Raw genomic sequence first — 72,089 nt, forward strand, 5'->3', positions numbered from 1 at the left:
CGAGTTATCTAAATGACTTTTTCCGACTGGTTTGTCTTTTATCTGTCAATCTATATAACTGACTGTTTTTTTTTTGTCAGGCATGACGTCCGTGAAAAGGAAACTCTCATGAGCCCTGCTATATCAGCACAGCAGTGCGCACGACTTTTAGTCTCTCCTAGTCTCAGCTACTCCTACTCCCCAATATACTACTCTGCGCTGTAAATATACTACTCTTACTGTAAAAAGTAATAGGTTACATTTGTCGAGGGTTGAAAAGGTTCACGCACTCCGTCAAAAAACCCTTCTACTACAATTGGATGGATTACAGTCGAAGAATAGAGAAACAGGTTAGATATTACAATGTATGGATGGTAGGACTTAAAAATTGGTTCGAGGTCACTCTTCCGCGAATTTCTTGGATTCTTTGATGAATTTTAAGAGATTTGAAAGGGGAGAGTGTCAATTTTATCCATGCTCAGAACATGAGACCCCAACAGGCTAAGTCTGATCTTAGAAAACGCTAGACAGGAACTAAGAAAATGTTCTGCAGTGCCCTTATTCTCACGGTAAGACGGACATATTGGGTTGCCAATGATTCCCATGGTAGCGAAATGCTGACCATAGACACTGTGCCCTATGATTACACCCACCAGTACTCTCTGGTCCTTTTTGCTAAGTTTTAGGAGAAAGCTTGCAAATTTTCTGTTTGGTTCTTTCGCAAAACTCTTAGCTATTCTGCAGGAGAAATTTAACTCCGACCAATGTTTTCTATGGGTAGACCTCATGAATTCGTCAAACCGTAGTTGTATCGATGCAGAATTGACACCTAGAAAGTGTTCAGGGCCCAGTGGTATGCTTGCAAATGTAATACCACATTGTCCAGGCACCCAAATGAGACAAACTTTATTATGTTTTGCAACCCTGTTCAGTTTTGTTTTACATTCACCGAGTTATTTCGAAGAGCAGCGTGGGAGGGCAAAGGCCTTTAGTGCTGCTTGACTGTCACTACAAATTCTAGTACTACTGCACCGTTACTTTTTCTCAATTAGTCCGTATGCTAAATTTACAATGACATAGTCGTCCGTTAAAAATACCGTAGCCATCTGTTCTGTAGCGTAAAAGTACTTAGTGTATTCGTCTAAGTACTATTCAGATCTGCTAACACCACTGGTTTTTGATCCATCGGCGTAGAAAATAGGCTGAAATTCGGTTAATAAGTTCTCTGGACTTAGCCATTGATCTTTACCTGACATTGAAACATACTTCTTACCGAAGCTTATGTAAGTTGCCCTATTGTGCGCTGGCGTCGAGAACAATGTGCACCGCTCCGACAACTGGTGGCATACCTGACCGTGTTTTCTTCGTTTCAAAAAAGGATTTCTTCTCGGGGCTGCTTAGCTCAAAGGTCCTGCGTTTTGTTAACGCCTATGAAACTCTGCGCGTTTTAGATGGGTATGAATATATGTTAAATGCGTGCAGATTCATTTCCAATTAACAGCTGTTTTTACCATAAAGTTTACAGTATTTTAAGATTTTAAAGGCTTCAGAAGCATAGAATGAACATCAGAACAAGACGTGATAAACATCTTCTTCCTTCTCTGTGCAGATTGGGCAGTTTGGTCATCTCATGGCCAAATCTATGGAAGTATTTCCTAAATACCCCGTGCTCTGAAAGGAATTGAATTTGGAAGCAAATTACTACCGCATTGTTCATTTCTAAGTTCTAAGTTGTAAGGATGGCTATTAGCTCATGCGACCATCTACCCTTAGCTGATGTGTTGCACCGGTCCTGCGATCGAACGACGATCGGTCCTGCGATCCTGGGCGATCGAACGACGCCTTTCTTTCAATTTCTTTACCTCTTGCTCAACCCCAGTGTTCGGATAACCTTAGATAGACTCTCTTCATTTCTTTTGCCAAAATGTCAACCGGGTTCAGTCTTGCAGTGACGAAGGAAGCCTCATCAGAAATTGTACGGTAGCCGCAGATAATCCGCAGAGCTGTTAGGCGATAGATGGCTATTAGTTTTCTTGAGCAGCTTTTCATGTTCAATGCATCAGTCCAGATAGGTGCCGCATAAAAAAAAAAACGAGCTGACTACGCTGCTATATAGTATTCCGTTGCTATGGCAAGGGCCACCGTTGTTTGGCCTGCACACTTGATGTTTTCTTCATAACTAATTCTATGTGCGTTTTAAAGTTTACATAACCATCAGTCATCACCCCTTGATATTGAATAGCGGAATTTGAATTGATAGTTACAGTCCCAACGTTTACGTTCATAAATTCGACTGCCTTCCTGCTGTTTATTAGAGCCACATCAGTTTTGTGCTCATCCAACTCAGTTGAAATTTGGTAAGTTGTTGTTAGCACTTCGAAGTGAAAATATCTAAAGACTGACTAAAAAGTTTCGTGAGTTGACCAATTAAAATTTATTGGTTCGATTGCGGAGTTCAACTCTTCCAAAATAATACATTAAGATATGCCAGCAAATATCTCAATCATCAAAGAATTTTTGAACCTAATTTTCCGTGTGGAGTTGCTTGTTTCTCATCATAAGCGTTCCAACGTGGCAGATCGGGGAATGCCTATGGGAGGTAGGTTAGAAATAAAATCCCACCCGCGAGGCAAAAAAAAAAGTTTGCTCGGAGGTACAGATAGGCATCCCATCACCAAGCTAGGATAGGCGCGCTAGTAACCCACCTATCTGAAATTTCTTTTGTTAACAAATCGTCGTTCAAGGAAAATATTATATATAAAATATATACAATTCTTCGGAATTGACTTAAGTTCTTTAAGCGGAATCTCTTTATGTTTTCAATCGACTGAAAACGGGTTCCTCGAAGTGGTATTTTAAGTTGTTTCGAGAGAACAATCGAGCCGTAGTCATAAAAAGTGAAAATGGAGGATGCCTTTTGAATTCTCGGCCGGCAATCCATTCATATTCTGAGACCTGAAAGAATGCATGTTATCAATATGCAAAATCCGTGAAATTTCTTTGTAAAAATTTAGTTGTTTTGAGATGAATTTGCTTTCTCAAATGCCACTTAGTGTCTGGGTATTATTCCTTATTTATCGCCTGCAAGACGTACTTAAGTGGCTTAGACAATTCTCCACAAGATGATGAAATCCTAATATGTTTTCCGAAAAAATATTTCAAAAGTTCATCCCTTCATTTAAAACTTATATTGATATAAAAAAATTCCTTTTTGGTTCCTCTAAAATCCACCGAATGAGGTTTTGTTACTATAACTTGGTTATTTGCTATCCGATTATCAAAAACAATACATCGCTATTCTAGCCTTGAGGAGTTCTATATTTTTTTGTTATGTCTTGTGAAGTCCGACTTCATTTTCACATAGCTGGGCCAGTTATCCCGAGTCGTACCCTATAAGACATCCTTTCTTTCGCCAATTTCAAATACTTAAAAATTCATTAAACGTTTCTTTTAAATTGTTTTGGTGGATTTATAAACAAACAAGTTATAGCAAAAATTAGATAAAAAATAACCAAGTTATAATAAAAACTAAATCGGTGATTTTTAGAAGAACCAAAACAACAGATATTTATAGTTCTGAAATCCTTTAACCTTCCTATACCCGCGCGTTGGTCTGTAAGACCGAGAAAATGATTTTACGTAAATTTTTGTTTTTCCAGAAACTCTACAAAGTTGAATTTACTGCTAGCTTCCGGTTTTCTTGCAAGCTCTATATTAGTGTTGATTTGGCGTTTGCACTAGACAGGCGTGTTGGTGATTTTTATAAAAATTGGTCTGTGAGACCGACGCGGGTATATGTGTAATTTTTTGTGAAGTTAAAGCAGTTATTTTGTTTTTTGTTTCTTTCTTATTTTTTTACGTTTTACTATTTTGCAGGTACTTTTTAATATTATAATGAATGAAGAGCAAATCAGACTACTTTTGGAGGAAAAAAATTCGACTTCTGATTCTGAGGATGAAAATGACAGCGACGTTGAAGACTTTATTGCAGGAGATGTAGAAAGTTATGATACCGAGCAAGCAGATGATGAAAAAATCAACGAGGAGTTGAATGAGATAGATGATAGAGAATTTTGTACCTATACAGGCAACATAGAAATCGAAGCCCTTTTAGGCCTTTTAATCTTTGCTGGAGTTAGGAGAAATAGTCGCTTCAATGCTAAAGATTTATTCAAAACAGATGGTACCTCTTCGGAGATATTTCGATTAACTATGAGCTGGAATCGTTTTTATTTATTAATGCGTTGTCAAAGATTTTACAATAAATTCACGCAAGCGAAAAGGACTGCCGTAGATAAACTAGCTCCAAGAAGGGAATTATTTGAAGAAGTTGTGGCCGCGTTTCAAAAATACTACACTGTGTCCCAGTTTAGTTTGACGTTTTTATTGCAAATAAATATTTTTTAAGCTAGAAAAGGCATTTTTTGTTTTTTTTTTTTTGAAGAGGTAAAAGCGTAAGTTTTCTTTTTAAGGCAGATTTTTACATAAATTGCGATATGCCATGATTTTTTATTTCAAGACTAAAAACTAATATATTAATTTATAATTTATGTATTGTCCAAGAAGTGTTTTTAAGTTATTATAACTTATTTTTATTTATGTGAATAAAAAAATATGTTATTGTTTTGTTTTTGTAGTACTTAAGAAAAAATGATCGATTTTGATGGCTTTTTTGTTAATCACTTAAAATCAATCAAATAAGTGAATACAAATTTAAAGCGTAGTTTTATTTTTTATTACATCTACGGGATTGAAAAATAATAATTTGTTTTTAGTTTTGTTTGAAAAAACTAATATTTTATGTAGTTTGAACTTTCGGTCTGTGAGACCGTGCGCGGGTATATGTGTTACAAAAATTAACGCGGGTATAGGAAGGTTAAGCTTGAAATACAGGGCTGGACTGTCGACTTTTTTTATGTATAGCAACCGACCCAGTTTAGCATATTCTAAGTCGCTGAAAAATCAATTCCCTAGCACAAAAACTAACTTTTCCTAAAGGCACAGAAATGAAGCTGGGCTTTTATTTTTTCGAATTAAAATTATCTTTTTCAGGTAGAAATGAAAAACATTTTTTATAGATTTCTGGCATTGATTTTAGATATGAAACAAGATTTTCTAAATATTCAATATAACCGTTAAATAAGGGCAGATTATGTATTAACAGGTGCTTGTAAGGTTAATATGGTATAGCTCTTCATGAGATGAACTATCAAAGCACACGGTGGAGAGAATTCAAAAGATGTGGCCCAGATTCAAACCGTTAGCCGGCTCTCAGTGATTTTGAGAGAATCAGCAGATTTTCTGGCGTAATAGGGGCTGCAACAGCGGTTTCTTGACGACAAAATTTGAGATTATGCTGCTGATATAGAAAAAATCTACTCCAAAAATCAATCATTACTTCTCTCTGAACCATAGATTTGTTAACAGTGACTAGAGGAATTTAAGAATTTTTGTGAAATGAGCGGGCTCAATTCTGCTTCCGAATCTCCTATGACTTGGCAGCCGAAGTTACTTTATCTATTTTCGGACCGTGTAATCGACTATCTTTGACCACACATGACATTTCTCTTCAGCATATTTTGGCAGTCAACGGAGCTGAGCGAGCTCCGTCACTATAATCGGGTTGACGGATAGTTTTTCTCGGAGCCTCTTGATACCAAATGAAGACGGCGGAATTATTGAAAAAGCAAAATCAAATTACACATTGTTCAAGATCGTGCTAAGTTCTGTTAAAGCACGTGCTGACCCTATTGCACGCAGTTTCGCAGATGTCTTCCTAGAAAAGCGTAGAATTATACAGGTTTCGGTGAACAATATTAAATTTTTTTTTATTTCAGAAGAACAGGGCAATCTATCGGGTGTTCTTATAGCAGCATGAGAACCACCTATATAGATAACTATGATTTGACAGCTGAGAACAGTTTGTCGTTAGCATTTCTGTTCAGGAAGGTTTGGCAAGTCGTAATGAATCATTTGACGCCAGAAAAGCGCTTCTAAATTGTGGAAATTTCCTTTAAAAAAAAATCTGTTAGCGAAGTTAATAGAACACTTGTGGCATCATCGGTCCTTATTTCTTTTGAAAAGGAGAAGGACCCGCCGTTACCGTGAATGGCGAGCGCTATCGAGCCAAGCTGGCTGAATTTTTGCACCCAAAAATTTATCAGCTAACCACTGACAATATTTTATTCCAAAAACAGGGCGAAACTTGCCATACATCGTGGGTAACAATCGATTGATTGCAATATTCGAGCCACTATCGACGTCATACGCCCAGATTTATTGGAAAAAGTAGTCGAAAATTGGACTGATGGAATGGACCATATAACTAGTAGCCGCGGCGGAGATATGCCGGATATCATATTAAATGCAAATGCCGTGCAATTGCCAATAAATGACAATAATGTTTTTATTATGTATTTTCATTTTAAGTTCTAACACCGATATGTAATAAAATTTATTTAGAAGTAACAAAATTTTTCAAGCTGACAGACTTTGCTCGAGTTTGTTGACCAGTCCATCTTTGGTTTGTCGCTACTCGACGATTTTTCTTCTTTTAATTTTATATTAAGGGCATTTTTTTGTTTTATTTTAACAAGTTCGTAGAATATTCGGATCAAAAGCAACACTGAAATTTACGAGCCACTTTTCGAGATTGTTTTCGCAACTAATTTGCCTCGCAAGTTTCCGGAGCACGAGAAAAGCGCCTTACATAAAATTTTTGACAGTTGGTTTTCGAGGCCGGAAAAGTTACGAGGTGTCATGGTTATCAGGGCAGTTTTGTGTTTAAGAGCATCTTCGAAATATATTTTTCTTGCAATCTTTAGCTTGCTTCCTATTTATGATTTCGCTCCTAGAAAATGAGATTTTTGAGTATAGAAAACAAACAGGCTTTCCAGTTCATGAACTGGTACTCAGAACGTTCTTAGAGATAATTGAGATAACTGATAAGTTATTTTAAATAAAAAATCACTAAAAATTCCAGCTACCCCCAAAATACCTCCAAAGTGCACGAAAAACTTTTCATTAACAAAAATATCATTTTCCACTTAACAAAGGCAAAGGTTCAGTATCTCAATAGCACTTGCAATTAATTACAGTGAGTAGTCGAGTGCATTTAATATTAATATTAACTACCCTTAAACTACATTCTACAACAACACACAGTTGGTGTCATTTTTATTGAACGCACACCAGTCGCAATTTGCATGAAAGAAAAATTAAACTAAATGAAATAAAATAAACGAACGACCCAAGGAGAATTGCATTATAATGAGAAAAAAATAATGAAAAAAAAAATTGGCAAACGAAAAAAAACAGCAAAGTGAGAACAAAAGTGAGCGACAGCGGCATCCCAAACCGAAGGCATCGAAAGCACCAAAAACGGAGCCCCAAAAACAAACTGAGACAGAAATGCATGCGGCAGTGAAGGTTGACGCTTGGCGACGGTCGACGGTAAATGCAATTGGTGGTGGTGGGCAGGGCGAGCTTAGCGAACGAACGAGCTTGACGCTACTGGCCGGTGGCGTGCCAAGCGTGTCTCCAGATGCATTTTTCAGTCTGTTTGTCGTCTACGGTTGTCGTTAGTTGCATGCAAACGTGTACGCCGCTTAGCACGAACGAAGGAGAATTGCATTGTGAAACCCGGCACGGAGCGAGTGCAGATTTGCACTGCAAAACTCAAAAAACTCAAGAAAACAAAATAAAAACCACAAAAAAAAGTATAAGAAATATAACAAAGTGCATTTTTTGTAAATAAAATTTTAAAAACATTTCGTTGGCCGAGTAAATTTGAAAATTTTTGTGTGTATTATAATTTATCTTAAAAAATTGCATTTAACCGCCACCAGACGCGTTCTTGGCGACGACAGCCGTGTGTGTGAATGCAATGCAACCAACGCTGCCGCAGTCCGCTCGCTGCCGCTGAACAATGCGGAGTATAGAATAGCAAAAGTGCAGCAGAAAAAAGTGCATTCAAAATGCAATTCGCAAAAAGTGAGTGCAACTCACAAACACAAAGAAACAAAGCGTATGTGTGCGTGTGTATGGACGCGCTCTTGCAGTTTTTATAAAAATTCATTCAGCGTCGCATCAGCGCATACACACACAGCCACACACACACACAAGCAGCATGGACTGCAGCGCGACTCAAGTGTGGTGAGTTTGTTTTGGTAAACGAAAAATGTTCTGAGCGCCTTCCGCTGAACTTTTGAGTGTTTAAGTGGTGAGTGCATTTTTTAACTGCTTTTCGTAAAAAGTTGTGAGCAGAATTCGTTTTGAAACTACCGTCGGTCGAATTGGCGCGCTAGCATTTTTTGCACACAATTATTGCACCAGCGCGCTGCAGCGTCTCGCTTACTTCGCCAGTTACACTATATTACAGCTTTGATGAGTGTAAACACACAAAAGTCTCCACCGCTGGCCATATGCTCGGCAGCGTTTTGATTGTTGTTAATTTTCTGTGTTTTATAACCTTGCGTGTCACATGCATCCATTAAATTTGTTTCATTCGTGTGCATTCATCTATGTGTTAGTGTTGCTCGACACATTTTTAAAATCTACGCCAATACCAGGTTACAGCCAAGTGGCAGTGAAGAATGACAGCAGAACTTAGACGACGTCAGCAGCAATAGACAACCCACTAAAGCCCGCAGATTTGTTCCTTCGCAGTTGCTCACAACTTTTCTCACCAAAACTCTCTTTCACGTACTCTTTATTTTGCGGTATTTTTTGAGTTAACACTCCAACTAAAGTACAAAATAAATATTGTAAAGAACTTGTGCACACTAATGACAGTTGAGTACTTGCAAAGTCATCACTCACAGCTGCACTCACTTTCGTCGGCCGCTGCCTGGCCTGCCACAATACTCGTCTCTGTCTCCATGCCTCTATGGGCATTACAAAAACAATGACCGGCTTTTGCTATGACTCTGAATATTGTGAGTTAAGTTTTTGTTGTTTCTGCATTCCACTTCACTCATAATTGAAAAGTCCAGGTTTTAATTAGCTGTATTACCTAATGGAATGTCTTTCTAGCTTCTGAGTAATTCGCCTTAGAAAAGATGTGAAGAAGTAATTCTTTTCACACCATATTGGGCATTTATTCCATGTTGGAAAACGGTATTATAAATTTCTGTTATAATATTTTTTACGACATGACTCTATTTACCTTAAAAAACTTTCGATGATTTCCAGGTATGTTAAAAAAATAATAAATAAAAGATATTAAAAAAATATTTATTCTAACTAAAAATATTTATAATAACCCACCTGGACATCAAAAGTCAGATCGGTTTTGCTTAAGATTTGAGAGAAATATTTACAAATAAATAAATTAATGCTTGATTTTAAAGACTTGATTGGTCCCACAGTTTGGTCGATTGTTTTCGTCAACGAAATTGTGCCGTAAGACTAAATGCTATGAACCGTAAGTCTATTTTTGAACGTTTGAAATATGAAAAAATTTGTGTTTTTGGTATTTTCAAGAAATGCCCATGCGGCAAACGTAACTGTAGTGGATTGGTGCGTGACACCATTCGGAAGTGCACGGATTCGAAACCCCAGGCACGAAAGACCGAATGATGGAAATCGTTTTTACTAAGGCAAACCTCCGAGTGTAAGTGCCATAAGAACCTCCTCATAAAAAACCATCTGCATTGGTGAAAAAGCATCAAAACGCACACCACAAATAGGAAGAAAAGTTCGCCAAACACTCTCGATAAGAGAAGTAAGCACCCTTAGGCTTTTACCTCCATACCGGTAAACCCAGCCACAGTTCACTATGGCTTAATCTGATATAAAATTAATGGAAAAGTATAGAATAATTCGCTAGAATATGATTTCGTAAAGAAAGCACATCATTCAATTCGACCTTGTTGTTGTTGTAACAGCATAAAGAACTCGCCAAAATTGTAGGGACTGCTGCTGATTTTGAAGTGCTTACTCCTTGACCACCTTTCACAGGTGCCGCCTCTTTATTGCACGGTCATTATAGTAAAAAAATTCTTAGTGAGTCCAATTTGATAGTAAGTAACTGCTTGTTATTGTTGTTATTTTTACTGTTGTTGTTGTTACTGTTTTTGTTGCTATTTTTGTGGATGTTGTTACTGTTACCAAATCGAAATCCATATTTTTAGTTAATGAATGTTAAAAAGAACTATCCCGAAAAAATGGACGATTGTCATACCTTTTTTTAAATATGTTTTAGAACTTTTATTCAAATGAGGAATATATCATACTGAAGGGTAACTCTCGAAGAATACATTTTAGTGTTTTTATTTTAAAAAATGCTATTATTTATTGTTGACATCGCCCCTCCCCCAACACGCCGTTTTTTAGAAGAGGCTTGCGGTGATCACGGTAGCGCATGAGCAGCTCAACTGAAATCAAAAAAATTAAATGATTATTGTAGAAAAATGTTTTTTAGTGAATCTGAATGGTTTATTTACCCAAAAATTTTTTTTCTCTATATGAAAACCGCTTTGCACCAAAAGAACGATTTTTGAGGGGTTGAAAAATTAAAAAAAAAAATTAATTCCAGCGAACCATGCAAATATTTATAAAAAGTGAACCGTTCACATTCACGAGGTTGTAACTGCGAATAATTAAAACAAAAGTTTATGCAAATTGGTCAAATAAATAGTTTTTGATAAATAATGATCACCGCGACGGTAATTTTCAAAAAACACGACTTCGAGATCATCGCGTCTAAAGTTTTGCGTGCACTTCATTTATGGATAATTTTTATTCAGTCAAACTTCTGTAACTTTCGCTCTAATGCTCCGATCCTTATGATTTTTTGAATTTATATTTTTAAGATGATGCACTTTTAGAATATGCCATAAGAAAATGATCGATTTTTTAGTCCACCACAAGGTATATAACCCCTTAAACTATGAACTTCAGTAAGAAAACGCTGTCAGACATTAGTTCAGCTATTTGAGGCAAAGTAATATAAATCAATGCTAAAGCTTGATAAAAAATAAGTGCGTTTGTGTGCATATGAGCTCTAAATGAGATCAAAATATCGGCAGATAAATAAAGGTAATAAATTAATTCGTGGTTTTATGGTTAACCGGCCTTGAACTCGCAAGATAAAAATATGAAAAAAAGAGAATTTAAATTTTTGAAAGGACGAACTTCAGTTTATACTACAAAGCCTTTTTTACAGTCATCGGAAAAGTTTAATTTTAGTTACAATTTTACAAAATACTGCAACTCCGGGATCAGCAAAAAAAAACATAATTTTCTATTTACTCAAATTCAGTACAAAAGAAGAAATACGACGCAAGTAAATTGCGGAATCCATGGTCCAAACTCTAAAATCTCCGAATCAATGGGCTAAGCCATTTGCGTATTTCAAGCAGTTCCAATCTGCGTGAGAATAAATCATATGAGGGATAACAAGGGTGCACACATATGTAGCTATACGAAGATACTCGGGTAGTCAAGCTGCATTAAAAACACTACCTTTACATTCTGTGGAATCGAAACTAGTGTACGAATGCCTTAGCAACCTAAACCAACTTAGTGCAACAATTCAAATTGTACTTTGCGTAGCTTCGTGTTCTTCTGGAACAAGGGGTAATGGAATTGTTGATAAACTCGCTATGGTAGGCTCGGTGGCAGATTTTAACCGTCCAGAACCATACTGTGGTATCAACAGAATAAATATTTGGGACATCATTTAGCCATTGGGCATACTATAGATACAAAACAATTTGTTTTAAGTAAAATGCCACGCCCATTTTTCAGCAAATAACAATAAATAATAATAATAAAAAATTTCGGACAATCTTGGTGGACGTAATGCTTTCACCCTTAGTTAGAATCGACACAAATTGATTAATAGCGATTAAAAGCCACGCCCATTTTTTATATGTGAAGACCCAATTTCCGTTCATCCATTTGATGTTATAATCTAATCTAATTGAGTTTGCTTGACACTAAAAATTAACAGTCAGCTCAATTTAGGTCGAGGCGGTGGTCCACTACTGGACACACTCAGGCTCATTGCCCATTGTGATAGCCCCACTTAAATTTTATTAAAATGTGCGCGGGTATATAAAGTTCAGTACGGACCGAATTTAGTATTCCATTACTTGCTGAAAATTTCCTTTGTTCGAAAGATCGGTTCATTATTTACACATCTTAGCTGAATTGAGTGGCACAAAATTAATCATCCAATTTGTTTTTGAATAACTTTTTACTAATTAAAAAAATATTTTATTTTTCAAAAATTAAAAACCGATAGAGTGATTAATTTTGCGCCACCTTTTTCACAGTATGTTAATTATTTTGAAGTAAAAACAAAATTTTGTAAATAAGCTATACTCAGCTTTTTGACGAGCAAAATTACTTATTTACACCAACATTGAAATATTTCTGGTTTGTCATACGCTCTTAGACGCACAAAGTTCGAGGGTCGTTTGAAAAGTCCGTGCAAAGTCAGAAAGATCGCACTACTTAAGTTTAGTTAGTAACATCTCTTGGAAGAATATATACCAAGTTTCAGTCTGGTACATTTCTTTGTGTTTGACAATCGCCTTAATCGAGGAAGTGGAGTGATTTTTCTTTGCCATCACGACAATGCACCAGCTCATGCCTCAGCAGTTGCGGTCGCAAAATTAATGGAAATAGGGTTCCAACTCGTTTCACATTTCCCTTATTCGTCAAACTTGGCTCAGTCAGATCGCGTAGACAACTATTTGTTCCCCAATTTGATGAAATGGCTGGCGGGAAAATATTTTGTTCAAACGATGAGGTGATTGCAGAAACGAATGGCTGTTTTTCAGAATTGGACAAATCCTATTATCCGAAAGAGATCAGCAAACCAAAAGAACGTTGGACGACGTGTGTAATCCTAAATGGAGGCTATGTATGTCGAAATATAAAAAGAGGTGTAAGTAGATCTTATTTTGCGAGAACTTTTCAAACGATCCTCCAATTTCTTTCTTTAGCGCACGAGCGATGAAAATCCCTTTTTCTGGCAGGGACGCCGAAAAAATAGTTTTCACTGAGGGAATCTTAATGTTTCTTCTAGAAGAGTGTTATTTTCGCAATTTTGAAATATATTTTCCCCAGTTAAAAAATCTAATAAATTGATGTTGCTACATGTACAATATTTTCTTCAACTGATAAATCATATCTGTAAATCATATCTAGCAATTTCATGTTAGCACGCTATTGCAAATAAAAAAAGCATCCGTACGCCATGCGGACTAAGGTTGTTGTTGTTGAAGCTGCATAAATATTCCCCATACATGTACGGGGACAGTTCTTAGCCGGATATAAATACGGGTGTTTCCGGAAACGCAGAACCGACTGTCGTGGGAATGGCAAATCCTATTGCGAACTAAGCTCGTAGTGTAGATTGCGCCGCTGGGTTTCGTAATGAAACTATGCGAAATTTAAACCAAAGCTCTAACGGTTTTGTGCCGTCTCGGAATGCAGCTGGTTTTTTAGAAGATTTCCCATACCAGAAATACACTCGGAGGGTTGCCATTGCCGGCATTTCATGTTTAAAGGCCGAGATTTAGAACCCGGGCACTATCGAATGGTATTCACGGCTATGCGCCCGCTTATTATCTACCTCAAAATAAGTCTTTAATTACATGAAACGTATGGTTAGCCCTATAGAAACACAGCCGAACGGGCTTGTGGATGACTACCATTCGGTAAATCTGGATTCAAAATCCACTCCGCATGGGCATGAAACATCAAATTATAGAAAACGTTTTTTATTAATGGTGGCCGCCACTTTGCCATGTAGAAGTTTCTAATTTCTAACTAACTTCTCAAATCCATCCACGGTACGGAGGCGACACAAAACTGTAGGAGCTCAATATTGTGTCTCAACCTCAACTGCTATTAGAGCAAACGTTTTCATGAGGTTTAATAACCACAGTGGGGTTCGCACCTAGGAATGTATGCTGTAAACGCCCAGACCACGTCGGCTGCCTATTTCTTTATTTGTGTTTTAAAATTTCTGAGTGTAAACTCAAATGGAACTTCTAATGCTTATCAATCAAGACCTTCATGATTTACTCTTGCGATATCTGTGCTTGCCACCTGAGATAGTTCCTTTGTTTGCTTTTTGGTGGTGTAATTGCAGCGGAGAAAATCACGAGTATTACTACTTAATGCACATCGCGCTACCTCCGCCAATCCATTCGCACTGCCAGATGGAATAATTTCGGGTGTTATTGTACTCAGAGCAACATTTTTACCTTTTATGCTCTTACAAATATTTTACATGCATTTTCGACATTTGAGTAAGATTTTTCTTACTGTTGCCTCTCTAGAATTTTTTCGTCAGTTATTGTTGTTGTCATCAATAGTCTTGTTGTTGTGCTAAAGCGTGTGCTGGAGTGGAGTAGACTTTTGCTAAGCAGCTGCTGCTAAAACGTAAGTTTTTAGCGAGTAAATGCACACACTCACCCTCGCATGCTAGCTCGCATACACACAGGTGAATATTTGTATATTTGTGTGCATTGCAAAAAAATCCACCATTTGCACTAACACCAGCAAGCGCACATCGCCACCAACGTTTGTAGCAGTAGTATTAGCGCGCTCTGTTCTAGCTGCTGCTCCACCGCAATCGTCGACATTAGCGTCGTTGGCGTCGCTGTTGTTTGCAACAGGAATTTCCTTACCACATCGTCTACTTCTCCACTTCTCTACTTTGCTGCATTTTTCTGCTTTACCTCCTTCGCCGTAGTGCTGCTCGTGGCTGCTCTAGCCGTTCTGTCCACTGCGTCGTCGATTACAAGCATGCAGCTGTGCAGCTTCGTCGCTGTCATCGTCACCGTCGCCATGGCCAGTAAGTTCGCCTTGTAAAACATACTCAATCACTCATTTTACAACTCGTCCAATTCATCCAATGCTACCGGCGGTGCTCGCTCACACGCTCACAGTTACTAGATGGTGGCTCGAACTCCCGAGTCCATTTGTTGGCTATTGTGGCTCGTTTGTGCGCTCGCACGGATATGCGAGTGGGACCCCGGCACTATTTGTTGGCGGCTTTTGTTGTAAGTATTATAGAGCTAGACGGAGCGTCCGACAGCGGCTCGGTATCGTTTCGTTGTGTCGTCTCGGTGTATGTTTTTGTTGATATTCGTACAGTGGTCTCAGTTGTCGCGCGCGGTGTTAATGTGCGAAAAGAAAAAAATCATACTTACATGTATACATACATACATACATAAATATATACATACATACATACATACGCTACACTAAGTACGTTTGCTTGATGCGCTCCGGCTCCGGCTCCGGCTCCGACTCCGGCAATCGCAGCGGCCACAGCCAGGCTGTCAGCTAACAAGCGATACGATTCGATCCGATGTGCTTTTCCTGCTTCTTCGTTGTGCACAAAGCTACTGCAACTGCAACTGCAATTACAATAGTTATGCTTGTTCTTCTCCGCCGCCTGCTGCCCGTCCTCCGCCAGTAGTGCTGCGCCTCTTTGTTTTTTGTCATTCGATTTGATAGTGTGGCAAACGGCCGGCGCTGTTGTCGTCATCGTCCGTTGAAGGTGCGTTTCAATGCAGTGGCAATAATAACAAAAACAATAGCGAATAAAGCAACATGCATACATGCATACATATGTTAAGCAACAACAGTGGCAGTGACATAAACAACAACAACTAAATATATACCAAAGTGTAAGAGTCGTGTAAACGTATGTTGCACCATTGCAAATATCAAATATTTGGAGTGAATCGAACTGTTTTGCATAAAAAATCTATGAAAAAATATTCCTACATTCAATATGTGATTGCGCGCATGAATCCCTACCTACAATACTTACATATGTAAATATGAACATGTATTGCAACACTTTCAGAAAAATGTGTAAAAATGTCCGATCCTATTTTGGGGACTTGGAGTAAAATATGAGCAGATGATAAACGCATAAAGTGAATGTTCTGCTTACAGTGACACTAGAACTCTATTTTGTTGAATATTAATCTACAAACATAATTTTGGAGATGCCAACATTTTTTTTTTATTACTTGCTAAAAGCTGATTTTATTTGAAGAAAAAAAGTAACTTTACTTGAAGAAAAAGCAAATTGCTTGCTAAAAATTGATTTTATTTGAAGAAAATATACAAAAAAGAGTTATTTTATTGCAAAAAACGTCAAGTTCAAATGGGGCCACTAGGTTTGAACAGCACAAAAATATTTGTTTTTCATTTTTTCTTGCAAAAAGTTTTACTAAATTATACCTTGTTAATTTGCTCTTGAAATCCGAAGAAGTTTCACCTTAGCATATGTAATTGAAATCAATATGAAGCAAAATTTTAAAAATTGTGTTCTTGTTTGAACACGATACGTGTGTATGTGTGTACAAGAAGCATATAGCATTTCATTGACGTGCGTTTTGTGTAGTTTCAGTAACTCCGAAAGTACTCCGAATTTTCGGAGTGCTAATAAACACTTCGTATAATATTAAAAACAATGCCCTGCTATGGGCTCTTCATTTCTCGTCTAGACACGACTTTTGTATATATGCTAAGTTACATCAAAAATTTACAAGAAGTATATTTCACTTTCGTGATGTGCATTTTGCATATTTTCAGCAACTCCGAAAGTACTCCGAATTTTCGGAGTGCTAATAAAAGCTTCAAATAATATTTAAAAATGTTACGCTATTGAATCAAAGCTTATCTCAATTTGAGTATTCTATTTTTTCAAAAAAATAAAAAAAATATGTCATGCCATCTAATCTTGAGTACTTTCCTCATTTCCAGCATATTATTTTATGAGGATGGTGATATTGGTCGCAAAACAACTGTGTACGGTATTTTCTTAATAACTCCTAAATCCCTCTGTCTTCTCGGAGCGCTAATAAGCACTAAATTGCAATCTACAGAGCTTTTAATGCTAATTACAGATTTATTAATACTTTTTATTATATCTTTAGGTGTGTACAAGTATCCGAGGTGAATGCACACAAGCTGACTTCGATATAGCACCCGATTTGTATGTTTTTTTACCACTTAGTGGCTGCAATGTCAAAGTGCCCTGTTTCTTCGTTGCTTGCTGGTTTGTTTGCTTACACTCTGATTTAAATTTTGACATGCAAGCCACCAAATTGGTAAAACAATTTATATGTAAATGCTGTTGTTGTCCTACCGAAGTCACCCTGTATGAATTCGCTTTGCGAGTATCTTATGCCACCGAATAATATAATACTTTGACGCTTATAATCATTGAAGTTTTACAACGAGCTCCTTCCGCGATGTGGAATTTTTTTATAAGTGGCAGGACGTTTTCAAAGATGAAAGGTAGTTGAAGATTTATTTTGACCTACTAACGGGTGACCGCTATTACAATTAAACAAAAAATATTGCAAATAATTCGGTGTACATGGTCGCACATACGTTATATAGGTACATATTTAAAAAATAATAATTTAGAAATTGAGAAAAAGAAATCCATTATTTTTGCGTAAAATTTTTGACATTTTTAATTCAATTTTTTTGAAATTGTTCAACCGATACTTTACGAAATATCGATCAATACAGCCATATGAACATACAAAAAATAATGGACTTTTTTCCCCAAACTAGTAGAATTTCAATTACCATAAAAACTTAATTCAAAGCTATGCACTTCTATAGTAATTTTTTCATATTTTTTCTGGGCTGATATTTTGGAATGCGTACTTCATTGCAATACTAAGATATCGCTCACTATGTGGACTCATGATTGGCGTCAGTAGGCACTCACATTTTTTCCAGTTTCCTGATTGAGAGTCATACAGACTTGTAAGCCTACAAACACACAAATCTACTCACAAATAGCCGTTTGAATGCTTCCAGCACGTGTGCCTCTAAGAACATTTAAATACATACAGAATACAATTGTCCATATGTTGCCGCACGACCAGCTGCTCAGCGAGGCGAGAAAATTCCAAAGCCTGCAAAGAACTAAAGCTTCACTGTCACTCTCATCCTCATCCTCATACTAAATACTACATTGATGAGCCTTGGAAAAGTGATTTGCCATGAACTACGTAATAGCACCGTTGCGACTCAACTTCAAGGCTGCTTAATTAATGCTCGAATATTTTGACTGCTTTTACGAAAATTATTTGCTAACCAAGGGATTTTGTCATGGAAAGTACTTCACTTTTATATGCATCCATACAATTTTGAGTGCCTTTTATTCTTCTGTCTATCATTGCCACTGAAAAACTATAAAAATTTCAATGGCGTGAAAAATGTGGCCTGCAAATTACCTTGAAAATCGGTTAGAATCGTGTTCGCCATAACCACAAATAACAAAGGCAGCAGCAAAAAAAAAAAAATTATGAAAAAATAGATAGTGGAAAAATGGCGAAAAAGCCATACACACACACACATGTATACATACACTTACAGCAGCAGCAGAAAAGTGCATTTAGAATAACAACGAAAATTGCACAAAAATTACATTTATGAAATTTGACATTGAATTTTGTTGTTTTTTGTGCAACGATTTTATTTTCGTCTCTTTTTACATGCGGTCGGTTGGATGGTCGGCTATGGCTGCTTAGTTCGTATGGCGATTTTTTGTGCATTCAGTGCTCGTGTTTAGGAAAAAATTAAGTAAAAAAGCGCAGAAGGCAATAACAAAATAATTGCAGTAACAACAAATGCACTTTTCGTAAATGATGACAATAACAATAGCAACAACACTAAAGGAAACACACACAAAAAGCATGAAGAAAAATGCTCATTTACTCACTCAGTCAATTGACTGACTGCGATGCTCTGTGTGTTTGTGTGTGCTTGCGCGCTTTGGTGTGGGTAGCCGTAACGCTGCGCTTAGCTCAGCTGTGGATATTGCCGGGTGCGTGCGCGTGTGTGTCTGTGTGAGTTGCGAGCTTTGCGAGTGGTCTTTGGAGTGACGAACTGAATGCAATGGCAATCGCATAAAAATGTACTCAGCCGCTCCAGCTGGCAGCGTTTTGCCAAGAGTTGACAAGTGGCGTTAGTCGTCTGTCGTTGATGCCGTCCTTTGCCGGTTCGAGGGGTTAACTCTGCGTGTCACTAATGCCAAGGTACGCCCACCCGATCCCCCGCCGCTGCTCGCCCAAGTTCGCAGTGCAGCAGCAATGCCGGTAAATTGTGAGCGCCAGCGTTGCCAGCTGTTTGGGTTAAAGAAAAACAAAAACAAAAAACACTACTTTTCTAGAATTGATATTAAACTTCAGAACTTCTTCTTTTGAACTCTAAAGCAGCGCAAAGGGCTAAAAATGCATAAGAAGAATATTGCAATTAATAGCAAAAATGTCAGTGCCGAAAGAGATATTCAATTCGTCGCATATTTGTAGCGATATTTATGTTCTCTTTTTTTATACTTATGTCGCTACAGATTGTAAGAAACCATACAAATGTCACTGGGACGCCATGTTCCATATCAGTCCATATATTCTTTCCAGTTTGCTTGTGCTATATTCTCTTATTTTGGTTTTGCTTTGCCATTCGTTTGTTTGGCAGTTCACTTGATTTGGGTTTGGGCAAGTTGTACACACTTACATACATACGTGCACATACACATGCATGCTTGTACATAAGCATATTAAATATCAGAAAACAAAGGTTGGCATATCAGTTCCGGCTTGGGATATGCTGAAGCAACCGGGTTAATGCCTTCGCCAGACTTGGTTAAATCACTTCTGATTGGGTTAGGTCAGGTTGTTGAAATTTACCATTTCTGACTGGTTTTGAAATTCACGCATGACTGTCCCCGGATAACAAGAAATCTTGGCATGTAAAATAAGTTTTTTTGGTTTTTGAAAGATGCTGTCGTTATCGCAAAGAATCTGTCCTCCGATTATTTGAATTCATAGTTGATTTTGTAAAACAAAAAAAAACAAAAAAAAACACACTATTTTTTGTGGTTTGTGGAGATATTCGGTTTTAAATATTATAATATAATATATAATATTAAAAACAAATTTTTTTTTGCTTGTGCGACCACTTTTCTAATTAATTCAGAGGTCCGATTGCTTTCTATTTTTAGTAAAAGGGTATGTCCGTACTCATCCGATGCTTTGTATATTTTTTCACAACCAGCTATCCTGGGATGCTCACTCCCGAATGTGTGTTCGGAAGCTACCCAGAGGATACTTGGGCTAATCCCGGAAGTTGTGAGCTGCTCGGACCATACGTAGAAGAGTCGTGCTGGCCACTCCCAAGTGAATGGCGATCAGTAACTTTCCCAACTTACGTGAACTTCTACAAATGGAACCATCCTCCAACCAACCTCCTCCGAACAAAACTAACACTCTACAAGGCTCTCATCATGTGCGTCCTAACGTATGGCGCAAAAGTGTGGACGATGACAACATCCGATGAAGCGACGTTTGGAGTGTTTGAGAGAAAGATGCTGCGTAAGATTTTTGGACCTTTGCACGTTGACAATGGCGAATATCGCAGGCGATGGAACGATGAGCTGTACGACGACATAGATATAGATCAGCGAATAAAGATCAAGCGGCTGCACTGGCTGGGTCATGTCGTCGAAAAGGTCTTAGCTTCACTTGGTGTGCCCAACTGGCGCCAGTTAGCACGAGAAAGAAACGACTGGCGCGCTTTTTTAAACTCGGCCAAAATCGTGTATGCGGTTATCGCGGCAATTAAGAAAAATAAGTATGTGCATACTAGGGTTGGTTGGTTGGTTGCTTAAAGTGATGATTTATCTAGAATCCGAATCGCGATCCGCACCAATTTAAAGCCACTTCCTCGCTTCTAAATTGTTTACCTGTTATTTATAGCATGACTATATCTAATCTATGTGGCTTAAGAACTTTATTAGAGTGTTGACGTCTAAGCCAGACAGTTGTTCGATACTCTCGGCCAGTGGTTTGCCAAGGGTTGGCCTTCCCTTCTCCCATAAATCAGGGCATACACGGACGAAATGGAGAATGAATTCCTTTTTCTCTGGTTGTTTACAACTATGACAGTGTGTCTTGTGAGGGACCCAGTTTGGCTGCTTGTTCCGCGATACATCGGAAGCCAGTTATCACCGCCGTGAGTCCGCATTGCAGTCTTGATTGTATCCAGTGGTGTGAACACCGATTCTGCGATTATTACTCGTGGCAGATCCTCCTCTTGCCAGTGCGTCCGCTTTTTCGTGTCCTTCAATGTTCCGATATCCCGGGACCAGATTAAGATAATTTTGTGGTGTTCGCTCAAGTTGGTAAGGCTATTCCTACCTTGTGACTGCAGTTTAGAGGGTGTTGTAGCCGAGTTCATTGCCTGGATTGCAGCTTGGCTATCCGAAAGAATAGCGATAAGAAAAGCTTGCAATTAGTAGTCTACAACCTTCCACTATTGCCAGTACTTCCGTCTGGAAGACACTGCAAGACACCGCAGATTTTTCGTTTCTAAGTTTATGAGAATATCTACCAGCTTCATCACCACAATCCATTTTTGGAACATCTGTGTAGAATGTAGTGTCGAATATTAAGGGTCAGGAATAAAATTTGGACCAAGCCCTGACAGCTAAAAATGGCTGCTTGATAAATCTTTTAATATATCCTTCTCACTAAGTGCTTCCTGCTTCACATCCTGAAAAAAAACCTCTTCTGGGAATTATTTTAAAAACTCGTATGTCTTCGTAGCCATCTATAGAGGTTTAATACTTAGTTAAAAAAAATAATCTGGCATATTGCGGGCTAGTTGAGTAAAATTTCATAGAGAAAGCATTTTCACAATACGTGACTAAAACAAAAAACTTAACAACTAATATTTGTTAATTCATCATAATTCATTCACGACATGACCGCTTCCATTTCTGATGCCACTTATATTGTTTTCTTTTTTCGAAATCTGCGCAACCTGTAACCCGAGTCGGACAATATGAAGTTTTGATATGTACAGTGAAGGACTTAAGGGGTAACACCACTGTACACGCGTAAAATAAACAAGATTTTTAAAGAATTTTTTTGTACAGAAGGAAAGGGAAAGGAATCACTCTGATTTGGGAAGTTATTACTTATATACTAAAATACAAAACTACAAAGTTTGGTCGAAAAATTTTACAAAATGGCGGCATTGGAGACATTTTTGTAATGCGATTTCTCTTGAAGGAGCTTCGCGGCACGCAGCACAGAGGGTGCAAATTTTAATCTGGAACAAAGAAACATGTTTTTTCTTAATCTAGATAAAAGTAGCTAGAGAAACACGTAGGGGATTTAAAAAATATTTATTTTTGTGGAATTAGCAAGCATTTGAAGGAAAAAACTCTATTTTGGACTAAAAAAACGGCACTTAAATAATTATAACAATCGTTTAAATTAATCTATCGAAAAACCCCTACGCTCTTCTCTTAAGAAGGTTATTATACAGACGTAGTGAAAAACCTGATTAAAAATATTAAAAATTGTTTGAGTTATGCTGCGTGCCAATTTCAGAAAACGTGTTTTGAGAAAAACGCATTTAAAGTATGGAAATTTGGAGAAGTCGTTAGGTAGCAGTCACTAACGCTTGGTTAAAAGCTTAAAATATTTATGAAATAAACTTCGGTAATTTTTGTTCTGTATTTTAAAAGGTTCAAAGAATTTTTTAAGCTTATAAAAAAAAATCAATTTTTTGAAATTTCTACAGTGGTGTTACCCCTTAAGTCTACATACAGCAGCATATTTTCTTATTTCTCAGAAGGTTTACAATAACTGAAAACACTTTTGATGTAGTATTTTTCGGAATTCGTATTTATTCATAAATTTCCAAAAATTAAATTATTTCACTTTATAGTAAGACAATTAACAAAACAAGCGATATGACAAAAGTCTACATACATCACAGAAAAAAGAAATATCTTCTGATTTAATAAAATTGGTGGTTAAGCACCGAAAAGAAAATAAATCGTACGGCGTTATTGCAGAAATAGGAAATTTAAGTCGTGAAGACGAGAAAGACGATCCGACCAAAGATTCCTTCTATGAACGCCGGGAGTGTACCAATACGACATAAAAATCGTACTTGGCGACTTCAATGCTAGGGTGGCAAGCAAGAAATTTTTGGTCCCACAGTTGGAAAATTCTGCCTGATCAACGAAACATTCGGTAACTGACAGAGGCTGATCGATTTCGCCGGAGCCCGAAACATGGTAGTCTGCAGCACCAGATTCCAACACAGAAAGCTTCACCAAGCTAAGTGGCTGTCTCCTGTTCGAAAAACGTGAAACCAGATCGATCATGTTGTGATGGATGGAAGACTCGCTTCTAGTGTTTTAGATGTACGAACGATCCGAGGACCCAACAGCGACTCGGCTCATTATCTCGTTGCAGCCAAACTGCGCACACGCCTCTGTGCAGCAAAAAACGTACATTTACCTCCGCAAAGAATGTTCGACATGGGAAAGCTACAATCGTAACAGACAGCCAAGGGACTCGCCACTCACTGGCCGGGAGAAAATATGGAGGACAATATAGAAATGAAAAATTGCATACCTACTGTCAATCACAGCGCGGGAGTAATACAATGGTTTGGAAAGCTATAGCTGCACCTGGCTTTGGAAAAATGGCCTTTATTCAAAATACTATGCACCGATATAATTATAAAAACATATTAATCAACATTTGAGGCCATCAGTAGAGTGCTTGGGTCTTGGACATAGTTGGATTTTCCAACAAGACGATGGCCCTAAGCCTAAGTTTCAAAGAATGGCTCTTATATGATATTAAGCACCCAGCCAAGTAAATATACCGCCGCAGAGTCCAGATTTAAATCCGACAGATCATTATTTGGAAAGAGCTTATCCAACTAGTTGGATTAATACGCCTTCAATCAGTGATTGCTGGACCTACTAAATACTAAAAGTATTCAAAAAAGTTAGTTTTAAATTCAATTAATTTGTTCGTTTTAAGGATATTAAACAGTAAGTAGACTTTGGTTGTACTGCTTTTTGTTGTTTTGTTAATTATTTTGTTACAAAGTGTTTTCAGTTATTGTGAACCTTCTGAGAAATAAGAAAATATGCTGCTGTATGTAGACTTAAGTCCTTCACTGTACATATCTAGTATCACCTTACTGTAAGGTGAATTTGGTTGTAAAATGAAAAATCTTTATTTATTCTTGTAAATCAGTTTCATCCCCTTCAAAATAATCCCCTCTCGATGAAATACACTTATGCCAACGATTTTTCCAATTCCCGAAACATGCCAAATAGTCCATTTCCGGTATAGCCATCAGCACCTTCTTCGATTCAGCTTTTATCTCCTCAATCGACTCGAAACGCGTTCCCCGGTGTGGTCTCTTGAGTTTTGGGAATAGCCAGAAGTCACACGGAGCCAAATCAGGCGAGTACGGTGGTTGCGGAACGATATGCGTGGAATTTTTGGCGAAATGGTCATGAAGACCTAGTGCAGTGTGAGACGGTGCATTATCGTGATACAAAAACCAAGAGTTGTTGGCCCATAATTCTGGTCTTTTTAGACAAATTGCTTCACTTAAACGACGCATAACGCTCAAATAATATCCCTTATTAACAGTTTGGCCAAGTGGAAGGAATTCATAGTGCACCACACCGCGAAAAGCGAAAAAACTGTCATCATGACCTTTATTTTTGAACGACTTTGACGTGCTCTTTTCGGTCTGGCCTCGCCTTTAGCCCGATATTCGCTTGATTGGTCGGTTGTTTCAGGGTCGTAAGCATAAATCCAAGTCTCATCTCCCGTAATGATGCATTTGAGCTTGGCCTGATAGTCTGAAAGCATTGTTTCACACACATCAACGCGACGACTTTTTTCCAAGAAATTGAGAGTTTTCGGTACCAAACGAGACTTGACTTTTCGTAGGCCCAAATGGTCTTTCAAAATGGTTTTCACAGATCCTTCTGATATTCCGATCATACCAGTAAGGTCTTTAACAGTCAACCGACGATTTTTGAGCACTAACTCCAAGTCATCAACACGTTCTCGACCCTCTTTGAAGTCTTTGTACCACTTATAAACATTTTTCTGCGACATGGTCGAATCACCAAATGCCGAAATTTCATTCCGCAAACAAAATTTGATGGAACTTCTCTGCTCAATCAAATCAGACATTGTAAAAATCGAAAAATACACTCTTGGTCATTTGGTAAACACAAGCGTAAATATAGTACTGATACATGAGAGTTGGCCCAGATGTTACTAACAGTGCTGCCAACTCATGAAAAAAATAACTAGAGCGAAATTTTAATCCCGCGAAGTTTGACAAATAAATTCACCTTACTCTTTGCCCACAGTTATATCATTTGTTGCAAAAATTTTTGAATTTCCAATGTGCACAAACTTCCCTGCGCTGTTGCCATTTGTATTAGAAGCAATGCAAATTTTAAATGTGAAACGTAATAGCAACGCACGCTGGGTATGACTAGTGCACTCGTCATTTGCAATATAAAATTATAAAAATATATATAAATATGAGAATTATGTAACTATTACACAGCCGCTAACAAGTTTTTATGCATCTGTCGCTCTCCATGCACTCCATTTTGTTGAATAAACTTTTTATAACTGAGTAAATATTTTATTGATATTCGGCAGTTTTTGTTTGCTACAGTGCGATCTAAAAATCTAGGTTAACTCTAATTGAAGTCAGAAAGTTGATTTTAAAATAAGTCCAATGGCATGCGATAGCTGTGAGATTAAGCCAAATTTCAATAATTAAAATCGATGTCATAAAGGTCAGAAAGCTACTGTAATTTCAATAAAAGTTCTCCATGAATGGCGATAATTGCTGTTATTAAATTTAACTATTAAGCGATTGTCAGTAGAGGTGACTTGAATTACGAAAAAAGCAAAGTTATAATAACTAAATAAAAAGTTTTATATGGATTATCAAATATAATTTCATTTATTTTATTTTTTATTCACTTGTTCATGCAGTACAAAGTATGATTACAGTCCTTTAGCAGTATCTACTTCAAGTTATATAAATTTTCATATGAAAAATTATAACAACAATTAACTTAAATCTAAATTACATTAAAATTGTAACAGTAATAAGAGAAAAGATAAGTGACAGATAAAATGAGAATGGTAGGTAGGAAATGGTTGAAGATAGGAAATGGTTGAAGGTAGGAAATGGTTGAAGTACCAGTCTGGCACTCCCCAAGTCGCACTAAAGCACTGGTTTGGTATCATTAAGAGGCCTCCAACAGGCAGATATCTACAGCCACCTAGAGCTGTTGATGCAATGAAGAAAATTGATGGGATTAAGGTTGGAGCACTGCCCCAGGCTGCCGAAGAAACGAGCCCCAGGGATCTAAATCTTCTTTGATAAACCCCGACATTTACAGAGAGAGTGCTCAACAGTCTCCTTCTCTGAAAGGTCTTCACAGCTTCTGCAATGAGAATTAAATAGTAAACCTAGCTTTTCCACCTGTGTGCCGATCGTCCAATGACCGGTAAACACAGCTCCGAGTTAATAAATTGAATGACGTGGAGTCCCCGGGGCTTTCTGAGTCCTCGGTCTATTGCACTGCGGAGTTTTCGAAATAGCACATAAAAAAATGGAGTTTCATCTCTTTTGCGCTTTTCTGATAAATTAATTGTGCAATTCCCCTTCAACAATAGTCAGAGGGGTACCAATGACCGAATAGGAGGTCTCTGAGACCAGTTGAGCCCCCTTCCTGGCAAGCTCATCATCAAATTTTCAATTCGCTCCATGTTCCTATGTTCTGAAATCCAAATAAGAGAAATCTTACCTGCACAACCAAGAGATTTGATTTCCTCCTTACAGAAATAGGCCACTTTAGATCTACACCATAGCGCCGTCAGAGTCTTGATCGCGGCTTGACTATCGGAAGACATGTTATTATCTCCCTCGCTCCCAAGTTCCCTAAGCATTTTGCATGGATCGCAAAAACTTCTGCCTGAAAAACAATGACAGTATTCGGAAAATTTTAGGGAAATATACAAATTGGCTGATTTAGAGGTAACTCCTGCTTCGACTCCCGATTCCAGCTCTGTATGCTGTTCCGAAAAATGCGATGTTATCTGCCTAAACACGCTGCAGGAGTAAAAAGTTATATTGTTTTTATTTTCCCGATTTTCAATGGAGTTTGGAGTCATTACTTCGAGATATCTAACTTCAGATGAAAGCGGGAAAACGTGGTTGTTTAATTGGGAAAGTCTAAAATGTGAAGGTTTATATTTTCTGGTAAATGAGAATGAGTACAGGAAGAGAGAGGAACGTGTAATGCCTTAATATCCTATAATCAGACTATTTAGAAATATTTGCATATTTTTTTTGAATTGGATAGTGCTTGAGTTCAAGACTCTGTTGGAATTAAAGAAAAATAGCTAAGAGGTGGTTAAGTAAATGTATTTTGGCAAAACTAGACTATCTTATTCAATGACTTTGAGTGAAGCAGTGTTAGAGTGCCTTACAAGCTCTTCTTTTCAAGCCCCTTTTATCGAGCTCGAGCTTCTCTAGGTCCTGTTCCTCCAAAAGTTCTTGTGTGGATGTAACCGGTTCCAGTGACTTGCCTGCGATGGACTGATCCAATGACTTGCCTGGTATTTGGAAACCCAGTGACTTGCCTGGGTTCACCATCCAGAGGCACTTTGATTACCTTATCTTGGATTAAAAAAAATACTGCGAATGGGTCTCTGTCTCATTTACAAAAGGGTCCCCAGGGGCGTCTAGGGGAGGTATTATTATTGGAGTTTTATAAACAAAATTTCCATTGTTTTTCAATAAATGCCGGCTAAATTTTTGGCAAACTGTTGTCCAACGTATTAAGGGGGGAGCGTGCTTTAGAGGCTTCAAAAAATCGATTTTTGGTTTTTTGCATAAATGTCTTCCCAAACTATCCAAGAAAGTGTCCTCAAAATTTCAGAATCAAATTCAAAATATTTTCGCAGTTACAGAAGAAATTGTGAGCAAGCATCGAGCAGGTATACGAGCGGATTTTTTATATACAAAAACTTTGACGCGCGATTTCTCGGTTTTTTATTTTTACTATTTTTCCTAATTGGCGGGAAAGAAAGGAAAGAGTTAAGAAAGTTATGATTTACCCACTTTTTAAACAATTTAAAGTGAATTTTTTTTTTCCAAAAAAATGAATTTTTTTTTTAATTAGCGAAAAATTATTGAATTTCCCCACTGAGTTTCTCCCCTGCATCTTTCCCGCCGCTCGATACATGCACACTCGAGGCGCCTCGGCAAAATGCTTGTACCAGGCATAATATGGCATAAATTCCAATAAAAAAATTTGAGAAGACTGCTGGAATATATAGCAATAACACCTGAAAGTTTCGTTTCAATCGAATATTTCTTTCCTCCCCAAAAAAATCCACGAAAAAATCGATTTTTTGAAGCTGCTAAAGCAGGCTCCCCCCTTAATTGACATGCTTGAATATTTAAAAAATTTCGGTTCTTCTTGCCGTAACTCTTTATACAAGTGGTGAAATTCTCTTGAAAAATGTATTTCGTGAATTGATTTTTTTTTTCTTTTAGTTTTACCTTTAAAAAGAGGTTTTCATTTAGAAACAATTGCTTATCTGAAGACGTATCCATTTTAACAGTTATTACATCTTCGTCTTCCACTATGAACACTCGCCAGCTTACCCGCAGCGCAAGTAATCTTCGGCTTCGTCTTTATCTTCGTCTTCGGATTCGCTTCCACTTTGTCGGCAACCTTATACTGAGTATTGATTTACTTGATTTTATTTTTTGCATTGAATCTTCAAGATATAAGGCTATAAGCTATGATCCACTGAATCAAACACCTTAGAGAAATCAAGTAAACAAAGAAGTGTCTCGTCGCCACTGTCAAAATTAATTGGAATGCCGTCTAATACTTTTACCATTGCAGCAGCTTTGTTTTGTTCTGAAGCCAGATTGTAAGGAAGGGAGTAGGCAGTTATATAAGTGGCGACACTCCTCCTCCTCCTGATTGTGGCACTTAAAATTTTCCTTGCCATGCATTTTAAAATGTTTTAGATAACGTGAAAAATCTTTCGATGAAAGGAAAGGGTATATCTTCGTTTTGCTTGTCTTGTAATAGCCGCTGTTTCATTGCGTACTTATTTATACGAGTGATTTGTATTTAAATTTCGATAACATGAAATCTAATGTAAGGTTGCAGTATTAGATATATAATACTGTTAGATTTGCAAAGCTCATCTAACTGCCTGTCCCTTTGCCCGTAAGAAAAAACAAACTTCAAAAAAGAAAAATTAGTTCAACCTTTGAACCTTCCTCACTCTTTCAATTCTGTATGGCACACATACTTCAAAGACCCACTGTTATATTAAATTTCTATCAAATGGATGGAATAGTGTCTGAAAATAGTGCGGCGCGGTGTGAGGAATCGCATTGGCTTGATTTCGACCTACCCACACACACATATACACATGCGCTAGTGTACGAACGATTTTGTTATTGCCGTACGATTTCGAATGTTTTATTATTGTTTATTGCTATTTTGTCAGCGAGTTTTAATTAATTCAATTTTAATACGCAAAAAAGGCAAGAAACTATTAAGCGACTTTCTTATCGCGCGGCTGCGTCAGCGAAGAGACGAGACTATTCGCAAGGCGTACAGATAAACGCTTCGTATGATTTGTTGTATTCTTTGATTTTAATTATGTTAATATTTCACTCACTTATTTGTAATTTATTAAACCCGACAGCTTGAAAAATGCATTTCCTATTAATTCCAGAGAAAAGCCAAACTGACAGCGACGGCCACAGAGGCGGTGTTAGCGGCGTTGGTGGCGGTGGCTTCAGTGCCGGTGAATTTCTTTGTCTGCGAGTTACATTTCAAACTTATTCAGTTTATTTTATTTGTTTATTTTTGTTGTTGTTGTTAATTTTTTTTTTTCAAATTGCAAATAGTTCGAAAAGTATTTTCTTTATATAAAAATGTTCAAATGATTCACCTCTTTGCTGACTGACCGCCATCCGGGCGACCGACGAACCTGCTTTGATGACAGACAAGCTGACGAATTGTCGTGACAGTGTCCTTGTTGACTGCGTCTTCTCATGCTCGTTGTCATTGTCAGCGCTTTTTGCGCTGTGGTTGTTGTCAACTAAACAGTTGGAAAATTTCCACTTTTTATACATTTACACACACACACTCACACACATACCCAAATACATTCGCATGCAATTTTGTGCTTATGAAACCTGACAACTTCCTCGTTTCGTTTTTTTTTTTTTCTGCAGCTCGCCACAAAGTGAAGCATCTTGCAGCGGCTGGCTATTTGAAGAGCTGTTTGACATTTTTCGTGAAAAAATGTGAATCTTCAGGAATTTTAATGCATGAAACACTTGACATTTGTATACAAATTTATGTGAGAACATCAAAAGATGCAGTTTGTGCAGTTAGTGCGTCGCCTGTGTGGGCCGTCACCGCAGAATTCAGTTGCCTTAATTCAGCAAAAGCGCCACGTACTCGTGAACATATCCTAGTTGCGTTAATCTGATGAACCACACACCCACACACACATACACGCAATAACATAGAAATAACTTTTGCTTATTGGAGGTGTGTTGAGCCGACGTGTCGGGGCCATTTGAAGGTCGATTCTGGTGGAAACATTGTGAAATTATATTAAAGTGATCTTAAAAGCATTTTAATAGTAGTGACAAAAACTAATTCATTTCCGCGTATACACTGATGTGAAATGAAAAAACAAATATTTTTATAGGGAAATGGCGACCAACATTAAGTAACTGTGAAACTTTCTTTACGGTATCCTTGCAACACATCGCTTGAGTTTTTGGTAAGTCGCTATATTCTATTTCATTTTCATATTTGTATGAAATATAAGTATAATAATATAAATAATTACAAGAATAAGATATAAACTGGTATGAAAAAAGGCTCTTGACGGCACGTTTTGGTGCTTTTTGTTCTGGCATTTTTCTACGAAGACTTCCTTGTCATATTCAATAAGTTAGCTAACTTTTCTGGGATGCTACTCCTTATAAGCGTCGGTTTAATTTTGGTTCGATTGAGGTCATCAAATGCTTGTTGGGTTAGGTTAACCATGGCCTATAGGTTAGCGATGGCCCATTGCGGCACATGAATTAGATGTCCATCCCCTAACTAAGTTGGTAAAACCACTTAGATCTTTTTAAGAAAGCAATTAGTTGTAAGCGGCCTCGGTAGTCGAGCATAAGTGGACTAGTCTGCCATCCCAGAGGTTGTGGGTTCGAATCCACGAAAAGCACGGTCCTCGCACTTTTCCAAAATTTGCCTACTTTGCCTCTTTCTAAAAAAAAAAAAACCTAACAAACAAAAATCTCATTCCTCAACCGCAGAAACGTATCCTTCCCATCCTTACTTCCGCACAATGGTCAGCTCATTATTTGCATTGTGGCTGCTAAAACAAGCAAAAACAAAGAAAAACACACAGTTACACAATGCATTAGCGGTGCTATAATAGCGCAGACACACCAAATTTAGCGAAGTCCTCAACCATCTGTGTGATCCTTCTGGTAGAAAAATGTGAGACACAGATAGCGCTCCAAGCGGTAAGAAGGCGTTGTTCCTAAGCAACGACAGGTAGGCATTCCCAATACTTAGGACTGATACCTGCCGCTATCACCTTATCACCTACCCTGTCAGAAATCAAAACGAAACCGCCTTATGCTCCCGAGAGGAGTGAACGAGGAAACAAAAAAATGAGTCCCTCCAGCGAGATATTTTGCGAATTTCCCAAGTCCTCAAAGAAATAATCTCCAAGATATTTGGCACAGCTTCTTTGAAGTGTTGGACATTTTCGACTCCATTCATCTTCATATTTACAACTCCTGCAGAAGTCATTCTGAAGTACACCCATTCTACTGGCTAGTGTGCCAGTAGAGCAGTGATCCGTTATAACACCTGGGAGGACGCTGATAGTTGATCTATTGAATCCAAGCAGATATTTTGTACTTTTAAGATTCAGTTTTGGCCAGTGTGCTTTGGATACCTAGCAGTTAGTAGTCAGAAACCACCTTCTATTGGTTTCCGCGATTACGCTCAAATCCGTCGCAGTGTACAGTTCGTTCTCACACTCATCAGCTCTTTCAATTTCCTCCACTCAAAGTGTGGTGTTGTGTTGTTGGACAAGCGAGAGCGACCTCCTGCTTTCTTTAACATATCTTGCGCGCCGAGGTCCGCGCCTTAATTATCAACAAAAATGATAAGGTTTGCGGAGGTAAGTCCACCAGTCTTATCGTTTTTGCTGCTTTGTCTACAGCGTAGATCTCAGCGTGGAAAACGGTACACCGGTTAAGGAGTTTAAAGGAGCAATTTAAGGATAATTGCTTCGAGTACACTCCCGACCCAGCTGTCGGTTAATTATGGTGACCAGTAACATCTCATTTGACTCTGGTCTGGCAATCCTTTCTGCCGGGAGGATGTGCAACAAGGCGTGATGAAGTAGTTGAACAGTGCCCTCTTCAATGGAGAGCGTTGGATCCTCCAGCAAGATCCCGCTCCAGCTCATAAGGCAAACATCACATAGCACGGGCTAAAACACAATATTCCTGGGATCATGGTCGCTGGAGATTGGCCGTCTAGCTGTTCAGATTTGAATCCATTGGACCACAGTTTGTGTTGTTGGAGAACATGGCCTGTCGAAGACCTCACAAAGAGTCACAAACAATCTTTGGTTCGCGCAGCGCTGTCAACTTCATTAAAAAAGTATTATACATAGTTTCATACCTATAATGGACTTAATTTTAACAGAACTTAATACAGCGGCGAGGTATGCATGCTTAAGACAGCAGATACCGTCAAAGTACTGAGATTTGAAAGAAATGCACTACGAAAAATATATGGTTCCTTCTTGTTCTTCTTGATTGGCGCGATATCCGCTTACGCGATTTTGGCCGAGCTTAACAAAGCGCGCCAGTTGTTTCTTTCTCGCGCTAACCGGAGTGAAAATAATGGATTTATTTTTCCCCAAAATTATTACATGATATTACGGGCTATACATATTAGGAAATACTACAGGAATTACTGGAATCGGCTTCAGTTCTAGAACGAATTGAAAGGTGGTGTATTTCCATGATGAAAAATTCACGATTTTTTTTCATAATTGTTCTCAAAGGCCAAATAAATGCCAGAGAGACTTCTTTACTTACCATGCTTTTATTTTTGTTTTTTGTTTTTTTTTTTAATCTTGCCACGTCTTCAAAAAAAAATAGCTTTTGAAGTGATAAATTCCCATATCTTTTACAATAAAAAAATTGGTTTTTGGGTAATATTCATTTTTTTATTTACGCTATTGGAGTATAAGTTTTCAAAAACTGTATATTTAGAGCAAACCAGTAAATGATCGAATTTGCTGTTCGCAGTTCGCCGATCACGAACCCCATGCATGAGTCAGCTGCGTCGAAGTTCTTTATGCCGATCGCCTTTTACTTCTGCCAAGTGAAGCGCCGGTGGTGCTAAAAATATATAATTCATGCACATGTGTGTGTATATGTGTATGTAGCTATTCGCTAAGTATTACTAAATGTTTTTTTTTTTCCTTACTACATTTTTTTCACCGGTTGTGAGTCACTACTAAAACGAATTCACTGTTCAACGCGAAAGCAAATTTTCATACAAAATCAATGGGCAATCAGAGTAGATTTCGGTACGAGCTACCTATAATTTACTAGAGACATTTTACATGGTTTTCCCTTAAAAGTGATTTAAAAAAAATAAATAAATGAATTTACTGATGGCAAATAAATTGTTTGAAATCATTGGAAAATCAACAATTTCGCCACTTTGTAAATACAGTCTGTGTTGCACGAAATCAAATTAAGTTGTAGGTGAATTATTATTTACATTTTTTTTTCGTTACTTCAATTACTATGCACTCGAGCCTTCACTTGCTCATCCCAGTCACCTGTTATTGTTTATCAAATGTTTCACTAAAATAGTAAACAAAAAAGTGGCAGCGAAATATTGGTTTTCCCATAATCGAATTTCGTAGAATTATTAGAGCCGGCAACTATGTTTGCGTACAAATTGCAAAGCAGCATTTTTTCGCTGCCATTTTTCTTTTACTGCATTTGCTTTGTTTTGGCCTTTGTCAAAACAAACAGTTCTAATTGAATTTGTTGCACAAAAATAAAAAAAACTGCTCTAAAAATATACATAAGCACGCATGCACATACGCACATACATACATACAAATACACACGAAATACTAATAACCAATTGTGAAAGCAAACAGAATGGAAATTTCGTTAGCTGACACTAAATGCATTTGGTCATCAAATTCCGTAGCGATAAGTAAATAAAAGATACTAAAAAAATCATAAAAAAAGAAAGAAGCCAAAAATAAAATATAACAAAATAAATAGAGAACCGTTGCCTTGTCATATCACTGATTGCCAGAATGATTTTTCTACTCTAGAAAACTAAACAAAATTTGCTCAAAAAATTATTAGCGTCACATAATCTTATGAAACTGAACGCTATAGTTCCTCTTCAATTTCTGCAATATCGATCAGAAGCTGCAAAAATAAAAAAACAAATAAAAGCTGCAATCAATGCTTGCTTCTTTAAGTTTTGTACGGCCATACTTCATTAAGGTTATCAGGAAATTAGTAAAACAAAATTCTGTGGGCACAAGCAATCAATCCGAAAATTTTCCTGAGAATATACTAAGCCTGTGTTCACACAGACACCTAATTGGCCATTAAGAACATTTCTACAGTTTAAGCCTTAAAAGCCCAATTTACAGTATAGAAATAAAAATCATTAATTGTGTCAGATTGTCTATGGAACCCTTTGAAGTCTGCAGAAAAGCAAAATTACGAAACAAAATATCATGGAAACGAAACGTCATTGAAATCAAATAGAGAAAAAACGAAATAAAAACTTTTCGCCGAAAATATATTTTAATAATAAGGAAATAGAAAACACAAAACGAAGCAACTGAGATACTTTAAAGATGTGTAACGAAGAAAATGTAAGTTTTATTCAAACTTTTAACTGATTTTGGCGTTTGGAAAGAGTTTCATCCTAATTCAGTATTGCTTTCGCCGATCTAAAGTCTATTGATTACCTTGGTATAAGACCTCGTAGATATAGAGCTCGGATTGACCTCGCAAGGGTACACGGACAACGAATTCGGACTCAGCAACAACAAACACCCATACATCAAATTTTTTTTAATTTTTCCAATATGTATTCTATGTTTGACCATGAACTGATCTTCAGTTTGAGCACGAAAGGTCAAATACTCAACGAATTCGGACTCAGAAACGTCAAAACCGTGCATATAAATTTTTCGAAATTTTTCCGGAGAGTATTCCATGTTTGCCCTTGAAAAAAATTAGTTTTTAAGTTTTTAGTTAGTTAGGGTATGATTTCAGCTCTTAAGGTGGTAGAAATTAGACTATTTAAAAAATGCCAAACCGAATTTGAATACATATAAGTTCATGTTTTAAAGTTTTTCTGAAATGTTCATCAAAATAGGGCCTGTTTTGATATAATAAAAAAAATTAAATTCGGGCCTAAACAATTGCTCTCTCCTTCAAAACCATTTACGAGCATTAAAAAAAATATTAAAATTGGTGAAAAATTGGTCAAAAATTAGATTCTGTAGCTATTTTGGAAAAAAATTTGTTGAAAAATTCCACTGTGCGATGAGAGTGGGATGCAATCGCTGTTCTTGACTTGTGGGAAGAGCGAGTGAAGGAGCTTGGTGCGCTGAGGCCTCACGCATTTCCAACTGACCTCCCAAAAAAGGAATTACCGATTCTTAGGCAAGATGACTAAACGTTATTGATGGGAACAGAATTGATTTTAATTTCATTTACGAGCTTCAGCAAGGACATTTGGATTGAATTTAGTTCTAAGGCATAGTACTAGTTCGCGTTTTACGTGAAATAGCTGTCAAATCCATACAAATTGTATTGCCGTGAAATACGCGTGAAATTTCGTGTGTGTTTCACGGCAAAGAAGTACTCAGTACAGCAACATTTTTTCACACATCATTTAAAATTGAGCGCAAGAAACCAAGTTCTTTTATGAGTGAACTGCCTAAGCTCGAATACTACGAAGATGCGGCATTTTTAAGCCAAATTTCTTCGCAAAAGGTGTAAGTAAATCTTCTTCATTTTTTTCTGTATTAATTTATACAGTCAACGTCAAAATATGTGTACACCATATGTATGTATTGAAAAATGTTAACCATTTATTTATTTTGTAATTTCAATTATTTTTTTATAAAAATTATAAAATAAAAAAACCAAAATCGGTAAATTTTCATCAAAATTTCACACTTTTTACTCAGAATTTTTAGAAAAATTCCGGGTTTGCAATTTATAGATCATTGAATTTTTGGTGCGGGACTCAAGAGTTTCAAAAATCGTCTTGATTCTTGAGAATTTTCTCTGCTAACGGTGTTGGGTGTTTCCTTTCACATAAAAAAAATGTGGCGAGGATATTAAGCATCAGTTTGTGTATTCTTTTCAGCCTTAGCTCTCTTAGCCATTGATATGTCCTTATTTCGTAATCAGTTATGAACCTTTCGAAGAAATCCGATATCTGGATATCCTGATATTCATGCCACGGTCCTTTTTATTAAAATTTACCAATTTCGGAAAGCAAATCGTCAAGCCATCAAAGCACATCTAAAATTTATATCTGCAAAAATAAGCTAAACATTCAAACTGAATGATAATGGGGACTTGTGTACCAAGCTAACAAAAAATTTATATGGGCTACCATTTGATTTTTTTTTTTTTTTACCTTTAACAGATTGAAGAGGAAATCAGCAATCGATCTCATGTGGTTAAAAGCAAATATTGAGGAATGGTTGCACCTCTGGCCCCTTACCGTCTTTTCCGAAAATAAGACATCCTCCGAAAATAAGCCCTATCGTGATTTTCGGAACTTTTTGTAGAATAAGACATCCCCGAAAATAATCCCAAAAATTCTGCTGATTTTTTAAGTATAGGTAATAATATGTTTAGTTCTCCTAGTACTCGTATTTCAGGCAAATGTGTGAAATAAAATGTTCCGAGAAGTTAATTGTTTACCTGTACAGTTCGTTTCAAATTAATTCTTCGAATTTATTTTAAAAAACAGCAGGCTACATTGAGCGGCAGGGGAGGGATACAACGTTCATTTATTTCTTTATAAAATCCTGTAGCATTCTGTAAAGAGAAGATGCTGGATCTCCGTATGGTTCGAATGGCGTCCAGAGTATGATTACTTATGTCAACTAGTGGCATCGTCACACTGGTTGGACAACTTCCTTAAACGATATGAACTGTCTCTAAGGAGATTAGCAACATTGATTAAGCTGGAAGACAATGAAATCGTTAAGCGTGCACTTCCGTTTAAACTGTTTTGTTGATGGCAACAATTTTTCGAAATATCAACTCTTCAACGTGATTTCTGTGGATGAGACCGCGGTATTCCTAGGCTAAGGAACTCAAAAGACAGTTCACCCCAAGGCTTCTTCGTTAATTTGCATTCCTTCTTTCCTTCGGCAAGAAAAATACCAGATTCAACGTGTTTCAGGAATTTATGTCATTGAAAGTGAAAAAGGCTGGTGCACCCAAACAGTTATAAGAAAGTGGCTTGATTTTATGCTGCCACCACTGTTGAGGGGTGAGAATAGAGGTTTACAAGTTTGGGATTCAGCCAGTACTCACCGCGCTAAAGGCATGAAAACCTTTCTTGTTAAGAGGAAGATTGATCAAATATGATTCCCGCAGGAATGACTGGGTAACTCCACACACTTGACATTGCAATAAACAAGCCATTCAAGTATCATTTGCGGATGGAAATCAATTAATATATTGAAAATAGAATGGTGAGCAATCATCGAGATAATTTTGTAAAACCAGGCTTACAAGATGCTGTGAATTGGATAACAAATGCATGGGACAAAATAACTGATAATGATGTTTGCAATGCACTACGAACAGGCCACTTAGACAAGAAATATTCATTTAATATAGCTATCATTATCGCAAGACATGAGAGATTCGGGCCAATGATTCTACAGGAAATGGATTTGGAAGAAAATCAGAATATAATTCAGAACTTTATTTATGACGATGTTCCAGAAGAGGACGACGACATGACTGTAATTGAATAAATTTAAATTTCTGTATTCTGTGTAAAACAATTATTAAAAAAAATATATATTAATATACTTTTATTTTTGCCCTCACACATTTTATGAAATTTGATTTTAATTCTGCTATTCAAGTACATTTTGGATTTTATCTGAATTCTTTGAATTTTATTTCATAATTCGATTTTCGATTGACTGCGCGATTTATGAGTTTGATTTTAACGATTCACTAAGACGGATGATTGACATTTATATTCGCCTAAAAATCATTGATTTTGCCCTTAACGCTTGAAGTATTTTTATATTACTGAATAATAACTGTTTTTCAGACTCATCTAATAAATCATTTTGCTACTTTTTTGCTTTTTATTAACGATCCTTATTCATTTTTACAATTGCAGCCAGTATGGTACAATTTTGACCACTCTCGAACTGGTCCATCCAATACCAGTTCATGAACTAGAATTTTTCTGGATAGTTAAGCTTTCTACTGCATTGCAGTAATGGAATAATGCTTCTTTTGCCTTAACTTCGAATTTGTTATTTTCAACTGGTGCAATTTTGGCCACTCCCGAACTGGTCCATCACATACCAGTTGATGAATTAGAATTGATGCTAGGTAGTTAAGCTTTCTATTGCAGTGTACTAATGAAAGAATACTTCTTTGCGCACACTTCGTATTTGCTATTTTGCAACTGATGCAATTTTGACCACTCCCGAACTGGTGTATCACATACCAGTTCATAAAGTAGAATTTTGGCCGAATAAGTTGCTTTTCACTGAAGCATAGTAATAGAACAATAAATGTTTTATATACTCTTCTATAATTTTCCCTTTTGCCACCACTCTCGGACTAGTCCATCAAATACCAATTCACGAACTATAACTTTTGCTGCATAGTTTGCCTTTTTACTGGGGTATTCTAGTACGACATTATCTGTTGTGCGTACACCTCCAATAGGTCACTTTGCAACTGGTATGATTCTAGTCACTCCCGTACTAGTCCATCAAATACCAGTTCATTGTTTGTTTGTAGGTAGTTTGGCTTTTCACTGCATGAATAATTCGTATTCTGATTTCACAATTGTAATTCTATAGCAATAACATGTGAAATATTAAGAAAGAATAGAAAAAGAAGATAGACCTGCGATTTGAAACCTAAATTACTATATCTGTTTGTCCAAAATTGTTGATTGAAGTTGTCATCCAACACTAACCACTCGTCAGTCAAAGCTGCATACACACACGCTTTTCATTGTTAAATTGCGACTATTTCGGCCATGTTGCATGTGGCATGATGTCATATTTTTGCATGTGGCCGCATTTATTAAATTCTTCCATATTTATTTAGGTTTTTCTTATCTTTTTGAGTTATGGCAACAAAAATAAGCAATCCAATTTTTTGCAACGCTTTTCTCTTACTGCTGCTGATAAATTAGAAAAATTAGTGCAAAAGTGTGAGTGTTTGTGTACCCGCTTTGTTTTGGGGTATAGTTGGTGAGCAGCGGGTGAAATACTACTACATGCACACATACTCGTACTTGGAGTAAGTTGGCTGTGTGGGGGAGTGCAAAATAAATTAGTTGCTGTGCGGTTTTCGCTATTCCACCAGCGCACGCCTTAGACGCTGGTGACACCGCGCCACAAAACAAAAAAAATAGTGAAAACAAAATAAAATAAAAAATCAGGGAAAATAAAAAGATAAACCAAAAGTAGACAAATATGCGCTGTACATATGTAAGTATATGCTTATAAAAATGCGAAGAAACAAAAACTTGCATTGTTTGTACAGTCACAAGTCAACTGCGGCCGCTGGCACTGACAATGCAATGGTGGCGCACAGACTATGCTGGTGACGGCAGTGGCAATGACGATGGCGATGGCGATGGCGCTGGTGTTGGCGTAGGTGTTTGTTGGGACAAGAGTTGACACCAAACTCTGACCAGCAAGTGCTGAAGAAATACAACCAAATACCTACTTACGTGTATGTGTGTGTTAGTGTGTATTTGTGTGCTAAAAATGCTCACACATAGGTTTTAATAATGTTTATATATGTTTATGTATGCCCTTGCTCCTCTCTCTCGAGATGTATGCGCGGTTTTCCAATTTCGCACAACAACAACTACATGTTGCAGAACAGCTGTGCCAGCAGCAGCAGGTGGTTGTGGGTGGTTGCATGCAACTTAAGCGACCGTTTGCTCTTTGCCACCAGCAGAATTGATGAATTGAACGTTTCGCTAGTTACCTTCTTCAGTTTGCTCTCACACTTCCCCATGCCTCCTACAGTTTCTCCAGTATTCCTGTACTCTTAAAACTATTATTACTTATTTTTATTTTTATTTTGTGAATTTTGCGGTTCCATTTTCCGCTATTTTCATTATAATAAATTTTCTTCTTCCTTTTGCTGCACTTTCCTTAATGCGCTATCCAGCTAAGCTGAGCTGTAAAAACGAAATTACGACTGAAGGTGCAATGGAGTAAGAAATATGGTGCATGACATAAAAGCAAAATATTAATAAAAATGTTTTAGTAAAAGGCAAACAACAAAAAAGTGTAGATAAAGATTATGCAACAAGAATGGTGAAGCGCTAAAGGGGAAAAACACCAAAGCCAATGAAGTAGCGAGTGTGCCCGAACTTAGCCAAGAAAGAGAGTAAAATTCTAGGGTTCGGCGAAATTGTAAACAAGCGAGCTCTTTGTGCAACATTTTTGTGGCAACTAATGTGCTAAACGAAAAAATGAGACACATGCCCACACTCGCAAATGTGAAGCCACAACCTACATACATTGGGTACCCAAACTTGCACCCTAGTCCTAGTCCAGCACCTATCCCAACTAACCAAGTCAATATCAACTCATACCACCACCAGCCATCCACTCATACCAGCTGCTCTCCAAGAGTTTCAACTCACACCAAATAATGTTAAAAACGCCCCAAAAACCTGCATACGCATATCCACCATACCACTAAAGTCGCCACACCACACACACACACACATCCATACCTGCTGAGTGTATGTACAATTTTTCTGGATTTTTATAGTTCCTCTATTTCGTGCACTATTTGGCGGCAATATCCTTCTAGGATGGGGTGAATGTCTCGGCGTTCTTTTTCGCCTCAGTTTCAACTAAAATCACACTACCCTCACCCACCTGCACCCACACCACGTCTTTTGCGTTTCTCTGTTTTCTTTCGTATACATAATGTGACTGTGACTGAAAAAGCAACAACAACAACAACAAAAAAAAGAGAACGCAGCTGGGTGGAATGTGGAGGGGGTGTGAGTAAATTATATATATGTTTATGTATAAACTTTCTACATACTTATGCAGTTAAGAAGTTGTTGCCGCTGCTACTGCCACTGCCATATGCAACAGGCGGTTGTTGCCGGCAAGCGCACACACACAAATACACCAAATCGTATATAGAGAAATAAAGTTTGCCTCAGTAGAAATATTAGTGCATTCTGTGTACTTCCGATTCGCTGGGGCGTGGCAGTGTGCAGGTTAGTACTACTTAATGTGCAACGTGGCTGGCGGAGTGGTATCGGAAGACTGCTGCTGGTGGTGATGCTGGAAAATTGTCAAGTGCATAAATTTTGGATGACCATTTTTTCCGCCATATGGTGCTACTGTCATCAGGTAAATTGCCTTTCTCGAAGTGTGGCAAAGATGAGATGAGGTGGAAATAGTTTTGAAAGGGGCACTGCAGTTATAAATTTAAAAAAATATGACAATTATGTGCAAGGAAGATGGTGCGCTACTTATACGCAACATTTACCTGATTGTTTGGCCAAACCAAGAGAAAATGGCAATGGAAAAATTAAGATAGGAAATCAAGATTTCAACTGAAAAGCTCAGAAGAGCCGTTTTCTTTGAAAGTGGTGTTAGTCCATTTTTACAAAAAATTAGTTAATGATAAAAATTACTACAATGTACCATGTACTTTATTTATAAATTTTTCCAAAAAAAATTTTTTTTAAGTTTTCATTGTTTTTAGTATTACAAATATATGTAGGCACAAATATATGGTAATGGTAATGGTTGTACGGGTTAGGCTACGGCCTTTATGCTCTGCGACCGAATTGATCCACTATGCGCCCGTAAATGTTTAATTTTAATTATTTAGTATTTCGAGGAATCGAACCAGCTCCTTAGGAGGGAGCATTTGCAAGTCTGCATCCTCTAGTGGGTACGAGCACAGGAATCTGTGTCTGCTGTGATCTAATGCTTCACTGTTGGTAATTAAATATTCCGTGAACTCCGCTGCATCACTACTGGGCATAAACTAGTGCTAGACAGTTTTATTGTACTGAAAGGTTTATAGCAGGCAAAGTGGCCTGCAAGTGCTTCACAGAGTAATCTGAGACCTTTTGTGTCTAGGGTTAGGGCAGATTTTGCTATGTTGCTATTAAGGAACTTTTTGGATACATTAACGCTTTTTGTGCCGTTCCAGTATTCCTTGGTTTTTATTTGGTTCCATTTTTTGGTTTCTTGTTTTAGGCTGTTTTTGTCAAAGCCAATAAATGGGCTATATATAAATAGTAATTACTCGGCCGCCGTAGCCGAATGGGTTGGTGCGTGATTACCATTCGGAATTCACCGAGAGGTCGTTAGTTCGAATCTCGGTGAAGGCAAAATTAATAAAAACATTTTTCTAATAGCGGTCGCCCCTCGGCAGGCAATGGCAAACCTCCGAGTGTATTTCTGCCATGAAAAAGCTCCTCATAAAAATATCTGCCGTTCGGAGTCGGCTTGAAACTGTAGGTCCCTCCATTTGTGGAACAACATCAAGACGCACACCACAAATAGGAGGAGGAGCTCGGCCAAACACCTAACAGAAGTGTACGCGCCAATTATTTATTTATTTATTTATTAATTACTCATTTTTTAAGTTTCCCGAAATTTCGGGTTTCCCTGTTTATTATTGAAAACAAAGTCATACAGAGGTGCCCCAGAAATTTCTTGATCTTGCTTGAAGCATTTAGTAAAAGTAGTCACGCAACAAACTTAAAAAAACTTACAACGACATGCGCACTGGACGAAATAGAAATTTTAAATTGGCTTCAATGAGAGTTTAACTTGTTCAGCTCCCCCCCACTTATTGGTCCCACGGGAAAGATCACAGAATTTTGGAAATATAGTACCCCACATTTACATCTTGATGCCAGGCACACTCGAAAATTTGACAGATATGTCTCAAATACATCATGACTATTTTCGAAAACTTGATTATAATTAAAAGAGCTCAAATATTATATATTTATAATAAGAATATAAATAATTTTGGTTAAATAGTTAATGTTGAAATAAAGCGCTTGCATTTTTGTACTTTTTTTATGGTTGAAGTATTAAAAACCAATTCCTAAAAAAAAAATTGGTTTATTTCAATTGAGATCCTTGGGATACTTTGCAAATTTGAGATTTTTACTTTTTGCTGGACCATCCTTTTGAAATCAATAAAACTATAAATTTCTGTTAATCACATTATTGAAAATTAATACATTTACATTTAAGTCAATTTAATGTTTAAAAAATGCAAAACTAATTTAGTCACATGTATGGGTATTTTTCAAATTATTCGAATGCAAAACCTTAAATATTTCCATAAAAAATAAAGACACTTTTACCACCTTCAAGAAAACGGCTCATATATTTCTCACTCGTCCTTCGGATGCTAATTGGCTTATATTTTGCTTTTGTTATATTTTGCTCGATTTCAAGTCGGTTCACCTCAATAGTCAAGTATGAAAGAAGAGAAGTAACAGAAGGAAAAAGATATGATAGAATAGAGACATAGAGGCAGCTAGACCTGTACGAATTTTCTGGATGCTTTGGTAAATCTGCAAATGTCCACCTATTTGAGAGAACGATTTTTTACTAGCAAATGCAGGGCGAGCGAAAGTGCTGGGTGAGAGAAACTGCTCAGTGCTATAGGTCTCTTTTCAAGCAATAGAGGCATATCGGGTACTCAATGATTCCAATGGTGTTATATGCAGACCCCATAGGTTGTGTCCTGTAATAATACCGACCATCAACCGAACGTCTTTTCCACCATGTTTTAGAAGGAAGTTCGACAGTTTTCTGTTCGGGCAGATCGCTGATACAATCCATGATTTCTGTAGATCTGATTCCGATTATTATATATTCTGGTCACTGTAGGGTAACCGCTAATCCGCAGTTGACATTGGCCATTTCATTCCAATCGGCAATTTCATTGAACCCATATAAGAACAAGCTTATTCCAACTTGCAACACAATTACGCTTCTTATTACATTCTTGAACAATCTTTGAGGTTTGCTTGGCGTTCTTCAGAACATTTAATGCAGCCTGATTGTCACTAAAGACTCTTAATTATCCATTTTGCTACTTTAAAAACTTTCGTTTGGAAAACAGATGGCATTTCCCCCATAGCACTTAGATTCTATTGAAAAATGGATTTACTATTGAACTAAGGAATTGTTAACTTTCAACTTAAAACGGTACAAGGCTTTGGTGCTCTACTCAAAGTACCACTTGTAACAACTGTACAGCTTTCGTCCAAAACAATTATTTAACTCCTTATTCATAACTTCTTAAAATGCATTAGTTCTCATGAAATTGTTGTGATATCAAAGCGCTTCGCGTTCTGCCACTCTCTTCTGCAGCCATCAAAGCCACGGTTGGGAAACGGGTTATTCTAACCCACAAGCGAGCTTGGCAGGCTGAGAGAGGCTGCAGATGGACAAAACTGTCATGTCCGACTGACTGTCGCAGATCCTCCTGTCATTAAGCACAAGGGACTGTAGGCAGCTCTTAGTTTACTTATGATGACGGGCCACTTTCTATGGGCGAAGCCCCATGACATCTCAGACAGTGCACTCTGCCCAGCATGTGGAGAGTACGATGAGATGGCGGACCACTTTCTTCTGTTAGTCTGCCAAGCCTTCGCTCGAATCATGCTTGAAGTGTTTGGCACTGATGTATTAAGAAGTTGTAAAGAAAATTAAAAAGGAAATCGAGTGCAGTACCTTGGACCTAATTGTGCTGTACTTGCTAGTCTGCCCCGAAAAACAAAAAAAAAAACCACTTTGTTCAGTAAATTATATTGGTAAAAACGAAAACTGTGATAGTGCTACAGGGAAACCTCCTTTGGGCGAATACTCCCAGTCCGTCCACTTTTACTAGCCCCAGAAAGATGCCCGCTCAAGGGGAGTGTAGCTTACATATTTCAGAAGCTTCTAGTTTTTTAATTAATGGAATTCTACTTCTTATTTGAATAAAAGTTATTTATATTATATCATTAAAACTAAAATGTGTATGAATTTGTTGAAAAAGTGAGTATTTCATTTATGTGCCCGAACGCGTATAATTAAACTTCAGATAACAAATTACATAAAACTTACTAAACTAAACTTCATTACATTAATACTGTGAAATTTTCAATCAGCGTAAGTTTTTTGTTTTTTCAAAGGGAAACTAGCGTGCAGTTGATTTTCCAATTTTTTTAAGAATTCGAAAGCCGTCAAGTCATTGCCCCACACATCCATTTTGACCAAATAATCTCGCAGCCTGTCTTTCCCCAATATTCAACTTAATAAGGAAAATCGAACTAATTTATTTTAAATTTTAGAAACTGGGTGATGATATTATACCAAATGCACTCAATTAATTATTTTTTATCGGGAAAAGTTATGATTGCACGATTTGATTAGTAAAACTTAGTTAATGGCTAATACACGGGAAAACAAATTGTTTTCTTCGTAAGCGGTAATAAAATCACTGCGCAAGCCAAACTAATGTGTCAATGAAAAAGCATCACATTTTAGCCGGGAAGTCCCCTTTTTCGATTCAGTAAATGTTTGTGCAAGTAACTGCTCAGTCACATTTTTTATATTCTGTCCACCTATGAGTAATTCGCGTTCGCTCAACAGAGGTTCTGGTTTCATTTGTTATGAAAAGAAATCTGAATGGCCTCCGATAAGAGGTTCGCTTTCGCTTATAGAGTCTTTTTTGCGAATTTTGTGTCCGCTGAAGAGAGAGGAATTTGTTTCAAAATGTATACGTAAAACTGATTATAGAAAAAAATGTTCACTTGAGGGAGTTTTCCGGCTAATAGAGGTGTCCGTTGGGTTTCAAATAAATATGTAAAGTTTTTACAGGAAACTTTTAGGCATCCAGAGTCGCAACTATTGAGGCAAAAGTGGGTTAACGAATAAAGTTTCGTTAGCTAGAAACTTAGCTACGGAAGACTATAAAGCTGTAGAAGATTACTATTGTCTTTAGTATGAATATACATTTTTTGTAATAAACGAAATAAATACTTCCACTATTTGGAAAAAATAACTCCAATAACCAATAGCCCAATAACTCAAAGCCCTGCCCGTATGGCCTTCTTCACTCAAAATTATCCAACAAGCAGATGTGCTATCAGTAAAATTTTATGGATATTGACCTTATGGATAAAGACCTGAAACTGAACAGAACAGTTAATTGCGTTTAAATAGCCGAAATTGCACACACGAATATAATTATTTAATAAATGTCACTCATACGACATGGTTGACTCGAAGGGGAATTCATATTTTTTGTTTAATCAGAAATATATTTCCAGCCCAATGGAAAATGGCAGAAGTTTAAATGATACTCAAACCAGGAAATCCGGGCGATGAGTCTTCTCGCCCTATAAGCCTTTTACTAGTGTCTCTTAAAAGTTTTCGTTATACGATTAATGGTTGTTATTGAACGCAAACAAATAATTCCAAAACCTCAGTTCGGTTTCAGAAAAGAGCATTCAAAACTAAATAGGTCCATAGACTCGTCGACCCAAAACAACTTTATTCAGCAGGATTCCAGGTCATATCACAATAATTCACCCGAGTGTGGCATGAATAGGCCTTAGGGTCTACTCTTCAAAATAAAAGAGAAATTAACGATAAATGTCTATTTTCTCCTTAAATCGGGTCTAAACCAATGACTGTCCTATGGAAATCATGAAAATGCATTCTCCAATCACCAAAAAATTAAAACTGGGGTTCTACAAGGAAAGTGATTTTAAATTTACTAGCATACAACGAGCCCCTTAAGATGAACGAGCCTCACTAAAATGGAGAGATAGGTATCGTTAAGGCGGACTTAAAAAATGTAGTTCCAAGAAAAATGCATTTAAAGCGTTTGGCGAGCTATGCATTGAACAGAGAGAGGTTGCACTAAACTTTAATACACTTAAAAATATTTATATTGTATATTTATTTATCTTTCATTTGTATTTTTCCACTTAATAACACTTTGAGTATGCCACTTTTAAGAAACGTGACCCGAAATTATTATAAAGGCGCCGCATATTGACAAACTTTCGCCATTTAGTTATTTATTTTTTAATTAAAATGATTTCCTATAAAAACATTGGCTAGGCTTTAACAAAAATCAGAACAATCAGAGTTTCAAACTCTGTACAAGATTTATAAAGATTCGACAAATTTTCGTCAAAAATTCAACATTTTTTATCAGAATTTTCCAAAAAAAATTTAAGTTTTAAAACTTAAGCTAAAATATTTTAATTTTAAAATAAAAAACTGTAAGTTTGTGTTCCCTCATGATGTTTTCTTTTATTTCCTTGTACAGCATTTTTGAATTGCTTTCAACAGCTTTGATTTTGATATGGTATTTCCATCTAAGCTCTGCATCCAAAGTCGTGCCTATATACTTGGCACTATTGACATATGGCACTATCGCTGAAAGAATAACTTATAAGCAGGTTCATTTACAATTTTCTTTTTAACGAAATCGAAGGGAGCTGACTTGGTTTCATTAAATTTTATATTCCAATTCCACGTAACAACTTCGCCAATGAATTTCAGCAATTTCTTGGTGGAAACTACCTTCGTTGAATCCAACAGCGAGAATTCAAGTATCGTCAGCAAGTGTAGCTACTTTGTATGTTTTCGGTACAGGCACTTCGGAGGTACCGAGAAAGCACGGTACCGGTCCAAGTATACTGCCTTATAGTGCTCCAGCCGATATTTCTCTAATTTCCGAATACGCCTGTTTTTGATTCACTCTGAAGTACAATTACAGAATGTCAGTGAACTGCAATGGAAGTGTACAGTAGCACTTCGCTTTTCAATTGCCTAGACGACGCCAAGGAATATTGCTGGGCAGGTAGTATTACTTTCTCCTATTTACGGGTTATTCTATGTACAGGGTGGCTGATGAATTTTGCTACATTAAGAAACTCAAATAACTTTTTTTTTAGTGTATGGAATTAATTTTTTTTTTTTTTCACGTTGAAGGTCGTTAAATTTTATTAAATGTAGCTTAACTAGTTTTAAAAATAATTGAATTTAAATTCGGAGTTTCTCGAAATCAGTTTATTGGGAAATTTTCGTCGCAACTCTGTCATAACAGTCTGGGCTATGTGAGACGTTGCCCCATCTTGTTGAAACCACACAGAGTTGAAAGGAATTCTCTTTCGGCGTAGTTCTGGATAGAAAAATTCTTTCAGCATTTTCAAATAACGGTCTCCAGTAACCGTAACGGTGTGACCATTTTCTTCAAAAAAATAAGGCCCGACAATACAGCGTGAAGAAACCGCACACCACACTGTCACGCGAAGAGGATGCAATTCCGTCTCGGGGAGTATCTGTGGGTTAGAAGTACTCCATATTCGACAATTTTGTTTGTTCACATTGCCGTTTAAATCGAAATGGGCCTCATCAGACATGAAAAGGCAGTTTAACATGTTTTGGTCTTCTTCCACCATTTGCAGGATCTTCTGGCAAAATTCCAAGCGAATCGGCAAGTCTGCTGCATTCAGTTTGTTAACCATTTGAATTTTGTTGGGAAATAAGTCTAAATCTTTGTGCATTATTGTTTGCAAAGACTGTCGGCTGACACCAAGTTGAGCAGATAAGCTTCTTGTTGAAACCCTTGGATTGCTTTGTATAGCTGCAGCTACAGCAGCGATCGTTTCCTCCGTCCGAACTGGTGGGTTTCGATGATAAGGCCTTCTTGCGACTGTTCCTTGCTCAGCAAAATTATTCACCAGTCTCATTATGGTCCATCTGCTCGGGGGATCGCCGCCAAACATCCGCCTGTACTCTCTCTGTACCAAAACTACGGACTCGAGTGCGTGATAGCGGCGGACTATCCAAATTCTTGTTTGCGTGTCCCAGTTATCCATTTTAATAAATTTTAAAGATCAATCTGCAAATTAAAACAAAAATGGAACAGATAACTTAAAAAGAAAAAAAGTTATTCAATTTTTTTTTGGTAGCGGCTTTCATCAGCCACCCTGTATTTGATCGATTGACGAATGTGTTTTTCTGCCAAATTGATGTGGTAGTGTAATTTCTCTGCATGCGATTATTGATTTCATGCATTTGCGGAACAGCTTCTCGAAGAATTTACCCATTATTGGAAGCAAAGCGATTGGCCAGGATTTTGGATTTTTTCCTGTTTAGGATGTATGTAGTATGTTTAAAATCTATCTTTTGATAGTTTTTTTCTGTGAAGGTTTTGCGCATTTTCTCTATATCGAATACAGTACAACTTTCTTTAATTTTTGACAGTAGCGAGCATAAAGGTAGGATCAGCACTACTGTTGTTACTCTCTTTAATCCTTTAAAATATTTCTAGATATCTATATTAAAGGTCCTGTAGAGTTTCCCACACAAATGGTGCTTCCTTTTACTTTAATTTTAATAGGTCTATTTATAAGTTCGTGCGGTTTTACAACAGATGGCGTAACTTGATTATTATTCCATCGATCCACATTTCCAAACATTCATTGGAGAGCTACTGTCGTAAGGCACAAACGTCAGTATAAGTTTTTTATTTGAAGCGTAAACAACAATATTTTTACCACACTTGAAAATGTCGAATTTCGTGCCAAATAATGTGTTTTTGCGGGGAATTCTTCTTCATTATTTTAATATGAAGAAAAAAGCAGCCGAAAGTCATCGTATCTTGGTGGAAGTTTATGGTGAGCATGCTCTATCTGAGCGAACGTGCCAGAAGTGGTTTGCACGCTTTAAAAGTGGTGATTTTGGCTTGGAAGACGAAGAACGCGAGGGTGCGCCGCCAAAGTTCATGGATACCGAATTGGAGGAATTGCTCCATCAAGATCCGGCTCAAACGCAAGAAGAGGTTGCAAAAACTTTGGGAGTTGATCAATCAACCATTTCCAAACGTTTAAAAGCCATGGGAATGATCCGAAAGGTAGGCCATTGGGTGCCGTATGAATTGAAGCCAAGAGACGTTGAACGCCGTTTTATGGCATGCGAACAACTGCTTCAACGGCACAAAAGAAAGGGTTTTTTGCATCGAATTGTGACTGGCGATGAAAAGTGGGTCCATTACGACAATCCAAAACGTCGGGCAACGTATGGATACCCTGGCCATGCTTCAACATCGACGTCGGCGCAGAATATTCATGGCCTGAAGGTTATGCTGTGTATCTGGTGGGACCAGCTGGGTGTTGTGTATTATGAGCTACTGAAACCGAATGAAACGATTACGGGGGATGTCTACCGACGACAATTGATGCGTTTGAGCCGAGCACTGCGAGAAAAACGGCCGCAATACGCCGATAGACACGACAAAGTTATTTTGCAACATGACAATGCTCGGCCACATGTTGCACAAGTGGTCAAAACATACTTAGAAACGCTCAAATGGGATGTCCTACCCCACCCGCCGTATAGTCCAGACCTTGCGCCATCCGATTACTATCTCTTCCGATCGATGCAACATGGCCTGGCTGACCAGCACTTCCGTAATTACGATGAAGTCAAAAAATGGATCGATTCGTGGATTGCGGCAAAACCGACCGAATTTTTCACAAAGGGAATCCGTGAATTGCCAGAAAGATGGGAAAAAGTATTAGTAAGCGATGGACAATATTTTGAATATTAAATTTGTAACCATTTTACGTCAATAAAGTTTCAAATTTCGAAAAAAACCGCACGAACTTATTCATAGTCCTATTACTTTCCATCAATCTTTGATTTTATATTCACTGATATTGGATTTCATGTTCTATTAATATGGAACCACATAAAAAAATAAAATAAATGCGTTGCCACAGCGCACAGAACCAGCGAACAGCCAGGAAAATTTCCCGTCCACAGGTGGTTGCTGGGTGGCTGGCGACTGGCCAAGTTAGCGCCGAGGTGTACTGTTGTTGCCTATGTAAGTGTTTGGTTAGAAGAAGTAAATGTTTGCAGTTGCAATAGTTGCTTACAATATTCAAGATTAATATGGCCTATTACGGGTTTTCGATATGAATGACTTTAATTTGCCGGCCAAAGTTTATATTTTTACGTATTCATTTTTGGTTATTTTTTTGGTGTGCGATTAAAATAACTTTCATTTTTCAAAGAATCTCTATCTATCTGTCACTTCTCTCCTTTCCTCCTTGACTAGTTAGACAAATACTTTCTGAAGCTTGCACTTCAACCTCATTGTCTTTTGTGCCCTCTACTCACAGTACCTCCTCCAGACCCAGTTCCCTTATTAAACTGAAAATAGAGCTGGGTTGGATTGAGCCTATGTGTCTTTTTTCTAGCTGTATTGGAGTCTCTTGAGATTTGGTCGCAGAAGAGTCCGCAGACCAAATCCCGATGATGTGCAGATGACTACGCAGTCTGTGGTGGCCTTTGAGAATGCTTACACTCCTTGGCAATTGTTATGAGCTTTTACACCTTTTTTGGTTGTACCCTCCGAGTAAGGATTTTGCCTAGTGTAGCTCCATAGTTTGTAAGTGCTATATCTCATAGTTATGAAGAGCTCGGATCTTACTGCGAACGAAGCCGCAGTCTCATTTGCCAATGCGTCCGCTACTTCATTACCAGTTATACCCCTTTGTCTTGGGGCCCATTTGAGCCATATGCTATTGTCCGTTGCTAACAAATTCAGTTGCTCTTTACACTCAAGGACCAGTGAAGATTTGATCTGACTGTCGCTCAGAATGGCAATTCTTTCAATTCGGAAATTTCTGTCTAAGTATATATCTACACTTAGTCAGATGGCATACACCTCCGCTTGGAAGATGCGAACTATTGACTAACTACCCTTTTACTTTCCAGTGAGTGTTTTAGGAGTTATCAACTCTCGATGCTTCTTGGCCTGCATTTTTTTCTAATTTCAATTTCAGTTTTAGATATTTTAGAATTAGATAGTCATAAGCTATTAATTAAAAATCGAAACCGTAGATCCCAGAGGATAAGATGGCTCAGACACACTATGAGAATGGTCGACACGAGCAACACGAAAAGCGCTTGAATTGTGGCCGGTTGAAGACCGAAGAAGAGGGTGCCTAGAAAAAAGATGGCTCGAAAATGTGGAAGCAGACCTTACGAAGCTAAACACGAGGCGTTGGAAGAAGGTTATTTCGTACAGGGAGAGATGAAACGTGGTTGTGAATGAAGCAATGATTCATCAAGCACTATGATACCAAAACGAAGAAGACGATGAAAAAAGATCTTTCTAAGAGAGCAGCCATTACACCAAGTTTGGTCATGCTTTGCGCATTAACAGAATTTTAATTCATAATTTTTCTTTTCTGCGCCACGTAGTGTGAGAAGGAGCACTTCTTTGCAGATATGTAGCTCTTCGCGTTGATTTTTAAGCAAATTTCCACAGTTTATTAATATATAGAGTTTGAGAAGAAAAAAAAGAAGAAAAATGTTTGCCTCCATTTAAATTTCGGTAGCTACATACAATAATGAAGTACAACTTAAAATGATGCAAAAAACTGAAATAGATGTGAACCTATGTGAAGTATACCTTCTATTCCAATAAAAGTCGAACGTTTTATCTTTTTGGAAATTTTTTTAAATTAAATGGTACGAAAAGGTCGTTTGAAAACTCCATGCAAAGTGAGAGTGATTGTACTACTGGCGCATATCGAGATTATTTTTAGTTAGTAGCATTTCTTGGAAGAGCACAAAAAGTCTCAGCGAAATCGGTATATTTTTTTATGTTTGGCATTCTTTTGAATCGAGGAAGTGTACTGATTTTCGTTTTCCATCAAAGCAGCGCACCAGCTCATATCTCAGCAGTTGTGGTCGCAAAATTAATGGAAATAGTGTTCCAACTCATTTCGCATCCCCCTTATTCTCCAAACTGGGCCCCCTCAAATCACGCACATCCCTTGGACTGGCGGGAAAAAGATTTTATTTCAACGAAAAGGTGATTGCAGAAACGAATGGCTATTTTACAGACTTAGACAAATTCTATTATTCTAGAAGTATAAGTATAGGGTTTTCCAATAAGAGGTGCTATTGCTGTAAAATATCAATGGTTTCGTTGCTTCTGTGGCACGTAGCTCCGTCTTGTTGAAAATAAACGTTGTCCAGATCAATACCATCCAATTCCGGCTATAAAAAATCGTTAATCATCTCTCGATAGCGCAATCCATTCACCGTAACTGTTGCTCCAGCTTCATTTTCGAAAAAGTAAGGTCCAATGACTCCTCCGGAGCGTAAACCGCACCAAACAGTCACACGTTGAGGATAGAGAGGATTTTCAACAATAACTCTTGCTTTTTCTAAGCCCCAGATCCGACAATCTTGTTTGTTGAGGAAGCCACCGAGGTGGATATGGACCTCATCACTCAAGATGATTTTTCGATGGAATTCCGGATCATTTTCATGCATTTGAACGACCCAATCAGGAAAGACACGACGTTGTTCTTGTGTTAACGGGACTTTATAAGCCTTAAGACCCAAATCTTTATGCAAAATACGGCGTAATGACGTTTGTGGAATGCCTAATTCCAAAGAACGACGAGGAATGGACAAGCCTGGGTTTTCTGCAACTCTTTCGGAAAACCCTGTTATTGGAAGACCCTTTAGTATAAGTCTAAATGGAAACTCTGATGAAAAATTAAAAACAAAGGTTTGCCGCAAACAATTACGTGGTTTTTATTTTTAAACTATTTATTTCTCGTCTTAGTTCCTGCGTTGCTGTGTTGAGAGTGGTTTTATCTCCTGTTTTATCTCTTGCCATTATCGACGAAGTTGCCTTTTTCTTGCTATGAGTTGCTTCATTTTTCTGCGATGGTTAGATCCGATTACTTTCTTTTTTAAAAGGAAAAAAAAAATTATAATTACACGGACTTTTCAAACGACCCTCGCAATCGTCACTCCAGCAACGCAAACTCTTTACCTAATAATTAACGATTTTTACGTAGGTACGAATAAATACTGATATTTAAAATTCTTAAAATGGCTGAAATGTACATTGACTACATTTCCAGTTATAACGGACAGTGAAAAAATGAAAATTAAAAAAAGGGCACTTGCAACTAAATTTTTTTACAAAATTACTTGCGCTCGCCATGCCGGCCTGGCAGGTGGAAACGCAGCAGCTGTGGCGTACGCTCGAAAATGTGAGTTGGAAGTAAAAAATTCGTCAGTTTCGTCGGAAAAGCAACTACAACTGCAAATCTATGCAAGTAAGTACATACAAACATAAAGTACCAGCAACCAAAAACAACAAAAAAAGTAGCTAGTAGCAGCATAAGAAGGAGGCAGTGAAAAGAAAAACCTAGCAAAATAGTTGAGGCGGCCACCTTACGTCGCGCGCTCTCTTCATCGTAGCTGCTCTCACTGCGCCGCGCAGCGCTCATTTTACACCCCAGCCGCTGTGTGAATGAAATTTGCAACAGGTGTGCACGAATCGCCTTGGTACATAGTTTTGTGCGGCTCCTTACGCCCTGCTTCCTGCGCTTTCCACCACTTTGGGTGTCGTTGTTGTTTTCGTGCCTGCCACATTTGCCAGCATATTTCCATATAATAATAATGCGCGCCGCTTTACACTTCCTTCGTCGACTCTGTGCACCTTTGCTGTTCATTCTTGCTCGCACATCTTCCACAACGCTGCTTTACGAGCCACTGCCGCAGCCACAGCCACAGTTGCCGCCGCCTCATTCTCAGCCTCGGTTCGCGCTACAGCGTTTACGTCTACAAAATGGGCTATTAAGGTGACCGGGAGTTGGTTTCATGCAACGCCACTGAAACGTTTGGTCTTATTGCTGCATGTATGCGCATTTGTGTGTGTGTGTGTGTGTGTTTTGGGGGAAGTGTGGACTTTTTTATTACTATTATTGTTACACTACAACATTACATCCATTTTCGCTGCTAGCTACACGTTATGTAGCAATTTTTTCGGTGCCTTCTGGTTGTTGTTGTTTCTGGACTCACTATCATAACAATAAATGGCTGAGGTATGGCGTGGCACAAAGCTGCCCATTATGTTGGCTATCAACATGCAGCCGGCGTTACTGCCACCGCCGACATAAGAAGCAAAATAATAAAAACATATACTCGCATGTGCACACACGCACACACATTCAAACATTTTCTTAACGTCCTAGACCCTTTTTCAGCACCGCAATCTGACTTCTTCTTATAGCCGCGTGGAAACGGAGCAAACGACAATTATGTGGCAGGCGATGTAAGGTGGCGCATTCGTACATGGATGTATGCATGTGTGCGGGTTTGCAAGAACAAACGCTAGCCTTCAAAAGCACAAGAGCGAGGCAGCGTCGGAACAAAGCGGCAGCTTCGTAATAACAGGTGAATGTTGCAAGTACACGCACTTGCCTCGATTTGCGCTTTTTGACACAAAGCGTCACAGCGAAGCCATGCCTTCCTTTCATCTTGCGCCTTCCTGCCATTTCAACCGCCTGTTGCTTCTTGCCACTCACCGATTTACTCGCTGCTCTTTTGTTGTTTCTGGAGAAAAATATTTTGTTTGCGAAATTTGCTGCTGTAATAGTTTTTCTCTACTTTGCGCTGTTTGTTTTGTTTTTGTATTTAATTTTTAGCGAGGATCTTGTGCCGCGTTACAGCTGCTGCAGTCATCAACGGCTTGCAACACTTTGCCCTTGCCTCGATATTAGTAGTGGCAGGCAGTTTCAATTTCTACACTTCCGCGAGCCCAACGCTCCTCCTCTCCTCGTGTAATCGTGATGCCGGTCAGCGTTTAATTTAATGCAGTGAACAGCAGCGCTTAAACGCACATACACACACACACACCTACATACACGCGCTGCGTTTATCACTTTGCTTATTATTTTGAGTTATTATCGTTTTTCGTTATTATAACTAACCATTACTGGGCATATTGATGTCGCCTAAGCTATTGCTGTTGTTGTTTGTACTGCACTTTACGAATTATTTTAATGCAAATTTTCGCTTGGCTGAGAGTTACGCAGCAACAGCGTTTTTATTTGCATTTTGTTTCCTCTTGGATGTTTAAAAATCGTGATGCTTAGTTTTCATAAATTCTGGTTGCATGAATAATATATTCCTTAATCCTAGAAGAGACACCAAAAAAAGTAATTATAAAAATCTCCACCCCGTGGTGCAAACGCAAGCACAAACAACCTTTGGATTGTTCCAATGCTTCGCAGGTGAAATTTTATTTATTATTTTAAAATTGTTTTTCTACCGAAATTTTGAAAAGCAAGATTAAAAGCTCTGTTTGCCAAAACTACGGCATCATTTTACATAACTAAGGCCAACCTTTGTTATTAAGATGGCCGCCGTGACAAAATGGGTTGATGCGTGATCACAGGCGCGATAGTGCACAGGTTCGAATGCACAGGTTCCTGTGCATGAAAGACCAAATAATGAAAAGAAGAGTGTAGGTATCTAAAAGCGGTCGCCCCCAGCAGGCAATGGAAAACCTCCGAATGTATTTCAGCCATGATTTCAGCCATGAAAACGCTCCTCATAAAAACATTGAGTCGGCGTAAAACTATAGGTCCCACCACTTGTAGCATAAATTGAAGACGCACGCCACTAACAAGAGGCGGAGCTCAGCCAAACACCCGAAAAGAATATACGCGCCTACTACATTATAATTATAAACCCAATCTTACATTCTAGAACAAACAGGGCTATTATGAATAGTGGGACGCAATTCTCGAATAGAAAAGAAATTTGGCCATATCAAAATCTGGGTCGAGTAATCTGTAGGTTACTCAGTAAGAGCCTTCGTAATATGGGCAAAGTTATAGTAAATTGATTTGACTGTTTTAACGTTAATTGTAAAGTAAAATCGTTAACTTTTGTAAGGAACTTTTAAGCCAATCTGTTCAAGAGCTTCTGGATAGCCAACGAACTACAAAAAATATTAATAACTGAAGGATACGTCTGTTGGCAAGGGATTAAGGATTTACTAGCAGGCACTGAGCACTGCAGGCTGGTAGTGAATCAGAGAAATTAAGAGGTTGCAGACGAATCGAATAAAGTTTCTTTGTTCCTTTTCAATTCTATTTGAATGGAAGGCATAAATTGGATTCCAAATCAAAGATGCATATTCAAGCTTAGAACGAACTAGGGAGTTGTATGAAATTTTTTTGGAATTCGGGCTGTTAAAATCCCTCGCATAGTGCCTCAGAAATGCTTAATTAGCATACATAAGCTTCGCCAATGTTTGAGTAAAATGATTTACGAATTTAAAACCTGAATCAAAAGTTGCGCCTAGATCAAAAAACTTTTAACTTTAGAAGGAACAACATTTTATAAAATACTAGCGAAAACCCGCCCGTTCCGCTGGTCGTCTTTAAAAAAATCTAGATTAATTAATTAAATGAAGCCGAAAAATACTGTGTGTATTTTATAAAAATTCTCGCGCATGAATAATAATGAAAGAAGTTTTAAATAGTAGTAATAATTAAAAAACGTTTGATGTGATTTACTTTATTACTTTTTTTATTGTAATGCTCTTTGGTATACAATATTCTTCGTTTTTCCATGCGTTGTTGAATAAATGAACAATACCGATGGCTTACCAACTCTTGAGCATGAAACATAAAGTTGGCCATGAGAAAAACATGGGTATTCTAAATCAATACCACAAATTGATAAAGTTTTGCCTAGTGACTTATTAATAGTAATCGCGAATGCAAGGCGAACAGGAAATTGAAGACGTTTGAATTCAAACGGCATATCCGATGGTATCATTGGTATTCGCGGTATTAAAACGTCTTCACCAGAGTATTTTCCATTCAAAATTGTTGCTTCAATGACGTTATTCATCAATCTCTTAACTGTTAATCGAGTGCCATTACATAGTCGTGGTTGATTTGTGTTTCTCAACATAATAATCGGTGCCCCTATTTTCAAGTTTAGCATGTGTGGCGGTAGTCCAGGTAAATCAAAGGAATTCAAAAATTCAGTGGGATAATTTACAATATCATCTTGATTTCGAACAGTGTCAACGGATCGATATGTTTGTTCTGGACTTGGTATGTTAGCCAAAATAGCCGCATTCATTTCATTAACATCTTTATTTTTGCCAGCCGTGATGGCTCGTTCACTAAGCCAATCATGATTTTTGTAATTTTGAGGCAAATTTGGGAAAATACTTTGAATTAACTGTTCTTTCGTTTGACTTATTTGACAAAAGTTTGGTTGTAAAGTTATTAAGCCAGTTAAATTATCGACAGGAACTTTGCCATTTCCAATATCCAATAATTGCTGTGAAAATTCAGCAGCTGATGGATCATTTTGCTTTAGAACACGTACATTTGTAGTTAGTTGAGCCAATTCATCTGCTACAGTTGCTCGAGGAATAACAGGCAGTGTTTGTCTAAAATCACCTGCCAGCAGCACTAAGGCACGACCAAACATTTCATTTTTACTACGTAAATCTCGTAATGTCCTATCAAGCGCTTCCAGTGACTTTTTATGTGCCATCGTGCACTCATCCCATACATTTACGTGTGCGAAAAAGCGGAGAAGGAGAAGAGAACTGTTCTATTCCCCCCCGCTTTAACCCAGCTATGTGTTCAGGTGCAAAAGACTTTTTTGCGTGAAGTCTGATATAAAATAAGTTCTATTTACTCTTCTTGAATTTATATAAACTTTTCCAGGCGAAGTAAAAAGCTGACATATATTTGTGGGTACACAGGTAATACTTAATATATGAATGATATAGGTAATATCTCATATTAGCATAACCTTTCTGCAAAAAATTAAGGAAACGTTCACCAATCACGCCGGCAATGATACAATTAATTTTTCACTACAACTGACTTCAGATTAACGTTTATATAATAAGCGTATATGTAACATTTTAAAATCTTTTTGGAATTTTTTTTTTTTAAATTTTTAATAATAAGTGGTCTTTCTCTTCCTCTTTCTCTTCCTCTTCCTTTTCCTGTAGCTATTGCTTTTCCTCTTCCATCTCCAGCTCCATCTCCTTTCTTTATCCCGGAAACGGGCAGTAAAAATTACTTCACTTAAAAGCTTTCATCAACAGCTTCCATCTGATACCCATATTGTACAAACACATCCAAGCGTACCTTGGTCCACCTGTTTGGCTATATCTCGAGACCCTGGTCACTCAGAGATCTAAAAAATACTCTGTATTAAAGCACTCATCAGTAGCTTTGATTTGATACCCACAATGTAAAAACACATCCTAGGGTTACCCGGGTCCTCGAATTGGCCTTCGGCAGCGCCACCTGGTGGCGAGTGGAACCAATAAGCGTATTATACTAACCTTCTCCGTTGAAAAAATATATATATATACCAAATTTCATAATAATCGGCCCAGACACACACGACCAAAATGTATTCAATTCTAATGAATGCTATGTACGCACAGTGGTTCCGCCATAGGACATGGGATGAAAATAGTCATGTTAAAATTATGCAACAATATTTAGCTAAATGTTAGTTCATTAGTCATAGTATCTTAGAGTATAAAAGAAATTTCAACTGCACAAACACTTCACTTATAATTGTGCCTCCAAAGTAAGAGAATTTGAAAAGTGATAGTTAGCGTGGTCTCCGCTCCGTACTTACGCAGTTCCGGGAAGTGTTATTTTTCTAAGAATTACTGTGTTTATGACCTGTTGTACAATGGAAATTCAAGTTGAAGGTATGTAAAACATGTTGAACGTTTTCTTATCTTTTTTAATTATTATTTGATGGGTTTTCAGACCGTACGAAATACGTACTTTAAAATTTCCCATTTTTTTTTTTTTATAAGAAGTTTGTAAAGTTTTAACTAAGTTCGCACGAATTCGCACAAATGAAACATACATTAAAATATTCTTACATATGTCCTCTTTAAGGAAAAATAGTTTCCAGCTGCGATGACCTGCGACTGCGCTTGATATAGGGTCTAATCTGTACCTATGTGACTCATCTACGAGTAAATGTTAGATTTGTGGTGCGACACCTAAAGAAATGAATGACGTAGAAAAGTGTAGAAACAAACAAGTAAACTCCAGTAGATTTGAATTTGGTTTATCACCCCTGCATTCTTGGATTAGATTTTTTGAATACTTTAAAAGGTGGCAAGCACGTTCATCTGAGGAAAAAGCACTTTTAGCTAAGAGAAAGGAATTCGTTCAGAGGGAGTTTAGAGAACAATTAGACTTGATAGTTGACAAACCGCGAAGTGGAGGAAGTGGCACCTCTAATGATGGAAATACAGCACGAATATTTTTCCTTCATTCAACCATATCATCCGAAATCACAGGAATAGACAAACACGTTATAGACAGATGTAGTTATCTCCTACAATGTCTTTCATCTGGTTTTAAAATTAATTCGAATAAATTCAAAATATACGCACTAGACACTGCTAAAATTCTAGTTAGTAAATATTCATGGTATAATTTACCTGCATCAGTTCATAAAGTGCTCATTCATGGGTCGGAGGTAATCGATCATTGTTTATTATCAATTGGAGAATTATCAGAGGAGGCAGCTGAATCATGTAATAAATTAGTGAAACAATTCAGACGTGACAATACCAGAAAGCACTCAAGAACTGTAACTAACACGGATCTTTTACACAGGCTTCTTCTTAATTCCGATCCATTTATATCTAGTCTACGAAAATTACCATGTAAAAAGAAATCTATGATGTCAAGAGAAGTGTTAGATTTACTGAGTTAAAAGTTTTGTATTTCTAACTACATTAACTTTTTGGAAAGTGAATATTTTATTATTTTCATAAATAAGAATAAGTTAACTCATCCTTTCGGAATTTAATGTTTTTTTCTATTACTGTTTATAATTTAAGATTTATGCAAAACCTTAAACGGAACAAAAAAATGTTATGTAAAAAATGTGTGTACCTAATTTTCCTTTGACTTTTTATATTAATTATATATTACTTTTGTATATACTATTATTATTATATCTTATATATATTCTTATTATATATATATTACTTTTTATATGTCTTAATGTTTTTTGAACAAACAAAAACATTTATCAACTTAAAAACGTACTAAAAAGTCATTTATCACGCCAAAAGTTCCTATGACCGCTCTTCCTACGCAGCGGGACCACTGTGGTGCGGTTCAAAAAATACGTGCGGCAAACAGCAAAAACACACTCACTTAACCGACGCACCGGACACACACGCGTTATCGGATTTCAACCAAACTTCACAGAAACCTTTGCCAAAGCAACACCAACAATGTGTGAAACTTTCATTGTGTTCCTTACACGCGTTGCTGAGATTACCACGGACAAACGCAAACTTTTTTTCGGCTTAATTTTTATATATAGGTATACCTAGATATAGATAAGAGGAAGGAAACTCATTCCGAGTTTTTGAAAGGGTGACATCGAAACACTTCTTTATAAGCAGCATAGAGTAAATCTTATGAGAGTAAAAAACTTGCAGTGGCTAAGTTAGATTCCAACGTCAGTAATAAAAAGGAAAGAATGAGGCTATAAAAGTGTAGGATTTAGTGTATCCAATTTGTACAAGCGATTTCAGATTGGAAAGATAAGATTATAACCTTGGCATTAAAGTTGAATGAAAACTAAGCATTTAAGTTTCGGAGTTTTGTGCGAAACAGTGGCAAAGGCTTTTGAAAGTTCTCTGTACATAGTGTCGACTTGACATCTGCTCTTAAGTGCAGAGATACAGTATATTCTTTCGCGCTCGCATTTGATGTTAGCGCTTATCCGCCCAAGCTGTCAAGCATTTACAAGCCCCTACACCCTTGAATTCTTGGCGTTTATTTGGAGGTCTGACAATGAAATTCTATCCAAGCACTTTGAGCGAGAACGAATAAATTTTTTAAAATTTGCTCTCCGCTTACCGAGTTTTTCTCTGCCTCTACCTCTACCTCTACCTCTACCTCTACCTCTACCTCTACCTCTACCTCTACCTCTACCTCTACCTCTACCTCTACCTCTACCTCTACCTCTACCTCTACCTCTACCACCAAGGAGGTGTAGCCTTCTCCTACCTCGTGCAGGATATTCACAAAGAACGTGTTCTAATTTTGCAGTCCCCATTTCTCAGAATGGACTGATGTGTCCAGTGAGAGCAATTTTGTTTAAGTGATATCTAAGGCTGCAGTGGCCTACAAAATAACTAATTAAAAGTCTTAAACCTACTCTGCTGAGAGAAAGAACTTATCGCAAATTCCTCTGTTAAATGTAGGTACCCCTCATATTTCTACCGAGGCATTCCCTCACACATATTGTACATATCTTGATGGTATGGAAAATTGTTGGGTAAAAACCCATTGGAATCGATTTTTTTAAATTTCGGCCCATTTATTCCCGCCCCTGGTCTTGTTTTCTTCTTGATTGACGCGATAAGCATTTACGCGGTGGTTGGAAATATAACACACGGCTTCACTGAGTTCTCTCCACCTAATCTTTCCAACACAGAGGAAGTCTCCCTCTGCTACCACCAGCAGGTACCGCTTCGGATATTTTCAGAGCCACTGGATCATATATGCGCTATGTCATACAGAATATCTCATGCGATATTCGCCGTCGCCAAAGTGCAAAAGTCTAAAAATCTTTCGCAAAATCTTTCTCTCAAACACTTCAAGTGAACCCTCATCGGATGTTGACATCGTCCACGTTTCTGCGCCATACGTTAGGACAGACATGATGAGGACCTTATAAAGTGTTAGGTTTGTTCTTCTTGTAGAGCTTCTTTGTTGGATTTCCAGGCTGATATTATTATCCGTGTTAATGTTGGTTCCTTGATAAACGAAATGTCTTTCAACCTACCCGCCCCTGTTCTTTTAATTTCGATCCATCAGCAACTGATATCTCCAGGCCGTACGTTCGTTAAAAAGAACTTGAAAGTTCCTGAAGAGAATTGGTTTGGGTGATAATGTATCAACCCTATAAAGAACAGTCGAAAGCCTTCTAAGATCTTTACATGTCTCCTCTTTTTAGATCAGAGATCTTAACGATCTTAAACGAACTTCTTTTTCAATAAAAAGGGGAAGTGGTGGTACGCGTAAGTGAACACCTAACTGATAGGACATGTTTTTATTGCCCCTGTTATGCCGACGCAGATGAGGCGGTATAATTGTTGACTTCATTTACCGTCATTCGTTGTTTAACTTTAGAGAGGCCTAAGTGACTATGGGTTTAACAACCGTAGTGAATGATTAGTAAGTCATTATGTAGCTCAGTCCCATGTTTCTCCAAAATACAAATAATGCTCTTGCGGCTTTTACAGTAACTCTCTCAAGATGAGAGCTCCAAGTGAGCTTTCCATCAAAGTTGATGCCAAGATAGTTCGCTTCTTTGGAGAGTTACAGAGTTGAGTTTAAGACGGTACATTTTAGGTTGATGTTTCTTTTCCTAGTAAACAGCAACAGCCCAGTTTTCGATAGGTTAATAGACAGCCCTTTGTCGGTGGGCCATTTGTTTGTTAAGCTAAGCGCCTATTGCATACGGTTAGAGATGGCTTCCTCATGTCATCCTACTATGTTTACTATCAGGGCATCAGCATAACCTTCAGTGTGGAAGCCTAGATTGTTCAGTTTGAACTAAATTTAGTCTTCAATGCTTTAGATTTTGATTTTCACACAACCTAGTAGTTCTATTTTAGCTAAATATTTGCGAATTTAATATTTGTCCTCACTTTAAGATTGATCCACATTTAATCATAAGCTTAAATAAATAATTGAAAAGCACTTCATACAGAATTTGCTGCTTGAGCTGGTTACTTGTGATACTAGTTCTCTGTCAACACCGTTTGTGTTCTCTTTTTACTCAATACTGTTATGGACTGTAGGCCAAAAACTAACTATTGAGAGATAATGCAATCGCACGAGGGGTCACACAAAAGAGAATTCGCAATGTTCAACCAATAAAATGTGCTCTGTGTGAACGCGGCCTAATGAAAAATATTAGAAGAGAGATTCAACAGCATTGAAAATGATAAGTCGTATCAGTTTTATGAGGTATAACCACACTCACTAGTGACGAATCTTGCTCGACAGCTTTGTTGTTGTTTTCATAGGAACATTTTTCGTCAAACGGGCAGAGCCCAAACATAGCGACCAGAGAGTTTAGAGGTGCCGAACTGAAGGCGCTTACTATTATCCATTCAAAATCTGTTTAATCCCCTGTTGGACACCCAGTTTTCTCTCGACTTTGGACGTGAATTTAACATATTTCCATTACGGCTAACCACGTAAGCTGTCATGTATATTAGCTTCCTAAAATTTAATTTTCTATTGATTTATGGAAATAACCTTTTAAAAAATCCTCGAACAGGACGAAAAATTTGACTTAAAAAGTTGCCCCTGCAGTTGGGCAACTCATGTCTGGTTGGACCCTTATGTATCATACCATATATGCATTCATTTGTATGGGAATATGGCAAATGCGGCATATTCATAATGCATTGAGCAACTTGCAGAAGTAAAAATAATCGCTGAAAATATTTTGTTTTGTGAAAAAAGATTTTTTTGTTTTGTTTGAGAGTTAACACTACCAGAGGCTCACATCCAACCATTTTCCCTAACACACACTTACAATATAGGCATTATAATGCGCTATTTACAATAATAAAAGGAAATAAAAAACTACTTAACTGCGAAATTTCACAACAGCAATAAACCGAAAATGTAATCTTTTGCTGCGTTTCTAGTAATTTTAAGCGCTTCTAACTCGCAAATAAACTGCACATGTCCCACCTTCCCCGCTTTCCATAATTTTTAGCTACTTAGTATATACATACATACATACACATGTACCGACGTAGCTCACGGCGTAGTTGTAAAGAGCTTAAAATTATCAAAAATGCTAGAAAACACTTAAATATTTACAAGTGTTTTCGTTTTCGTTGTTTGTTTTTTTTTGTTTTTGTTGCGCTTTGTTGCTGTACTATCAGTGTGCACAAAAATGGGGTCACCTTTGCATTATCAAATTTCCCCCGAAATGATTTATTTTGCAAATATGTAACTCTTAAATTATCAGAAATGAAACAAAAAGAGGCATTGAATCAAGGGAAACAACCGAATGCCAAACACATAAAGTGGTGCAAAACAAACAAAAACAAGAAAAAAAACATACAAAACAAGTCCAAAATAAAAACGGCAAAAAATGGAAAAATAAACCTTATCTTCAAGCGTTGATGTGTGGCCTGATTTCGACATGCAATACGGCAGTGGCAGCGCCCAATTGGCGAGCAACGAAAAAACCGTCAAACGACCAACCGACCGACATAGCCATCGACAACAACAACAAAACCGAAAGCAAGAACAACAAACGACGAATTTTGTCATAAAAATTTCGCATTTGTCAGATAAGCGAAATTGGCGCAAATGAACTGGACGAAGAGCAGCAGATGCAAAGGGAATGGCGGGCGGGTGTAGGGCGGCGTAGAGCGGTTGGTGATTCGTTGCATTTGCGTGCATATACATTTCACATTAGAGGGTGTGGGTGTGTGCGTGTAAGTGCACTGCTCAGCGCGCCACTGCAATTTCGTTTTTAATTTACACAAAAGTGCAGTACAACAACCACAACAACAACCAACCAATTAGACACAGCGCTGCGCGACAGCTGCACCAAATATGGAAGATGAGTGGCCAGGCGCACTGTGGTGCGGCTGCTAGAGCGGCAGTGCGGCCCAGGCGGCTGTTTGAAATTAGATACTCTCGAAAATGCTACAAAAACAAAAATGCTAAACAAAAACATCCACACAGAAATATGGCGCACAATGGCGCAAATAGTTTCAACTGTTACTCTAGAAAAAAAGGAAGAAAAAATTCGAAAAATCAACAACAACAACAAAAATGGCACATAACATATACTCTTGCAAATATGAAAAATAATACAAAATAGTGCCACAAAGAAATTGCATTGCATGGCGGACACACACACACACACACACACACGCATGCCCAGGCACAATTTGTCTACTAAATGCCGAAAAAGGCGTAGCAAGAGCGAACTGAAATAGGCAGAAAGAAGCCTGAAAAAATGCACTAAAATGAGAAATACAAATGCGAATCGCCGCTGACAGACGTCAACGGAATTGCCGATTTGGTTGACGTGCGGCGAGTGGTCGGCGATTTTCGCTACTCACGCAAATGCTTTGCGATTTTCATAAGCCGCCCAAGCAGCCTCACGCGCGTCAAGCAGTTATCTGTTGGTTTTTTGTGGCTATCGTAAAGTGAAAAAAGAAATAAAAAATATTAAAAATAAAATAAAAAATTAGCTGACTATGCATGCTGCTGCATATAAATTTATGTATGTATGTCTGTATGTATTTGTGCGTGAAGGCTTAATTTTCATTTGCAAAACATTCAAGCGCTAATTACGAAATGGTTATAAAAATAAGATTTTAATTAAAGAAACCGAAGCGTCTGTGTGTGGATAACCATAAGCAATGCTAAACTATTTTTAATAAGAAATTTATGGATTATTCTAATTCTCCGGAATAAGCAGGAAGTGGAGTGTACAGATTAGTTTTAGCTGTGGGTAGAAAATTTATTTTATGCTATTAGTAAAACCCGACTTGCTTCGAGGCGCCTCATAAATAAAGCTTAAAATGTTATTCCGAATTACCAGTATTATCCGAGATTATCCAATTAGCACAAAAATGTAAATTTGGCCACTCCATTTACGCTCATCAAAGCGTAGTCGGCGAAAATCTGCTCAGGTTGGAAGTACTTCATGCACGCACGCAAGTATATTTCTCATTTTCTTAGGTTCCATAAAGCATAAAGACAAACCAGAAAAATTGTTGAAATGAATTTTTTTCCTTATAATCTGGCAGATAATTTCGCGGCATTAATTTTTTAAAATTTAATATCCGGCATTCTCAGCAGTCAAATGGTCAACTTGTCAATTCCTGACAGGTCAAGGCTGCTAACAAATGTACCCACATCGCTCCACAGAACGTGAGTCGCCTTTATGTGCAGTGTGCCATAAAGAGGAAAGCTAATTTTCTTTTAAGGAATTTTCCATAATTTGTTCTGGCTTTAAATGATTCAAATGACTTGCCAAACCTTACAAAACAAAAATGTCAGCACAGTTTGCCATTCTCAGTTGTCAAACCATAGTTATTGATAGTTCTCATGTAGCTAAGAAAGCACCCTTTACAAGATGTGCCAACCAACTGACACCAGCAATAACTCGGAAAAATTACATACTTTTTTTTGTAATCCATTTATTTATTGCAATCTTGGTCTTATTTTAGCAATACGAGTATTTGTACTTCAAGCATTCAAGCACGTAATGGTGCAATAATTTCTTCATTTCTTTTCAGTCTGTTAAAGGAGATAGAATTCAGAGCAATTCTTGCAACTAAACGGTTGAGGTGCTATTTGAGCCTTATGTTGTGTGATGTGGCAAGCTTTTTTATTTCATGAGCTATTGTGAGAAATTTGAGATCACGATGGATTTGGGCATTTGTTCCTATTGGAATCATTTAATTGGAATCTTTGGAGTATTTAGCATTGGCTGCAGTACCTCAGAGCTGTATGCAGATATACGATACGCAATTTATATCGATTTTGCGGCTATGGGTAATGAGAGCTTCCACGAGAATTTCAATTAAGTAACCAGTACAGATTTCGCAGTTTGGTTCCAGGTGCCTTACATTTAGTGAAAATATGTGTCTTCCATGTAGGCTTGCTGTTGAGGTGGAGGCCAAGATATTTCGTAACATTATTTTGGGGTAAAATTACATTGCTGAGTTTCACGGAAGGGCAGATGGTTCGATGCGTAATAGTTACTTGAATTTGTCTTACTGGATTTTATTACACACTCTTTTAAGCATCAAATCAAGTACTTTTTGGAGCTTAAGTGAAACCTTGTTCTGTTCAAGTATAGGACAGGTCCCATTATGCTGCCCTGCAGTGCACTAGGTAAGCTTTCACACAGTTCAAAGCGTTCTCCATTTTGCTCAACAAGGGAATATTGTTCTTTAAGGTAGGACTTGTTAAAAGTGTAATAATTTACTGGTAAAATGTATTTTATTTTGCATAGCAAACTGTCATGCCAAACGCGGTGAAAGGCTTGGGATACGTCGAGAAATGTGACTGTCCAATATTTCTTCCACTCAAAAGCTTTGTAAATGTTATTTACGAGTCTGTGTACCTGTTTGATGGTACCGTGTATCTTTTTGAAACACAATTTATGATTTGGGATTCATTTTCGGTCTTGAATTATTTGTATTTAATTTTTTAATTACGGGAATCATTTGTTTTTTTTTTTTTTTGTTTTGAGAAATAGTGACTCCCAAACTTCTGACGCAAGAGGCAAGAAGCTGTAAATATCAGAGCTTGGCAGCCAGATGACTAAGGTCACTAGATGCTCCTTTCTCCGACAGCCTAGGGCAGTGCTCCAACATAAAACCCATCAATCTTCTCCATTAAATAAACAGCTGGTTGTCTGTAGGTATCTGCTCGTTGTTGGAGGACTCAAATTGATATCAAAACGGAGTTTTAGTGCTACTTGGAGAAGTCCAAACTGGTACTTTAACCATTTTACCTTCTTACCTACTGTGACAATATCATCTAAAGTGAGGGCTTGTGACAAAACAACCAATTTGACTTTAACAGATTTTGATTTTAAATCAATATGCGCTCATCTTTCATGCAAAACTAATATTTAACATACAAATTTAATTGATGTAGCCTCTTAAGCTACTACTGTCAATAACTGAAAGTTTAAATTTTGCAATTGAGGACCTTACAAAAACAAATACAGCTATGATATTTAGAGCAAAGGAGTCATGTTGGGTGCGTATACGTAACCTCGGCGCCAAGTATGGAAATTATGAATAGAGTTCAAATAATAAATAATTTGGAAGAAAACAAATGCATAAAGGCGTACATGCTTGCTTATGGCCGTGCATACACTGAATGCACTACTGGTGCGAGTTATGAGTTATGTATGTGCGAGTAGTGTACAGTACGCAGAAGTTGAAAAAGCTGAGCAACGGTTGGGTGAGACCGACGATGTCGTCAACTGGCAACACCTTGATTTCGATGATGGTACACCAACCATCACCATTACAACCAACAAAAATCAAACTATAACACCAAATGCATTGGCCAAAGCAGCAACTACAACAACGCACTCCGCTTTGAACAAGAAATCGATAATATTTGCGAGCTGTTGCGCTGTTCTTTGTAAACAATTGAATAAACATTGACTGACTGGCATTCCTAGTTGATTTAATTTTTTTCATATATTTCATATATTCATTTGCGCACAACAATAACAACCACCAGCACCAGCAACACAGAATTGCAGCTACAAAATGCAGTGCTAGCGAAAATATCGAACGGCAAATTGTGCCAGGCGCACTAAAATTTCAGCAACTGCAATTGAGCAGCGTGCGGGGCAATGCTGTCCTTGAGCTTATCACCTCATACGCGTGCACACACACACATGCGCGCACATAAATGGCACACAAAAAAGCGTCAATAGGCGACAAGCGCAATAAAGCAAGCAAACAAACAAACAAACAACAAAAAATCAAATAAGAAAAAGCACACAGCAACAAATATCGACTGCATGGGAGGCAATGCAACACGAAAAAAGCGAAAGAAACGACGAAAATGCAATGAAGCCAATTTGAGCAAATAGTCGAATTCAGAGTTCGCACAAATACATGCACACAGAAATATTTAGCGCTGGTGCGCGCAACAGGCGGTTGGCGTGCGACGGCCGGTTATAGTCGGCAACCAACAATCGACAATCCACAACCGATAGTCGAGTCGCAGCCAATTCTCAAAATTTCCATTTATTTATTTACAATTGAAACTGAATTGACGACGATTGGTCGGTGACGTTGCGAGTTGATGTTTGAGCAGCTTGCAGCCTGCAGCAAGAGCAGATATAAGAAGCAGCCATTGTTGTGTGCCGCTCGAGTACACCGCCACCCGCTTTTTATAGTCTCATGTGTACGTACACACGTACATGCATACATACATACATACATACATACATACATCCATACGTAAATAACATATTTAACTATCGAAAAATAAAAATAAAATTATTTTGCTCTTTTGTGAATACCACAATTGAACAGCTAAGTACACACACACTTTCGTGTGCACAAGAAATAATTGTTTTAATATATTTAAGCTGTTCATTTAAGTTACTGAAAAATACAAAAGCAGAATAACTACAAAACAGGCTTAAATAAAAATTAAATAAAACTTCAATAAAGCCTGTGGAATGCCAACAAAATAAATTCATCTCAAATCGAAAATGTATCCATAGCTGGAAATTAGTTTCATTTATGCTGTCGTTTATTTTAATTTTTATTTTTGTTTTTGGTTTTTGGAAAAAAAAATTGAAAAGAATTATGAAAAATTTCGTTTTAATTCTGCGAGTTGACTGAAAATTCCAAAATTTGAGCCACTGGCGATGGCTCAACACCTCGTCACTGATAAGATCAACTGCCTAACTAACTAACCTTTTTGCATTATGAACAGTTCTCTCTGAAATAAGCAATAACACCATACGAACAGAAGTTAGAAAAAAATAAATACTTAAAACAAATGCGTAGAAATACATTTTATTTTAAATGTCATCGGTTCTTGAGGACTCTGCACCTGAAATGTTAAAAATGGCTTGGCTGTTGCAACTAAGAGAGGACTGTGAATACGACGCGCACTGGGTCGCGGAGCGGAAGGTTACATTGTGAAGCATAGGGCCACTGTGGTTTCAGTAATCAGTAAATTTTAGATAGGCAGCTTATTAGGCTATGCATCCGAGTTCGCTACTGGGGCTGCCAGCCTAGGCTTGCAGACCGGCCGTTCTGCTTTAAAGGCCGCTCCTAACCAGCAGGCAGACGCCTACTTTACGGCTGCCAAAAAGGCTGCAGGATTTAGAGTTGTCTCAGTTTTTGCAGGTTTTACCATTGTTCTGTTGGTTCGTCCGCTGCAGGCATATGTATGCTCCATCAATGGTGCAATTTCTCTGTCTGAGCCAAAAACACAAGTAAGTTGTGGTGGCTGCGAACAGTTATGCTCCGCCAGGTTTAGCCCATAAGTCAACATGGTTTACCAGATAGTGGCGCTTGGAGCCAAATGAAGAGAGTTTGCCTTTGGGTGAAGGCAAGGTTCTTTCAGCGAACACATGGAATACGAGATGCAACTGCTTAGAAGAATTGGCCGCCAAAAAATTAGAATTTTCTCCGCAATTGCGTTTTGATTAATAATTTTTCCACACGAATCCGAAAGGAAAGTGACAAAATAAGGTCAAGAGTGCCATTCACTCAACAGTGCTGTAGCTCAACCTGAGTCTATGGCTACCTGGCCACTATAGCGTCTTTCAGTCTGAGTTATAGCTATAAAGAGGCTGCGCTATAGCTCAGGAACTCGTCTTTTGTAGCATAACCGATCACTACTCACTATGACAGTTAGACTGCCATAAAACCTCTACAGCGCAACAATACTTCTTCCAAACTAGCAACTGAATGTAGAGATGTTCTTAGTGAGCTGACTACACAGTGCACCACTAACCGTATTGGGTTACTGTACACATAGATTCCTAGAAATTGCATCCGGATGAGTTCATAGTGGCCCTTCCTGATCTTAAATCAATAAATTTTGACCAACATAAGAGCACCTATAAACAGGTGCAGGTAGGTCTACTGCGTAAGTCAACAGCAGACGGACAATGGAGCCAGTTGGAGCCAGCCAACAGTCAAAAGAGGTTTAGGAAACTAATTTTTTGGCTTTTTTTTTACTGGGTAAGTCCATTCACCCACGTCTAGGCCCACCGTATTTGTAGGCAGTTTTCATGATATAGACTCGACTTATTGTGTCTCTGTTTGCGCGGCTTCGCTGCGCCGTAGCAGGTCCTCGATATATTTCTTTA

The 72,089-nt window shown here is 37.7% G+C and overlaps 1 long non-coding RNA gene across 1 annotated transcript; it reads left to right on the forward strand.

Moving 5' to 3' along the window:
- The first annotated feature begins 7,551 nt into the window (after positions 1-7,551).
- LOC128855984 (uncharacterized) lies at positions 7,552-47,741 on the forward strand. The gene is made up of 3 exons (XR_008453777.1): positions 7,552-8,133; positions 30,136-30,695; positions 47,605-47,741. It is a non-coding gene; the product is annotated as an uncharacterized LOC128855984 (long non-coding RNA).
- Positions 47,742-72,089: the final 24,348 nt, after the last annotated feature.

This window comes from Anastrepha ludens, chromosome 2 (assembly GCF_028408465.1).
Source record: "Anastrepha ludens isolate Willacy chromosome 2, idAnaLude1.1, whole genome shotgun sequence".
Taxonomy (NCBI): Eukaryota; Metazoa; Arthropoda; class Insecta; order Diptera; family Tephritidae; genus Anastrepha; species Anastrepha ludens.